At 36.4% G+C, this 72,089-nt stretch overlaps 4 protein-coding genes, 1 non-coding gene and 1 pseudogene across 8 annotated transcripts; 3 read left to right on the plus strand and 3 right to left on the minus strand.

Annotated features, from left to right (window-relative positions):
* Nucleotides 1-3,603: 3,603 nt before the first annotated feature.
* On the plus strand, nt 3,604-6,918 carry LOC122304030 (30S ribosomal protein S9, chloroplastic). 3 transcript variants are annotated; one of them, XR_006240899.1, is made up of 4 exons: nt 3,604-4,031; nt 5,292-5,580; nt 5,933-6,109; nt 6,681-6,918. XR_006240899.1 is itself a non-coding variant. In XM_043116051.1 (3 exons), exons 1-2 carry the CDS (start codon nt 3,699-3,701, stop codon nt 5,577-5,579), a joined length of 621 nt encoding a protein of 206 aa, XP_042971985.1. In that variant the 5' UTR covers nt 3,604-3,698; the 3' UTR covers nt 5,580; nt 6,681-6,918. The 3 variants fall into 3 exon arrangements, 1 of the variants encoding a protein (XP_042971985.1); XR_006240900.1 differs by lacking the exon at nt 6,681-6,918 and adding an exon at nt 6,243-6,373; XM_043116051.1 differs by lacking the exon at nt 5,933-6,109.
* A 12,123-nt stretch (nt 6,919-19,041) lies between these two features.
* Nucleotides 19,042-21,144, plus strand: LOC122304031 (uncharacterized protein At4g28440). Its single transcript, XM_043116052.1, has 2 exons — nt 19,042-19,446; nt 20,669-21,144. The coding sequence occupies exons 1-2, from the start codon at nt 19,182-19,184 to the stop codon at nt 20,857-20,859; spliced, it is 456 nt and encodes a 151-aa protein (XP_042971986.1). The 5' UTR covers nt 19,042-19,181; the 3' UTR covers nt 20,860-21,144.
* A 1,527-nt stretch (nt 21,145-22,671) lies between these two features.
* LOC122304033 (nuclear cap-binding protein subunit 2-like) lies at nt 22,672-40,348 on the plus strand. The gene is made up of 9 exons (XM_043116055.1): nt 22,672-22,780; nt 22,958-23,008; nt 23,844-24,067; nt 35,871-36,009; nt 36,091-36,124; nt 37,489-37,599; nt 39,329-39,376; nt 39,508-39,614; nt 40,055-40,348. The coding sequence occupies exons 2-9, from the start codon at nt 22,991-22,993 to the stop codon at nt 40,127-40,129; spliced, it is 756 nt and encodes a 251-aa protein (XP_042971989.1). The 5' UTR covers nt 22,672-22,780; nt 22,958-22,990; the 3' UTR covers nt 40,130-40,348.
* On the minus strand, nt 37,891-38,174 carry LOC122304034 (annotated as a pseudogene).
* LOC122305874 lies at nt 39,741-39,892 on the minus strand. Its single transcript, XR_006241302.1, has one exon. It is a non-coding gene; the product is annotated as a U4 spliceosomal RNA (small nuclear RNA).
* A 226-nt stretch (nt 40,349-40,574) lies between the features above and the next one.
* LOC122304032 (DDB1- and CUL4-associated factor 13) lies at nt 40,575-56,387 on the minus strand. 2 transcript variants are annotated; one of them, XM_043116054.1, is made up of 17 exons: nt 56,233-56,387; nt 56,012-56,101; nt 54,436-54,547; nt 53,598-53,625; nt 52,815-52,913; nt 52,640-52,709; nt 52,499-52,533; nt 52,297-52,371; nt 51,909-52,004; nt 49,655-49,718; nt 43,391-43,444; nt 42,772-42,857; nt 42,591-42,651; nt 42,439-42,503; nt 42,228-42,333; nt 41,810-41,898; nt 40,575-41,066 (listed from the first exon to the last, which is right to left on the minus strand). In XM_043116054.1, exons 1-17 carry the CDS (start codon nt 56,296-56,298, stop codon nt 40,904-40,906), a joined length of 1,359 nt encoding a protein of 452 aa, XP_042971988.1. In that variant the 5' UTR covers nt 56,299-56,387; the 3' UTR covers nt 40,575-40,903. The 2 variants fall into 2 exon arrangements, with proteins under 2 accessions (XP_042971988.1, XP_042971987.1); XM_043116053.1 differs by having other exon boundaries at nt 52,637-52,709.
* Nucleotides 56,388-72,089: the final 15,702 nt, after the last annotated feature.

Genomic DNA, 72,089 nt, shown 5'->3' on the forward strand with positions numbered 1-72,089 from the left:
ATATAAACAATCTCTAAGCTTTCTTTTCAGCTATCTCAAATTTACTAACCTATGCGTATTTAATTGCACACACATCTAAGAAATTTGCCGCATCAATTTAAGTCAAAACAAAAATAATTAACACGTCTCAATATTGAAAATTTGCTAAGTTTCTTAATCATTTCTTGTGCCACAATAGCTAAGTATTAATTTCTATTTTAATTTTTGCATAAATTTATATAATCTCAGATTTTCAACTATACTCCCACTAGGATAAGCAATTGACCGAGCAGTTACATTAAAAAACAATTTCTTCCTAAATCGAAGAAATCAGTTTTAGCTAAACATAAACATGGACTGATCAAACTAGAGTTACTTAATCCTTTATATTATCACATTCTAAAAGAAAATTTAATGACTAATTTCTAAAATTAGCCTAACAAATACAAATGATAAAATAAGCTTACACAACTATATGTAATCACAAAATATGCACAAAAATAGTCACATTTCATCCAAATATTGATTGTTCACAAAAAAATAATCTAGGCAATTTATAACATAAAAAAAATGCCTAACAAATGTGACAAAAATTATTTCATAATATCATGACATGTATGTATTCAATAATAATAGAATACTGCTACATCTCCCAAGAGATGTAGCCCGAATACCCACAGAAGAAGGAAAATTCTTTTATAAGTTTTTCATTCATTTTTTTAATATTCTTAAATATTTTTTTAAAAAAATTCACAACATCACTAAAAAAACACTTTCTTAATTACTAAGTTAAAAAAAAAAAAAAATTCTTTTGGGACACAATTTGGGTCCTGAATTCGGAACCCAAAGCATTCTGATAATAATAATCATGCAAACAATATTTAAAAAAATTATTCATGTGCCACAACAACATAGTACTTATTTAAATAAAATCAGCAAACATATCAATAATAATCTCTAGTCTAATGGTTGAACTCATTGCCCTTCTATGTGAAGTCAACATGATTTAACTCGAATACTCTTTTTTAGCCCATAACCCGAATTCAAACAAAACCAAAAAATAAAAAAACAAAAAATTGTTCTTCTTCCTCAACATGATATCGCAACTATTCATCCAAAGAAAAAAAAAAAACTTTTCCAGCTATTACCACCCCTCATCCACTCCAAGGGGCTCTGTCCTCCATGGCAGAGAGTGACTGAACATCACACATCTGATGGTCCTAACACTACTCCACTCGAGTCCTCAAGTTTTGTCCAGTCCATAGATCCCATCAAGGATCCACCTTCAGACCTTCACCATTCCACCAGGGTAAGATCTTTACTGTCACATCTCTAATTTTCATTGTTTGCATGCCTTAGTTGCCTTGCATGAACCTTACTCTTATTGTGAGGCTTCCACTAACCCCCTTTGGCAAGCTGCAATGAAAGAGAGACTTGATGCATTATCTAATCAGTCCTTCTACATGCAACTAGGGCGCGCAACCTTGGAGGCATCGGTTGACCACATCATCCAATATATTTTTTAAAAAGTTAAAACTAAAAACAGTGCATGCATCCAACTTGGTACTGTTCATTAATCGTCCTCTGAGCCAACCATCTGGCTTTTTGAGAGAGCTTAGGTAAAGGTGTCTGCAAGGAAGGAACATCACGCACGAACTCCCAAAATTACAGCCTTTGCACACCATTCTCATTCTCGGCTCATCCTCAAATCATGCCTCTCTGTTTTGATGTGCTGCTGCTTCTTCCTCTACACTTTCACCACAACAAGACTCCACATCTTCTGCTCCATTGTTGAACCCACAAGGGACTCTTTCCAAAAAATGTTCTAGAGTGTTATTAAGAGATCCAACCATGGCTTCGTTTTCTCGGGCCACTCTCTACCATGCTTGGTTCTCTGACTCCAATCTTCTTAATAAATCTTCAAGCTCCATTGTTCTATTAGCCACTCGTGCAATTTCTTCATCCTTCTGCTTTAGCAAAATATATGATTTTGATTTGATTTTCTTCAACAGTCTTGCAAGTTGTTGCTTTCTCTACTTTTGCAATACTGATCTCAATATCTCATTTTGCTGCTAGATGAAGAAATAAACCAATTAAAAATTAACGTGGGAAAACAATATAATTTGGTCTTGGTAATTTGAAAATAATATGAAGGTTTTGTCTAACCTATGGAAGGGGGATTTCGGGGAAGGGAGATTTTTCTAAACGGTACCGTTTTTCTATACCACATGGGCAGCGTTTACTTGGCTGTTCCCCTAGCCGATTACATTTAGCATTTTTCTTATCTAATAATCATACTTGGGACATGGTTGATTTGCCTCTAAGGAAGTCTATTGTTGGGTCTAAGAGGGTCTTAAAAAATAAGACTCACACAATAAGTATTATTGATAAATGCAATGCTCGACTTGTGGCTAGGAGATTTACTCAGGAATATGGTATTGAGTATGAATAGACTTTTGCTCTTGTTGCTCATCTCTCTTCTATATGTGCTCCTATAGCTGTTATTGCATCTCATCATCGGTCTCTATTTAAGATGGATGTAAAAATGCCTTCCTTAATGGTGACTTAAAGAAAGATCAAGTTTATATGCAGCCACCTCCTGGATTTTCCCACCCTCCAAACCAAGTTTTTCTTCTTCATCAAGCTATATATGGACTCAAACAAGCTCCCAAGGCTTGGTTTGCTAAATTCAGCACTTAGCTACTACATCAGCTCCTATGACTCAGTCTTGTTTATTCATCGCATAGATTGACTAAATCAAAAGGTTGTGTCTTTCAACACTTCATTAGTCACATAACTCAAAAGGTTGTGCCTCCTGGCACTTCCTTAAACATCACCCTTTATGGGAACCATCATCATGGAGAGAGTATCATTCTAAGGAATATACCGTTTGGTGATTACACCCTTATAGTTATTGTATAGACTATCTTTTAGCCATCTCTCTAGTTCACCCAAGCCCACAGAACCAACACCAAGAGAGGGAGAAGCGCCACCCCTCTCTCTCACCTCTTTTACCACTTCTCTTCACCCAGTCTTCTTCCAGATTTGATCAACATTGTCAAAGTTTATACATTTTTTTTAGTCATTGAATTTAAGATTTGTAGCAATCCATCAATCTCCAATCATCACGCGCCCTACCATCAGAGTCCCGTCCTTGTGATCTATCAACCCATCTATCACTTTTTGGTGCATTCAGGCAATTCTTCAACATCTAGCCACCTTTTCATCATCTCAGCTATTTTTTTTTATGTTTTTCTTGATTATTTGCTTTATTTTTTGGAAGTTTTGGAGCTCAATTTTGCCACCGTACACCACCCTTAATCATCCATTAGTTTGATCTATTTTTTTTTAGGAGAAAATAAATATCATACCGTCAAGATGATAAATATATGCTATAATTTCGGGTAGTTAATATGTATCAACTTTGATAATATATATATACACGAAATTCTAATTATCTATAAGTTTGAAGGTGGAAAGGGTTGTTTTATTTCAATAAGAATTCAAACGTTTACCAAAAAAAAAAATCTATATAATGGATGTCGTTTCGTTAGTTAATTGATATTGCCGAAAAAGGGCATTATCGTCAATTCAAATACGTTATCCCCCAAACCTGCTCCATCCATCCCTTCAGCCTCTCAACCCACACGACACACACACACCCACAGCTCCGACTGTAATCAAAATCTCAGACAGACAGAGAGAGAGACGCAACAACAATGTCGACTTCCTTATCCTCCCTCACCTTCTCCTTCTCTTCCCTCTCCTTTTCCTCCCATATTTCCCACAAACCAAACAGCCTCTCTTTCCACCGGCCCAGGTCCCTCTCCCTCTCGCACCTGTCCGCTCCCCCTTCTCTCGTCTTCCTCGCCTCCGCCGCCCCCCCGGCAGAGCTTGAGACGATGGACCTAAAGAAGTACGTCAAATCCAGGCTTCCTGGTGGTTTCGCCGCCCAAACAATTATCGGCACCGGCCGCCGAAAATGTGCCATTGCTCGCGTCGTCCTCCAAGAAGGCACCGGCAAAGTTATCATCAATTACCGTGACGCCAAGGTCCCCAACTCTGTGTGTGTGTGTGTGTGTGTGTGTAATGTATGTTTACATATAGGCGTTATTGCTCACTTCCATAATATCTCGATTGATTATATTGAAATTAGGTTTAAGTCTAATTTGTAAGTATCGTTTATTGTATAATTTTGTGTATTTTTTACTTAAATTTATGATCTAGTGATTCGAGTTGCTCATTACAGTTGCTAGAAAAATTTTCCCATTCTAAATCTTTGTTGCTGAAGATTTTGTTTTTTTAAGAAACCTCCATTTAATTAATGGAAGCCCGCAATAAAGTGGCTTCATTGTGACGTTCTGTGTTTTTAGTTGTTTATGCGAATGTATTCCTTTGTCTCTTTTTGATGCTATGGTGTTGTAATCTCGTGCGTTAGTCTGTTGAATAATATGGGTAGGGGCTGATACGAAAAAAGAAGAAGAAGAAGAAGATAATCTTCCCTTGGATAGATTCTGCTATCAAATGAATCATGTATAACCTCAAGTTTAAAGAAAATGATATTAGTGAGAGCAGAAGAGAGAAGAACTGCAGTGGACAGATCTCCTTTTTCTTATTCAATTGTTATATTATATGTGAATCATTAGCCAGTGTTGAGAGAGTTTTTTTGTTGTTGTTGTTGTTGTCATAAATCATATTTCCAACCGTCAGTTCATTACCACTTTCCAATTTGCTTTAACTGGGTTTTAAGCCTACATCCCTCGAGGTCTTCATTGAAACCTCGTACTTCTGTTTGCCTTAACCATTTTGATGATATTTGCTTCAGTTGATGATATAGCCATGATTTTGAATTGATGGCAGTTAGTGGGATCTGAAAATGCTCCTATCCCATTCTTTTGAAGAAACTTATTCCGTGACATCTCATACTGACTGATGAATCTGTTGTTCCCCAAACATTGTGTGATTCTGTTTCTGGTATATTCGTGCTTTAATCCATTGAGGTGCATTCTTCTCTTATATGCCATCCCAATCATACGCATGAGATTTTGCGCTATTGTGTGATTCTGTTTCTGGTATATTCGTGCTTTAATCCATTGAGGTGCATTCTTCTCTTATATGCCATCCCAATCATACGCATGAGATTTTGCTTCTGTGGTTCAACTCATTATTTTTTCAATCATTTACTTATCAAAAAAATAATTAGAGTGTGACATTCTGTGTAGTCGATTTGATGGATTCATCTGTGCATTGCAATAGCTATTCTCTACTCCTTGAAGTTTCATCAGCTCTCTGCTCTTTCCGTTGCTGTGCAGGAATATCTTCAAGGCAATCCATTGTGGCTTCAGTATGTCAAAGTCCCATTGGTAACTTTGGGATATGAAAGTAGTTATGATGTTTTTGTCAAAGCTCATGGGGGAGGTCTCTCTGGTCAAGCTCAGGCAATCTCCCTGGGCATTGCTCGTGCACTGCTAAGGGTGAGTGAGGACCACAGAAGACCTCTGAGAAAGGAAGGGCTTCTAACCAGGGACTCCAGAATTGTTGAGAGGAAGAAAGTTGGTCTCAAAAAGGCTCGCAAAGCCCCACAGTTCTCCAAACGTTGAGGTTGGAAATATTGGATGCATACATTTGGTTAACTTTTTGTTTTAGCATTTGTTTGTTAAGCTTCTTGGATGTTACAATTTGCGTTATCAAAATACCTTGGGTTTGTTTGTTGATATCTTTATTAGAGTCTTTTCTATTTTTGTTTTCACCTTTTGGGAAAGTTCTCTGCTTTAGGCTGAGATATCATTGAACTGCGGATTTTCAGAAAATATGCTCAGAGATGCACTTTGGATTAGAGATATAAACATTAAAAAAAAACGTTGTAGAAGATTGGGATTTAATTGGTGTTCAATTAGGCCCTTGACAACTAATTTTTGTACAAAATTATTGCTGACTATATTGAATTTTGAAGGTGTTACTGCGGCTTTAAGACTCTTGAATGGGAGTTATGAAAGTCGGATCATCTTTCTGTAGCTTTCGGCCTTTGGTGCCTTGGCCTACTATTAAAGGTTTCAAGCCGAGCTGTGAAACAGTGAAAGGCCTCGTTTAAGCTTAAGCTTTGACACTTGCAAGATTTTATCTTGGTTGTGTAAGTATTTTTTTTTTTTTTTTAATTATATTTTTTCTTCAGTGAAAAACATATTTTTTGACCTTTTCCAAGGTCACTATTTTTTTTTTTTTTATGTGATTTCCTTTCTATTAAATCACACCATATTTTCTAGGATTCTTTTAATATCTCGTCACGGCGTTGTTGGCGTTGTTTCAAGTCTTTTGACTCCGGGTGGTCACAAATATATAATTATGCAAAACTGGCTTCGTTCCTATTATTACCAATATTTTGCTACAATTGTTACTTGGAATCTTTCTTTCGATCTTTTAGTATGGAGTTTATGCCTAGGTCCAGAAATCACGGGGTGTTTTTGGTGGAAGTTGCCCAGATGCTCGACCTATGTTACTGCATCGTGCTTAGCATTAAGAAATATCATGGAAGCTGAATATCGCTCCATACCATATTGGAATTCCTCAACATATTGATCTTTATTTTGTTAACCAAAGTTGCTCTACATATGACTTTCCAACCTAGTCGGATTGCCATTCTTTTTACAAGTTAGGCATTATCATGTTCATGTCGTGACTCTTGACTACTTTAATGTCGTTAGGTGGGCGTGACCAATCTTCCACACATCACCAGATTTGGGAATGTTCAATGGCTTCCTCCAACTCGTGTTCTTCCTTGTTTTCTTTACCCAATGAACCACTTTATTTCTGAAAATCTCGTCCTCTCTTTTCTCTCAACTTTCTCCTCATATTTCATCTCATTTTATGAATGTAAAAAAACTTAATGCATTAGACGTTATGAATGTAAATAACTTATTTAAATGTTCTTTAGTTTGATCACGATTTTTCCCGACTCATTCCTCTAATTATTCTTGAGACATTGGAGTAACAAATTTTAAAATATTAAGTTTTTAAAATATGCTATTTTTTTTTAAATAAAAATCTCAAATGTTCTTTTTTTTTTTTTTTTTTTAGGTATCTAGTGTTTGAAAACAGTGTTTTGACTAATTTCTGGCATGTATAGGCCTTCGGTAAGAAATTCTCGCAAGTGCACTTAAGATAATTCAAAGAAAACATATTCAAATCCTAAAGATTATTTACACTCAAGGAAATTTGAACCTTAAATATCTTAAATATGAGGAGCATACTCCTAAGCAATGCCTTTGTAATGACTTTTTAAATCTGTCTTCCAAGTGTAGAAGCTATCAAAGTAATATATGAATGAGTTTCAAGGTCATTTCCACATGGACAACAATGTTCATGAAGAGCAAACTTATAATAAGTTGTGTTTCTGTGAGGAATGTGTTTGTAAAAGGGGCTACCTACACGACTAAGAAAAGAAACAAGAAAAATGAAATTTATGCACTAATGTGGAGTATATTAATGAAAAATGTTTTAGATCTTTTTTCAATTTTTTTAATGGAATAATTTTCTGAAAACTTGTAAAATTAAAAGAAGTCAGTAAATAATTAAATGCTAGAAATGAGTGCAAGAAAATAAAAGTGGCAAAAATCTAAATTAAAAATACTCGAGATTTTGAAATAGGATTCTAAGAAACAATTTATCAAACACCTAAACTTGAGGTTTCACTTATTCATGAATTAGAATTGAACATTCCTCACATTCATTTTTACTCAATCATTTACTCATTCAAAGAGATAATGACTGGAAGTTAAAACAATTCAAGTCCGCTTTATAGTTTATCTAAAATTTCCTATTGGGTTGCAAAACAAGTTTAGTCAATGTAAGAGGAAAGAAACCTATGGAGTTTTAAGTCACAGTCAAGCATTAGTTGTGTTTTACATCAACAACAAATCAAGATCAATAAGAAGTACTCCAAACTTTCACAAATATAAATTGTTTCACAAAGCAATAGAATATGAAAAAGAAATCAATGGATGAAGTGTGAGAAATCAATTCTAATCCAAATATGGGTTACTCCCCAAAACTTCGACTTAGAAATTTAGCCTAACATTTCAAAGTGGATATCTTTTCTAAACGTTTGTGAGTCTACTAAAAACTGAAGTAAAATAAATTAAAGAAAAGTAAACAAAAGAAATAGAATCGAAGAAGAAGCTACTGCACAACAAATAATCAAATGCCGAAAAGCTATTGACCTCTCGCTGGTCTGGAAAATGAAAACGTAAAACACAGCAAAGAAATAAAACCAGCCGTCACCCAAGTTCTGGAAAAACCCAGAAAATGCCGAAAAAACAATATTCTATAAACCGACGAAAAGAATGAACAACTAAAACTGGGAAAACTAAAAAAATAAAATCGAGAGAGAACTCTTGTCCATCCGAAATCTATGTTCTGGTACAACCCAGAAAATTGAAAATAAAAACCAAGCCCTTAAGGTCTAAACCACAAAGCCGAAAACATGAAAAAAAAAAATGTATGCCGAAAAGGAAAGTTGCCCAAAGGGCTGAAAACTGGAGACCCAGATCCCCACGCCGTCTCCAATCCGGAAAACCCAGGAAAAAGAAAATAAAAACCCAGCCCCACAATAGACTCGAAAAAAATCAAGAAAAATAAAATAAAAACGAGTCCTTTTTTCGCCGTCTGTACCCATAAAGTCCAAAAAAGAAGAAGAAAGAAATAAAAATAAATATGCCCCCTCTTCCCGTGCGTGATCTGCTCTGCCCTTCTTGATTTGCTACAGGTTCGTGCGTGAGAGGCCACGATCTCCTCTTGCAGTCTTGAGTCCCGCATCCAAGAGGCGTGCTTCCATCTTGGGACCATAGCCTCTCCTAGCTGCAACTCGTACACGGGAGCTTTCTTCCATTTCAGCGCACTCCCTTTGATTTACATTTTCATATTCATGGACTTCAGGCTTCAAGTTCTTGTATGTGGGCCTCCTTGTGATAATTTCTTTCTAGGCTTGATAAATCTTAAGACATCATAAGTTACATGGCCCATCTGAATTTAATTAAGGACAAGAAAATCATTTCACATGCCAAACAAAGTTAAACCACATTATCCAATTAATACTCTTATATTAACACATAAAACTCTTTTAGCCCAAGATATTTAAGAGTACTAGTATCACATAATTGACCATTTATTACTTTATCATTTGATCTGAAGTGGCGGTTGTCCACTCTCATAATTTCACAGGATAGTTGGACAACTCATGAAATAGAGTGGCGTGGGTCAATCCCAACAATCATGTGGGTGACCAACCTCCATGCCCATGGCAGTGTGATGGAAGTCTCGCTCGCGCCTAGACGTTTACGGTCGTGTTGGATAGATGAATCAAAGGTTATTTCGGGGCAACATCAAAATCCGAATTGGTTGGAATATGAAAATCAAGACTAACTCGGGATAGCACTCAACTCTCGGCAACAAGTGTTTAAATTTTTATTGAAAAATAGTATAATGAAAATACAATGCAAAACTGAAATAAAAATAGAGTTAGGGTTCGGCTAGCCCTCTCCCAATTTAAATCTTAATCCAAAATAATTCAAACTCCTAAATCTAAGGGAAACAATCCCTAAAATTAATGAAATAAATCTACTAATGAACAAATTGTTAAAATCCCTAGCTTTTAGAAGCAACAACTCAGTCATTTCCTTCAATCCATCTTATCTCTAAAATTGAGGGATTTGCCTCATTCCCTACAATCAAGGGATTTGATTTATCCTTTAAAATCAAGGGATTTGCCAACAACTTGATCAACCTCTAGGTGGCAAGTAGTTGGTCCTTCTCCATTAGTCTTCCCCCTTTCAAGGCCGACTTTGTCCTCAAGGTCAAACTCCTAAAATTGCTCTTTACTCTTTCTTTCCTAAGTCTTCTCCTTCCTCCTCCTCCGACTCCATCTCAATGAGAAAATTTTGTTTCACCTTGCATTCGTGGTCCATTGTGACCCTCTCATTGCAATTGAAACAAAACTCATTTTCTCTTCGTCGTTGCATCTCTTCCCATGATATTCTTTTCATGCCCGTGGGTAGTAGTTTGACTCCATTTGATGCACCTCTACTAGGGCCTCCCGATGAAAATTCCTTACCAAAAGTTTTGTTTGCACCAAACTTAGAAATCATTCGGGATGGTTTCATTACCTCAAAATGGCTATTCTTTGTCAAATCTTGGAGTTGATTCTCCTTAATCCATGCAACCTCCAAAGCTTGCATCAAGGTCTTCGGCTTCTTAAGTTTTATCTCTGCCGCCAATTCACTTTTTAAGCCTTCCACAAAAGTTCCGATAAGAGCTTTTTCCGACCACCTGTGTACCCTTGTAGACAAATATTCAAATTCTTTTGATAATCACTTAAAGATCCAGTTTACATGATCTTTGAGAGTCTCATGGTAGTTCATATATTCGGTTGGTCCGACCCTCCCCAAGAGCTCCTCGACAAATTTCCGTCATTTCAATTTCCTCCATTGAGTTCTATAAGTCTTCCTCATCCATTGCCACCATTAGTTAGCCTCACCCTCAAGAAAGTAGGTGGCATAGAATACCTTAACATGACCCTCAATATGATTATGCTCAAAGTATTGTTCGGCCATACTTACCCATTTGTTTTGGTCATCACTATTGAAATTGGAAAAGTCAATCTTAGGTTTGATGGCTTCTCCCTTTGGCCTTCCATTATGAACATCTCTTCTCTTGCCTGATTTTCTTATTCTCTTTCACTTTTCTCGGTTGATTCCTCATTGGAGCCTGATGAATCTTTTTTAGATGAATCTGAATCCTCTACCCTCTCATGGTGTTGGCTTTTTCTAGATCTAATGGAACTCTTGGGACTATGGACTTTTCTTCTATGGTGCCTTGGGGTCATGCCCACTGTGTGCGAGTGGGAGATGTTAATTAATGGGGGAATGTTAATGGGGGCTGCCCACATGGGCAGACCCATTATCTCACTATTCTACCTAACACTCCACTTAGTCTCACTATTCTACCTAACACAGCCATGTATTACATGCTGTGTAGGGGGCTATAAATAGCCCCCCCCTCTTTGGTTCAAACACACGGAACAAGCAAAGAAGCAAGAAGAAAAACTCTCTCTCTCTCTTTTGTGCTCTCTTAAGTAGTATTTAGGCTGTGGATTGTTAAAGCGTTACTCTGGTTTTATACTACGTAGTACGCTTTACCACCAAGTGAAAACTCTTGTCAATCTGGAGAAACTTGTGGAGCAACTTTACAAGCTGGCCTTGAGGTACTTTCCGCTGTGCTTCCTAACAATTGGTATCAGAGACATTTAGTAATTGCTTCCAGTTTCTTTCATGTAAACTGTGTTTTTTATTTGCGCATATATGGTGCTGCAGTTTTTTTTTTTTTTTTTTTAAAAAAATATATATATATAGCCGAAGCCGCTGCTGTGGTGCAGCGCTCACCACCCACGGTGCGCAGCGCGCACCAACCCCACACACGGTGGTGCAGCGCGCACACCTGAGCATGGTGGTGCGGCGCGCACCACCTGAGCATGGTGGTGCAGCGCGCACCGTAGGGTGCTGCGCGGCACCCCTGCAATGGTGCTGCGCTCACCACGGTGCCGCAAGCACCCAAGGAGCCCACGGTGCATGGTGCACCGTGGAGGCACCCAGGGGTGTTGCGCGCACCAGAGGGGTGCTGCGAGCACCGTGCGCGCACCACGATGCCGCGCGCACCAACAGGTGCCCACGGTGCTCCTTGCACCGTGGGGGCACCATGCAGCACCACTTCGGTGCTGGGCGCACCAGAGGGGTGCTGCCAGCACCGGCTCGGTGCTGCGCCAGAGCAGCACCAGCTCGGTGCAGCGGTGCTGCACCAGAGCAGCACCGGCTTGGTGCAGCGCGCACCGTGAGGTGCTGCCAGCACCACCTAGGTGCTGCGGCAGCACCCAGCTTCCTCTGGAAGCGATTTCCGGCGATCGGGGGCGCCGGTGATGTCCAGAAGAAGCAGCTAGAATTTTTTTTTTTTCGGCGTTACTGTTCACGTGAACAGTAACTCGCGGGAGGAAGAAGATGACTTGAGTCATCTATCCTCTATGGGCCGGGCTGGGCTTGGGCCCTTTGGGCCATTTTTTGTTTTGGGTTTAAGCAGAATAAAAAGAAAGGGGCTGGGCTCTTTAAGCCCAGTATTTTTTTTTCTATGTTTTTTTTTTAAACCCGAAAATATAATAAAATAATAATAAAAAAAAAAAAAAATTTTTTTGGCATGATTCAATATATGCTTAGATATATTGATATATTACATGTAATCTTTTATTTAATGTTTTAGATTAAATATGATAACATGTGAATATTTGGTTATATTCATGCTATTTTTTTCCATAATGTTATATTACATGTGATCTTTTATTTAATTTTGAGATTAAATGTGATAACATGTATGTGTGTATTGAACATGTGGAAATATGATTATTTTATCATCTATGAAAGCTGGGTTTGAGACTTGAATGTTTGGACATTAGTCTCTATTTCTTTCAGTGATAAAATAGAAAATCCCATTGAGTAGTCTTAGTTAGAATTGTCAGTGTGAATGATAGGCTGAAAGAATTGCAGTGACCCCAGTAAGAACTGTAAATGCACTGTATAGCCAAAAGACCATGGTGACCCCAGTAAGAACTGTAAATGCACTGATGGAACAAGAAAAATGGACTGTAATGGTCTCATATGAACCATCTTTGTAGACTGGCCCAACAGGTTGCCATGGTCTGGGTAGCTGTCCTTGTAGACTGGCCCAAAAGGTTACTGCGGGTTTTAGTAAGTTATGTCTTTACATGTGACTAGGTCTAAATGACTACTTAAAATAGTGGGAGTATGGTTGAGATTTATGATGATAAATTCTCCCATATTCGGTTTTTTAAAATTTGCGCGAGAATTGAGCTAGAAATCTAATAATTGGATATTGTGGCGCAAGAGATGATTCTGAAGCTTAGCGATTTTTCGATCTTGCGACATGTCTAAATTATTTTTTTTCTAACTTGAAAGGACGCGGCAGATTTCTAAGGTGTGTGAATAATATCCCGTCTTTGCGTATTGTAGTGAAATGGCATCCAAGAGTATTGTTGCCGACTTAAACAAATGGGAGAAATTAGATGGGGAAAACTATGACATATGGCATCGCAAGATCCAGTATGTCTTAGATGAGCAAGAGGTCTTGGAGGCCTTATCTCACACTCTTACTAAGCCCGAGGAAGGGAACTCGGAACAACACAAGATAGATCAACAAGCCTATACCCAATGGGCTAAGAAAAATCGGTGCGCGCGCATAATTATGTTAAGCAACATGCACAATGATCTGATGTGTGAGTTCGAGGTCTATGACACTGCCCAAAGCATGTGGGATGCTTTGAAATTGAAGTTTGGTGGAACTTCAGCCACTAGGTTGCGTGGATTAACCATGAGGTTTGACTCCTATAAGATGCGCTCTGACCACACGATGAAGTAGCATCTTAGGGCTATGTCAACTATGATCCGCGAACTTAGGTCGGCAGGAAACAACCTGACAGATGAACAGCAAGTGCAGGCAGTGATAAGATCACTACCGAATTCTTGGGACAATATGAGCCAGAACTTGACGCATAACGAGAATATCAAAGACTTTGATGATGTCTCGCGTCACTTGGAATTGGAGGCTGAGCGCCTAGAGGCTGCTAAGCCCAATCATACGGCCTATGTGGCTAATGCTGGTTCGCGCAAGGCATCAAGGCCTAAGCGCAAGAAGTCCAAGAATGGAGTAGCTGCTGGACATATTAAAAAAATGTCAGGAACTTCTCAGCGCACCAAGAGGGGCAAGCGCGGGAAAAACAAGTCAAAATTAGAGTGTTTCAACTGCGGAAAGATTGGCCACTTCGCTCGTGACTGCACTGAGCCGAAGAAGGTACACTCTGACTTTTCTCGCATTGTTTTTGTAACTAGCCATGTGATGGTTGCTGAATCCTATCCTTTGTGGACTGTTGATTCAGGAGCGACCGAGCACATAGCGCGAGATAGAGTCGGATTTGTGGAGTATCGCCGGATTCCAACTGGGAGCCATGATATCAAGGTGGGGAATGGAGCTAGCGTGGAGGTACTGGGACTTGGTACCTACAAGCTGGACTTGCGGGGTGGCCGCACTCTTTTCCTTCACAATGTGCTATATGCTCCCGAGATCCGACGAAACTTACTTTCAGTTGTTACTCTATTGAAACTTGGTTTTCGAATTGTATTTGAAAACAATTATGTTTCCTTTTATTTGGGGCATGTGTTTTATGGCAAAACTTTTCTTCAAGACGGTTTTATGATATTGGATTTGGTTTATTCTAATATAAATGAATCCATTGCTTTTCTTTCTTCATCAATTGATAATTTGGATTCATACACATGGCATGCTAGGCTTGGCCATATAGGGCAAGATAGAATGACTCGATTAGCTAGAGAAGGCCTGATAGGCAATCTCGCTAAGGTCATCTTGCCCACGTGTGAACATTGTCTAATGGGAAAAGCTAAGAGAAAACTGTTTGGAAAAGCCACTAGGGCATCTTTTCCACTGCAATTAGTCCACTCAGACATCTGTGGTCCAATGAGTGTGAGGGCAAGACACGGAGGTGTCTACTTCATCACCTTTATAGATGATTTTTCACGTTACGGTCATGTCTACTTAATCTCCCATAAGTCTGAAGCATTGGAGTGTTTTAGGCGATATCTAAGAATGGTCGAGAATCAGTTAGATAAGAGTTTAAAGACTCTAAGAACTGACCGAGGACGAGAATATCTCTCTGAGCAATTTAAAAGGCTCTGTGATGAAAAAGGAATCAAAAGACAGTTAACGATGCCAAGTACGCCACAGCAAAATGGCGTGGCGGAAAGGAGAAATCGAACACTGCTTGAGATGGTTAGGTCAATGATGGCGCAAGCAAACCTACCAATTTCTTTTTGGGGGGATGCACTTTTGACTGCTGCCTACATTCTTAACCGAGTGCCCTCCAAATCAGTAACTTCCACCCCATATGAACTATGGACTGGCGAGAAACCCAATTTGAGTAGCTTGCGGCCATGGGGTTCAACGGGTTTTGTTCATGATCTTTCTCATAAGTATGAGAAATTAGGCCCTAGAGGGAAGAAGTGTATCTTTATAAGGTACTCAGAACACTCTAAAGGGTATGTGTTAATAGGTGAACAAACTGATGGAAGTGTAACTGAGATTGAATCACGAGATGTGGACTTCATTGAAAATGAATTTCCAAGTAGAGGTGAGGTTGATAGGAGTTTGGAACTTCATGAGATTGTGGAACAAGAGGAAAGTGCTCCAAGGAATTTAGTTGAGAATGAGGAAGAAATTCTTCGAGCTCCTACAAATGATAAAAGAAACTTAAATCCGAGTGGGAGCACACCGCTTGTCAATCAATCACAACAACCTCAGCCGCGTAGAAGCACACGTGAAAGTATTCCCCGTCGTCGTTTTGAGATTGAAGGGGAAGCTTTTATGGTAGCTCCGCATGATGATGATGAGCCTAGGACAATTCATGAGGCTCTCTCATCTTCTACTAAAGATGAGTGGATGAAAGCTTTTAATGATGAAATTGAGTCTATGAAGACAAACCAGGTCTGGGATCTGGTTGATCTACCGAGAGGGCGTAAGACTATTGGGAACAAATGGGTTCTAAAAGTCAAACGCAAGTCGGATGGATCAATAGATAAGTACAAAGCTCGCTTAGTGGCGAAAGGATATACCCAGCAAGAGGGTATAGACTATGAGGAAACTTTTTCACCAGTTGTGAGGTTTGCTTCAATTCGCCTGATTCTAGCTATAGTAGCAAACATGGATTTGGAACTCTACCAAATGGATGTTAAGACAGCATTTCTCAATGGAGAACTAGATGAGGAGATCTATATGGATCAACCAACGGGTTTTGTGGTCAAAGATCAAGAGCGCAAAGTGTGCAAGCTCAAACGATCTATATATGGCCTAAAACAATCATCTAGGCAATGGTACCTCAGATTCCATCGAGCCGTTCTTTCGAATGGGTTTACGATGATCACAGAGGACCATTGTGTCTATGTCAAAAGATCCAAGAAGAGTTTCATTATGTTGTCATTATATGTTGACGACATACTACTATCTGGAAATGATAAAGGGTTGATAGTCGCCACAAAAGAGTGGTTATCCTTCAATTTTGAGATGAAGGATATGGGTAAAGCAGAATACATTCTGGGAGTTAAGATCTACAGAGATCGCTCAAAGAGACTTTTGTGTTTGTCCCAACAGACTTACATAAAGAAAGTCCTCGAGCGTTTCCTAATGAATGAATGTAAACCCATTGACACCCCTGTTGCAAAAAGCGAGAACTTATCTAAAGAGTTATGTCCTAAGACTCAAATAGAAAAGGAAAAGATGGCCCGTGTCCCTTATGCTAATGCTGTGGGTAGTCTGATGTATGCAATGATGTGTACTCGACCTGACATATGCTATGCAGTTGGCTTAGTAAGTAGATTCCAATCTAACCCCGGACTGGCTCACTGGAAAGCAGTCAAAAGGATTATGCGATATCTCAAGGGAACTGCAGATTATGTGCTGTGTTATCAAGGTTCAGATTTACAGCTAAAAGGTTACAGCGATGCCGACTGGGGCAGTGACCTAGATGAGCGTAAATCAACCACTGGGTATGTCTTTCTGCTCAATAATGGCGCCATTACATGGAGCAGCAAGAAACAACCTTGTATAGCTTTATCCACTATGGAGTCAGAATACATAGCTTGTTCTGCAGCAGTTCGAGAAGCTGTTTGGTTACGAAGATTCCTCAAGCATTTAGACATTGGCACGGATTATTCGGATTCGGTGACAATATTCTGCGATAGCACGGCTGCTCTCGCATATGCTAAGGACTCTAAGTACCATGGAAGAACCAAACACATAGATATCAGATATCACTACATCAGAGACATGGTAGCGCAAAAGGAAGTGGTTCTGAAACATCTCTCTACGAGTCGCATGGTTGCTGATCCCTTAACGAAGCCTATAGCAAGAGATGTCTTTGAGGCTCATGTTAGGAATCTAGGACTGCGTAGATTGTAAAATGTTTTTTGTGTTTCAAATGACATTGAGATGTAACCTTTCCTTTGGGATATTAATACAATATGATTCAGTAAATTGTCTTTATCGTATTGTCTTCACACACAAGATATGTCAACAGGCTTAGATCGGCTCACTCACACGAGCGATCGCCTCTAGCGCTTAAGAAGCGAGTAGAGATGAGACATTGTGTTCTAAGATACTTGTCCAAATGGATAAGTTAGTTGACACAAAGATATGTCGTTTTAGTGGGAGCTAAAATAAGGTCCAATGAGTGGACTATGCATGGGTTACCCCACAACCTATATAGCCTGTGGTTAGCCAGATGTGAGATCCTCTTTGACGCCTTGGAGGCGGGCAAATGGAGGAACTCAGGTTAGACGCTTGAGAAGCGACTAGACTAAGATCTGTACGGTGTTGATATAGACATATGCTCTTTGAGAAAGAGAAATCCACCGTAACATGTGTTTCATACTACATGTGCTTATGCGACCAAATGAATAAGTGAGTAAATGGTTTCCCTCTTTCTCACTGTGTGAGTCTCATTTTTCTGTGTCCTTTACTTTTGACTATGTCACAAGATGGAGGTTATGATGTCTGCTACTTTGGCATGTTGTCTATGGCCATGATCAATACGGTCTAAAGAGGCATTGCTGGGAAAACGGTTTGACCAAAGTTGAATGATATGAGTGCAAAGGGAAGATTCTTTGATATCGCATCTTCAATAGTGTTTGCTGACGTCAACTATGACGCTACATATTGGTAGCGACTAAGGTTGTGAACATATTGAAATGATTTAGAGATAGTCGAGCATTGTTCTGAGTTTTTCTAAAACTCAAGAGGGTTTCGAAAATGCTTGAACTGATGCAATCGAATGAGTCTAGGACATAACCAAACACTTTAGGGATGTTACTATGCTAGTCTTCTCTGGGAGAGATTTAGTGTATGTACTCCCACCTTTCTATAGATTTGCTTGGTGGTCGCACGGCCTATTTACTTGTATGAATAAGATTGAGAATATTAGAGAGATGCTGACCTGGGGTCATGCCCACTGTGTGCGAGTGGGAGATGTTAATTAATGGGGGAATGTTAATGGGGGCCGCCCACATGGGCAGACCCATTATCTCACTATTCTACCTAACACTCCACTTAGTCTCACTATTCTACCTAACACAGCCATGTATTACATGCTGTGTAGGGGGCTATAAATAGCCCCCCCCCTCTTTGGTTCAAACACACGGAACAAGCAAAGAAGCAAGAAGAAAAACTCTCTCTCTCTCTTTTGTGCTCTCTTAAGTAGTATTTAGGCTGTGGATTGTTAAAGCGTTACTCTGGTTTTATACTACGTAGTACGCTTTACCACCAAGTGAAAACTCTTGTCAATCTGGAGAAACTTGTGGAGCAACTTTACAAACTGACCTTGAGGTACTTTCCGCTGTGCTTCCTAACAATAGGCATGGAATTACGTATTTCGTTTATCATGTAATTATTTATAAAAAACATCACGAGGTTATAATATTCTTTCCAGGACTATAATTTAAAGTGACGTTAAATTAAAATATTCCAGTGAGTTTTTTGGGTATATTAAATGCTCCTTAAAAATTTATAATCTTTATTTTTAATATATTTTCCTTTCACTTTATACGACAGAAATAAATAATATATAAAACCTTTTTTTCTCAATTGGTTATTAAAAAGAGTAAGTTAGATACAATTATAAGTTATGCAAACGTTCTGTATTTATTTTAAAAAAACGTGAAATTTATAATTAAAAAATTAATTTTATTATATGAATTTTATATATATATATTTTTAAAGAGTGTGATTATAATTCTATGATTGCCATATATATATATTTAAAAAAAAAAAAAAAAAAAGGAGTGGGATGAGAGAAAAAGTAGTAGGGCCATTTCGAACAGGCCTTTCTCTAAAGCAATGGAAACTATAAACCCAAAGAAAGAAATAATCAAAGCCCAAATCCGCAAACACCAATCCCCTCAAACCGAGATTAGATTTCCACCACACCACTACTAGGGCTAGGGTTTAACTTTATACTTCAATGCCTTTTCTGGCCTTCGGCTTCTCATCACGAGTTTTATTGGGGTTTTCAGCTTTCGGGAACCTTAAAAATGGCGACAGCGACAACGGCAACAGGGGTTAAAGCGGTTGCGAAGAGGAAGCCTGTGTTCATCAAGGTGGACCAACTGACGCCCGGCACGCAAGGCCACACCCTCGCCGTCAAGGTTGTCAGCTCCAAGCCCGTCAAGGTCACCAACAGCAAGCCTGCCCGATCGTCTATGATTTTATCTCGGCCCCTACAGCCCGCACGTATCGCCGAGTGCCTCGTCGGCGACGAGACGGGGACCGTCGTCTTCACTGCTCGCAATGATCAAGGTATATTAAACGTGTATGTATAAATATTGTTTTGAAAAGAAATTTCTATGCTTTTATACTCGTAAAATATGTGGGTACATGGAATAAATGGTTCTTAGGGTGTTGATATTTTTATTTTCCTTTTTTCTGGGAGCCTGATTCGGGTTTGGGTGGAGAGCATAATAACTGCTATTATCTTAGTATTATCTGGCATAAGGTTTTTTCTTTGGTTTTTTGTGTAAATGTGGAAGATCTTTCTCGTTTGGTTATTGGGTTTTAGGTTGTAGGGAAACTCTATGCAACTCTTGATGTTTTTGGGAATAATTATTGGGGTCTTGTTACGTATGTTATGTGCTTCTACCTATCAATAAAAAGAAAAAAAACGTATGTTATGTGCTTCTTGGTTGTTTTTAGTGGTGTTTTTTGTCTGGTCGCCTTGATGTCTTGGTGTATGATGTATCTTGGGAAAAGGGAATAAAGTGATGCTCTGGGTAGTGGGTTTTTCATTGTTTGGTGCAATGCTGGGTAGTGCGTTAATACCCATTGTGTGGGTTTGTATCAATGTATGAGAGCATATTCCTATATTCTGTTGCAGTTTATCATTGTTTATCGTTGTGTGGGTTCGGAAATTTTGAAAAATGGGAAGTAATGTCTTACCCAGTGTTAGGTTTATCATTGTTTTGAATCCAACATCAATGCAAATAAGGAATTACGCAGCGAAGTATGCAAGCATCTATGTGTATATGATGTATGTACATGTATGTCGTATGTACATTGTATAGCTGTGTGTATATGTATATGACCCTGTTTTCTTTGGTGCAATGAGGGTTGAGAATCTTGTTCTGTTTTCTTGGTTGCTTGATTTATAGATTTGAGTTTTCAGTTCCTCTATTTGTTTGGCCTGAAAATGATCAATTGATTAATTAAATGTGGTTGGCACAACTTCGTGGGTTAGATATTATGGTTCAGATTTTCAATTGTTTTGTCATTTCATTTTCTAATTAGTTGGTATCAAACTTCTCCATTTGCTTATACTTTTAGCGGCTAATTGTGCCAAATATTCCTGCACCCATTATTTGTATTCTGGAATGTATTTATGCGACAAAATTGGTTTGGGGTTGGCCTGTTGTAGTAGCACTATGCAATATCAGTTGCTGCATGTCTGTCGATGAAATGTTTTTGAAGTTTTTGGTTTCTACTTCCTATATTGTGTTCTGTAATTCATGGCTTTATTTGTGTGCAGTTGATATCATGAAGCCAGGTGCCACTGTGATCCTGCGGAATGCAAAGATTGACATGTTTAAAGGTTCTATGAGGCTAGCAGTTGATAAATGGGGACGTGTTGAGGTCACTGAACCTGCAAATTTTGAAGTTAAAGAGGATAACAATCTCTCTCTTGTGGAGTATGAGCTAGTGAATGTCGTTGAAGAATGATTGTGTCGAATGGAAGGCGATGTTTTGGAGTTGGGGGTTTAAGTTTGTGTGCTGGCAATGAATTGTCGTCTGGATTTCTATATATGTTGCAAATCTTGCTGAAGTTGTTTTTGCCCCAAATATATCTGTATTAAATTCAAGTAATTGTGAAATTGGAAAGTGATTGCGTTTGGAATGTTTGATCAATGGTGCAGCTTATGCTCTCCACATTTGTACTTGAAAAAGTAATTTTCTATTCGGGCTAAAAACAATCACATTATCAACGATGCACTCCATTTTTGTTTATTTGCTTTCTTGCAAATTTTTTGCTTCGAAATTTCGATTTCCAAGTAATGATTAGCAGTTTTTTTAAGCTGAGTTGCAGCTCCTTGTACAAAAAGAAAAGTCTAGTTGCAAATATACTTGTGCATTAATATGTGTATCAATTTATTGTGATTAATTAAAAAATAAATTTTATTAAAAATAGTGTTAATTTAATTTTTAAATATAAAAAAATCAATATTGATACGCAGATTAAAATGTAATTTTACTTTAGAATGCGAGCTTGTATAAAGTAAAATTTTGTACAAAAAGTGATTTGTCTCTCTGTGTGGGTGGAGAGGGGACTCGTAGTTCTACTGTTAAAGAAGTACTGATACGGTTTGATCTACTTTCTCCATTTGAAAAGAAAGAAAAGATTGTATGAACTTACTTTCTCCATGGATTGGTAATTGATGATGACATTCAGGAAATCCAAGCTTAAGGAATGCTAATTCTGATGGTATTACAATATTTGGAGAAGAATTATTTGAGTTTGGAAGAAAATTATGGTCATTATATTTTTGTTTGTTTGATATAAACTTAAAATTTTATTTTGGGTAATTGTAATTGTTTTTCATAAATTTAAGACAATAATATAATCAATCATTGGCCAGCTTTTCAAATTCTCTCATTGATGAACAAATAAATTGTTCCACAATACATTTTGGCTTCTAGATTATAATCTTTTTTTTTTTTTTTAAAGCGAAAAACAAGATAAACGATATTTATAATTATAGAGTACGTAAATGCTCAACTCTTATTTTGAAAAAAATGAGTAAGACCTCGTTTGTTTTCATAATATTTCTTAATTCACTCATCTAATTATTATAATTTTTTTAAATTTCTATATAAAATAAAATAAACAATTTAACTTTTTTAAATCTCAAAATAAAAATAATATTAAAAAAATATATTTTAACAAGATTTTATTTTATTTTTAACTTTAATCTTAATTCATCTTATCTCATCTATAAAAACAAACAAGATATAAAACTCACATGAAATAAAGAATTTTTTAATAATAAGATCTGCTTTTTTTTAAATAAATGCACGACTTATACAATCCATAAGTGTATCTAACATTAATCTAAAAACAATGCCAAATATATATAAAAAAATAATATCTTAATTTTATCAACTCTTAACTATATTGATTAATATATATATATATATATATAAATTTCTATTTAAGTGATTAGCAATTTTAAAAAAAAAAAAAACTACTAACAATCGTGGTGTAAACGATTCAACAGACACCGGGAATTTATGAGGGAAGTCCCCAGGCAGACAAACCGACCAAATTTTCTTGACGTGAGAGGAATCGGGCAGCGTATGGTTGGTAAGCCTAATTCTATTCAATTCAATTTTTTTTTATTTAATCGTTACAATTTTTTTTAATTTTAATATAAAATATAATAAATAATTTAATTTTTTTAAATTATAATTTAATTTTTTCAAATTTTAAAATTATAATAATATTTTAAATTTTAAAATCAACTTAACCACTATCCAAACCAGGCATAAGCCCAGACCGATAGAGCCTTAAAATCATATTAGCGCAAAGCTCCGACTGACAGCAGCTCTTCGGCTACTCTCTCTCCGAGCCTGCTCTTCTTTAAAGGTAGGGTTTTATTGAAGCTAGGGTTCTCAATCGGCCTTAGAACATTCTTCACGAAATTTTATATTGTCATGATTGCTTATAATTACTACGCGCACACACACATTTGGTCGCACGGCTTGTGAAAACTGCTGTGGCTGTTTGATAATCTGTAAAGCTGGTTTTCTTTTGTAATTTTAGTTGGGGGCAATCTGCTTCAAGATTTGGAGGGGGATGGCTTCCCTTTTCAAGGTAAGTTGGTGCCCAGCTTTTGTTTTACGCAACTTCGCGATCTTCATTTTTTCCGAACTTATAATAATACCCATGAATTATACGTTTCTTATAATTATTTCGGATTATTTGGAATTTCCATAGTAAGTTATTTGGGAGTGTGGAAGATGTCCTGTCAATTGAAGTGGGACTACAAAAATATGCTACCAAGGAACTCGGGTGCATTTCTGAAATGCTGTCTCCACTTGTATTTTGAGAGGGGCTGCCTTGGCGTTCCGTAAAATCTTGACCTTCTTGTCATGATGGTTTCTTACAGACGCCTGTAACCGTCGTCTTGTATTATATTGTTTCAAGGGTTGGAACTATCGTCATAAAAAGTTGAAACAATCATCTCTCATGGATTTTTATGGACTAATCTATTCGACCACATTGAAATAGATCCAGCTTGCTTCCAATGACACTGTTCAAAATAATGAATTCCTGTGTTATATGCATGTAATGTATGAATGAGCCTATTCAAATTCTAAGAGAACCAGAACTGGCCTTAAATGTTGTTAGTGCTTGTATGCAAGGTTTCTTATTCAATATATTTTCACTTTTCTTATTTTGTGATATTTGTGTAAAATTGAGCATTACCACCTCTTCACGGTCCCCTATCCCCCTCAACCCATAGAAGAAAGGAAAAATCAGTTCTTGTATTAAAAATGAAAGTATGTAGACTATTTATTACCAGACTATCATGCTAAAAAAAAACCATGACATGAATACTCTTTTGCTATGTGCTCCATCTTATTAATCACTGTTCCTTTCTCTGCTTATCAAACTTGCTGATTATCTTATTTTTCATAAATTGTAGGATCCATCAAAGCTTTCAGCATATAGGGATAGAAAATTCCCTGGATCGCAAGAGGACTTTGAACATGCACTTCAGACATCAATTACTGTCTATGTGGGTAATATGTCTTTTTATACAACCGAAGAACAAGTTTATGAGCTTTTCTCCCGAGCTGGAGAGATTAAGAAGATAATTATGGGCTTGGATAAGAACACGAAAACGCCTTGCGGCTTTTGTTTTGTTCTGTAAGGCCCCATTCTTCTTCATAATTGTTGACATTTTAGGATAATTTTTTTTTATAAGATTTTATTAATAAGCGCAATGGTACAACCCAAGGACACATGTAGTATACACGAGAGATACCTAGTTAGTGGAAGCAAAAGATTCTACAGTCATGTAGACTAAGACCATTAAAGTTTATAGATAAAGTCCATGAGAGAAGAGTGTGAATAAAGAAACTTTTGAGCTCCTCCATCATCCGTATCCTCAAAGTTTATCTCCTTTCTTTCAGTCCATATGCTCCAAATGAGGAATTATAGTGACCATCTTCTACATGGTTGCAATTTGTATTTTATGGGCTGTCATGCCTTCTCCAAGCACAGAAAAGCTCCACTACTCTCTTCTAGGCATTACCCATGCCATTCCAACCCAATTGAAGAAATCACACCAAAATGCACTTGCGATCTCAATGTGAAGTAAAAGATGATCAACTGACTACCTACTCCTTTTACACATGCAACACCAGTCTACCAAAACTATATTTCTCTTTCGCAACTTATCCATTGTAAGGATCTTCCAAAGCATGGCTGTCCAAGCAAAGAATGAAACTCTCATGGGTGCCTTTGTCCACCATATACTTTTCCATTGAAAATAATTAATATAATGAGTGCATAGAATATTATGAAAAGAGCATAGTTTATAACACCCCCTTCTTTGATGGAATCTAATGAATCTTATACTCATTTCCCCTTCTTATTCTAGTGGATTTTTTTTTTTTTTTATAAGTATTATTCTAGTGGAATTTAACATGTTAAAAAACTCAATCAAATCATCCATCTCCCAATCTTATACCTCTCTATTGAAGCTAACATTCCATTGAATTGTATTACTTGAAACCACCAAATTATCCACTATAGAAACCTCCTTAGTATGTACCACATCATACACCTCGGGAAACACTTCCATAAGGGCCCTATCTTGACACCGCACATTTTGCCAAAATCTAATATTGGATCCATCTCCTATTATTTTTTGCCTTAAAAGTGGTCCCCAGTGGAAGCCCTAGATGCTTTATTGGTAAGGAAGCCACCTTACATATCAGAATACTTGTCAAATTTCCCACATTAGCCACCTGACACACTAGGACCAATTTTGAGTTAGCTAAGTTTATCTTTAACCCATATATCACTTCAAAACATAGGAATAGATGTGTCATCTGCTAACAAAAAAGTAAAATAAAATAAATAAAGGGAATAGAGCTCTCAAACAAGGTAGTTGATTTGGATCATCTATTTCATTTGCTAACAAAAGATGAGATAAATTTATTTCCGGAGTGTTTTATGCCCCCATAGATAAGCCAATGATGAAACTCCCAACAATCAATGCGATAACCTTTTACTAAGAGCTTCCATGACGATAACAAAGAGCAAAGGTGACAAGGGGTGCCCCTATTACAAGCCTTTTAACTGTCGAAGAAACCGGAAGGAGTGCTGTAACGGGCCCAATAATTCTAAGGTCAGAATGTTGATAATTTTTATTAAGCCTAAATTATATTTAATGGGCCATATTGGATAAGCCCACACAAGCAATAAATTATTGAGGTTGATTATGAGTTTTAATTAAGCTTAATAATTAGGTTAAATCCCATTTATTATTTATTGAACGAGTTAGACTCATTTTAGAATTTAAAGATTGGCCCACCTATTAATAATTTACTTATATAAAAAAAAAAAGAATTTAAAGATTGGCCATTAGAAATTTATTTCAATTTAAATTCATCACTTATTAAAGTCCTCTACATAGTCTCAATCACTGCCAATCCTACATTGAATGAACTAAGATCATGTTTTAAAATTCAAACTCCTTGAATGATCGCGACCAAGTCCAACTCGAACTTGAACTCGTCAGCACTCTCTCCCAAATCTCTTTATAAATATTTTCCTTTCATGTGTTATTTGGAAAAAATCATAGACCTCTGTAAGTGCAGCGGCCGAACCCAAGATACCCAGTCCAGCACTGTGCATGTCCCACGTTCACCATGCCAATAGCCGATTGCCTCATTCCTCTCACAACATCCTTCGCATTTTCTTCCCCATTCTAGTTCATGTGATTGATTTCATGCTGGAAATATTGGATTAACGCTGCGAGATAAGTAGCTTGATCATAAATTATGATTAGTACACGTTAGCTAGTTATATATTATTATTAAAGCCAGTTCTTTGGAAGCCAGTATTTATGTACCACACATGTCATAATATTTACAAGTCCGTCATTCATCACGTTTCATTCCTCATATTATATTTATGTATGCCTTATGCATCTTACGCTGCATAAGACACGTAAGTTTTCATAAAATCAAATATAAGATATAGATCAGATTAATTAGATGGTCATTTAGATGCATTATACCAATACAGTCAAGGTGGATGTGCAAACCACGGACTCAAGTATGGTCTACCATAGTATCAGATCAGATCAGTAGTTCCGGACAAGGCAGTTAATTTAGACAAGTCATGCATGCCATCAACATACTTATGAAGGAAAATACTTTTAGCCACAAAGTGATTACACAAAAGTAAACTCACAAACTGATGTGACTTGATGTGGTACGTTAGATTGTAAAGTTACTTTTATTACAAAGTAGATCTAACAGATTCCATGAAACTACATCAGTTTGTTGGTTTATTTTGTGTATTTTCTGTGTCAGTAGCAGTTCTCATTTATGAACAACCATTATTTTAATTCTCAGTATGATATATTTTATGAAAATCTTATGTTAAATATGTTTATGTTATTATGGGTTTCTTACTGGATCATCGATTTATTTTAGTTTTTTTTATGTTTTTAAACCACCCGAAGTCAGAATATTTATGAAGGTAGAGCTGTAGGATAAGACTTAGCTAGGGAGGCGTGACAATGGCCTAGATCATTTCCAGAGATTTTAAGTTATGATTTTTATGGCACAGAGTTTGAGAAAATTTAATAAATGCTTACGCGCACTCTCATTTATGATTTCAATATTTTAATACAAAATGACTTTATTTATTATAAGGAATCTTTGTATTTGGTACAATTATAAGAAAATATTTTAAAGTTAGTAGTAGCACCCCGGCTTGTGATTTTCTAAAAAAATTGACGTATTTCTTAACCATGGGGAGCGCTGTGTGTTACAAGTGCTGTTTATTAAAATTGAGAAATTTAGAGTAGATATGCAATTTTGCATCTAGAGTCGCCATTTTTTCCCAAAACCTTCTCTCCAACAAATATAAAAGGTATTTCCAGTTGACATGATCATATGCCTTCTTGATATCCATTTAAGCTCTTCTCAAGTTTTCAACTTTCATGAAACTCAAGGAAAGCACGCATGATATCCTCATCCCAAAACTCTTGAAAGATAGCTGAAGTAAAACAGTTTGGGCCCATAGCCTTTTCACCATGTAGAGCTTTCATAACTTTGAGCACCTTTGTCTCTTTGAATCGCCTCTCAAGCCGCTCGGCCTCCTTCTATCCAATGGAATCAAAAGAAATCCCATATAATTGGGGTCTCCAAGAAAATTGCTCAGTAAGTAATCTCTAAAAAAATTGCACAATTTGATTACAAATCACATTTTGATTTGTAGATATAGAGCTATCAACTAGGAGCATCTCAATTGAGTTTTTCTACGATTTGAGTTAGCCATTCTATGAAAAAACTTTGGGCACCCACTTGTCCTTGGCTTTTGCCTCCAACACACCTCCTATGATAATGTAACCGCTCCAGCTCAAGCTTGACTTAGTTCCTCCTTGTTCCTCTTCAATTAAAGCTCTTGTTTCTTCTGTACTATACAAATCTTGTAATTCTTCCATATGTGCTTGTACCTATTGTTCAACATTGCCAATAATCTCTTTCTTCCGCTATTTAAGATCCCTTTTTAATGCCTTCAGTTTTCCGGCCAAAATGTTATTAATATCCCAAAATGTAACTTGTGATGGGATATGTAGTCAATATGAAATTTCTTAATGAGTTGGCATTGAAAATATCCCATCCCATAATGGGACTTCATGTGGTCAACAAGTAATTTCAAGTAATATCCCATCCCATAAATAATATATCCCATTCTATCGAAGATTTCAACTTATATTAGTTACACTTTCAAGTAATTTCTTAATGAGACTTTTTATTGTGTCTATTATGATGATTTCATAAGCGAAGACTGAGAATTTTCTAGCATGCTTCTCCTATCAAAAAAATTTGAAAAAATAACCTAGCAAAAACTTTTCTAGCATGCTTCTCCAAAATTTTGAAGTTCATGCTTCACATCTTATTTCCATTATCATATGTTTTGGAGTTTTTCCAAGTAAATGTTTATTTTATGACGAGGAATCCGCAATGTGTCTTTTGCCGGGTTAATCCCGGACTCATGTAACGTGTCCCTATCACACAGATAAGATAAGTCATTGACTTTCCACCAATGGGATGTGGCCCCCAGAAATTGTTTACAGCCAAGGGTTTGAACCTTAGACTAGGAGCTGGCATACTACAGGCAACTCCTAGGGTTTAAGAGTAAACTTTTTGTTTTTACTACATGTCAACTCATGCCAGGCTTTTTAAGAATTGATGGTAATCTGAATGGAGTGTTTACAAAGAAAATTTAACTTGATTTTGTTCAACTTGAAATGTACTGGAAATTGGCACATACTTTTCCTGAATCTATTCTATTCTGATTATAATATACCCCTTCTTCTTCTAGTAGTTCAGGGCTGGTTTATCAAGTTACCAGTAAGCTTCTTGCTTCTTTTTATCAATAAAATTTCTTATTACTTATAAAAAAAAAAAAAAAAAAAAGGTTTCCAATAAGCTACTTTTTGTGTATCCTTGTTGTATCATACACAATATAGTTTGTTGGTGAGCATATGAATTTCCTTTAGATCTTAGTCTCATATTGTGGATCTCTTTTATATCTCCCATGCTTCTCTTTTATACCTCCTGAGTACTAAGGCTACTCCCTTTTTGTTTTCTTTTATTGAAAAATGCAAAAGGTGTAGCCCAAGTACACATGATGTATAGAAGCACCTAACTCGCAAAATGAAAACTCAGTCCATTAAACTCTATAGAAGCTGCCAAAAAGGCACAAAAGTAAAGGAAAACAAAGTCTTGAGCTCCTACATCATTTGCCTGTGATTCTCAAAATTTCTATCTTTCTTTCCTCTCCAAATAGACCACATTAGATAGATAGGACCGTCTTCAACGCTGCTGTAATTTGTGGGTTGCCATATAACGCTCTCTCTCTCTCTCTCTCTCTCTCTCTATATATATATATATATATATATATTTATGTGCATATAATGCTCTAATTAGCAAAGAGGTCTAATATGCTTTTGGGTATAATTCAAACTAACCCAAATTGACCCAAAAAGTCACTCCACGGCATTGATGATCTTACAATGGAGTAAAAGGCTGTCTACGCATTCACCACTCTTTCTGCACATACAACACCAAACTGTCGTAATGATATGATGTTTCCTTAGGTTACCCTTGGTAAGGATCTCCTCTAGGGATGCCGTCCACACATTAAAGCAAATCTCTTGGGCATCCTTGTCTACCAAATGCTCCTTATGGGAAGAAGTTACCATCCAAAGGTATAAGGACTTTATAGAAAGAATATCACTCGAACCTCCAAGACATAATCTGATAGAGTACAATAGATTGAAGAATTTTGTGAAGACATCAACCTATCAATTATGACCTGGTTTGAAAAAACTAACATTTCACTGATTGGAACAATTGGATGTGATACCTCATATGATAAGGATGGTGTATGGGATTTGACATTACTTGGAAATGAGAAATTCTTGCGCTTTATAAGGTTTCAATGAGATTCCAATTGTTTCATTGACTAGTCTTTTTAAAGTATAGGCTATGTGGTTTGGGCCTTCCATTGGAACGTTGCAAATGGTATCAGAGCCTATCCCAACCAGAAATTTGGGACTTGAGCCATGCCACCTACAACGGACAGATTCAACGAGGATGTCGAGAATTTAAGGGGGGTGGATTGTGGTACCCCATATAATAAGGATAATGGTAGGTGGTGTATGAGATTCCATATTGCTTGGAAAAGAGAAGTTCTTGCTCTTTATAAGGTTCTAATAGGGCTCCAATTGTATCATTGACTAATCCTGATGTGAACCCCAATCGACTCGCTTTGAGACCCAACAACAATATTGGAAAAACAAACCCAAGAAAACCAAATTCAAGTCTATGGATGGAGAATTTAGATCCGATGAGAACTCGTTTCAAGAATCTAGATTATATAAAAATCTAGACCCGTTGAAGAACCCGTCTCAAGAACCCAGATTACAAAGGAAGAACGACACAAAGGTTGTGATTTACATTTGATAAGTTCAAACGTTCAATTGCACGGGACCGGGGTTTATTCTGCAGGGGTGGGTCCAAAGGGCCCTGCCTTGGAGAGGTTCCCCGACATCAAAAAAAAAAAAAAAAAAAAAAAAAAGGTAAAAAAAAAAAAGTTCAAACATTCAATCAAGAACAAGAGGAGATAAACTCAACTCACAATGAATAAAATTCATTAATTTCAATAAATGTCTTTTCTCTCAAATGAGGCTACAAGTGGTTTAAATAACAATCCCCAAAACCCTAAGTGAGTCGCGGGTACTGTAGCGTGAACAGTGCCCGGGCTACAGTACTTCTAAAACTCTAGTTTACTTTAAATAATAACTTTTCAAATATGCCTTTGGCCAAAATACAAGGCCTTCCCAAAAACCCTAGTTCATCAGAAATAAGATGTGTAGACGGATATCCTCAAGCCCACTTATTCTAAACTAATAAAATAAGCTCTTTTAATGAAATAAATAAGTCCAAAACCTTCAATAACAATAAGCCCAAGTCGTGTCTTTCGTAGTGTATCACGTGGATGAAAACTGGATCTCCTCCTCTCAAGCTCATCTTGAATCAACGGCTCTTGCTAAACACGTCTCAAGTGGATTTCACCCATCCTTGCATAACTTTCTTGATCTTCCTAGCTCTTGATCTTGTAATTGCCCATTCTGAAACTTGCAAAGGATCTTTACGACTTGGCCCACCTTGGGGCCCATCAAATCCTTTTAAAATATAGGCCATGTGGTTTGAGCTTTTTATTGGGGTGTTACATTGGAGATCACCAATAGATCAGCCACTGAAGCTCCTTACACATGCAACCACTAAAGCCTGTTACACATGCAATACCATAAACCTCTAGGAAAGCTTGCTTGAGGGGCCATCTAATGACATCATAAGTCATGCTCTATCTATTCCTAGAGTATAACCCACCTCAAGTTTAGCTTGACTAAATAAACTTTCTTCATCTCTTGACATTATTTTGTAATCCTACCCCATGAAGCCTATATACCTCTCATTAGAATAGTATCCACCCCATCCCCAACTAGATTTTGAATCCACCAAGGCTTTCCACAAGGTCTCCCTCTCATGCTAGTAATGCAAAAGTCACTTCCCGCAATTGAACAAAAGCAAATTTTGAATACCCAACCCTTCCTTGGAAATCAAAGAGCAAACCTTGGCCCATTTTACCAGGTGATTTTGAACTTTTCACCTTGTAATTATTGGCAACCCTAGTGGTAAGGGGAAACAATGACAAGAAATATTTAGGAAATTAAAGGTACTTTTGATCAAGGTGATCCTACCATCTTAGATAAATACGTCATTTTTCTACCAGTCAATTGGCTCTCAATATTGATCATGTGAAGCATTTCAGATGTTTGATCACCTCTTACCTATCTAATTTTGAGGTGAATCTCAACAAGATATGGGTTTGTTGTTAGCAAGTACCGACAATACTTTATCAAAGCCCTGTTTTTGTAGAGGAAATAACAATAGAAGTTGAGGAAGCTGATTTCGACCCTTCTATGTGGATCAAAGTAGGTAGACCCTGCAAGAAAATTAAATAGGGTACTTGCATCTCTCTCTCTCTCTCTCTCTCTCTCTCTCTCTCTCTCTCTATCACTTATCAAAACAAAGAGTGTGCAAGAAATGCAAGTGAGGCATGTAGAGCCTAAAAGCATGAGAGTTGCAGATAAGAATGGAGTAGGTAGTGAGAGTGGAGCAAAAAATTTCTAAACAAGCATAGAGGGGGATAACTTAGAGGTGCTGGTTTTCCAAGGTTTAATGAATGGGAATACAGATTTGATGGGCGTTGTAATGGAGTTGTAGAAGGTAACTAAAGGGGAAATGAGGACTAGGGAATGCAGAAGTGGGAGGGGGCTGATTTCGGGAACTTTTGAAGAGCTTGCTGTATTAGAAGACCCCAAAAAACAAACATCCTTTTGTTTTGATTTGATTCTCTTGATGAGAATGAGCTGAACTACTAGAGCCACTGCATAGTAGGCCCCCTGAGGACTGAGCCCATGAGTCCAAGTACCTCAAATTGGGTGTTGTAAAAGGTAAGAACTTTCCATAAGCTTGTGGGATTATCTTGTGATGGGTTTGAAGGATGGCTGTTAGCCTTATTTGCAACAATTGATGCAAACATATTCTTCTAGATGTCTCTCAGAGGAGGCTTCCCAGATTGCTATTGGATCATTTCCCATTGGTGTTTGATTGCGAGGTGTCACTAGACGCAAAGGGTATTGCTTTGTATTGGCAAGCAAGTTGAAAGCCTTGAAAGAAGATCTTAAAAAATGGAACGGGGAGAAATTTGGTCATATATACAGTTGGAAATCGATGTTATTGAATGAGCTTTGTGGTCTTGATTGGATTGTGGAAAAGAAAGCTTTGTCCATGAGAAGTCTTGCACAAGGAAGATGCTATTATGGAATTGGAGTCTTATGGAAGAAGTGAGTTGGAGAAAAATTAAGAACCCTATGGTTGAGGGAAGGTGATGGAAACATCAAGTTCTTCCATTGAGTGGCTAACTTGAATAGGAGGAATAATTGGCCTAGATCCCTAGTGATGATTAATGGTTGTCTCATTAGACCATACAATTGTAACTTGGCATATTGTGTAATTCTACCATTGCCTATACTTTGAATAGTTTTGTTGGTGCCCTAAAATGGATGGCATATGTTTTGAGGTTGTTGGCAGTGATGATGCCATTTGGATGGAAACAAAGTTTGAGGAAAGTTATGTCCTTGAACTATTGCAAGCCTTTAATGGCGAGAAGGCACCAGGTCTAGATGGTTTCTCTTTTGCCCTCTGTATTTTTCCCTCGTTTTCCTCATAAGTGTTGGGAGGTACTCAAGGTAAATTTAATTAATGTTTCCATGACTTCCACATTTAGGGGAGTTTGAAACAAGCCTTAATGCTACTTTTATATCAATAATTCCAAAGAAGCCTGAGCGGTGTATATAAAGGGTTTTTACCCCATTAGCCTTGTGTGTGTGTGTGTTTTTTTTTTTTTTTTTTTTTTTTGGGGGGGGGGGGGGGGGAGCAAACAGGATGAAAGCAACATTGTAGGTGTAAATTTTTCTATTTGGACTTGCTTTTCTAACATTAACAAATGAGAATGGGGAAGGCTTTTGATCATGCAAATTGGGATTTCTTGCTATACTTGTCAAGAAGATGCGGCTTTTGGGAAAAGTGCGTGAGTGGATAGCTCAGTGTTCACCCTTCAAAAATTGTTATTCTGTGAGAATGATCCAAACTATTTTTGACATTTGCTTTTTGCTTCTATGCTATGAGGGTCCTCGTTTACTATCACAAAACTTTTCATCTCATCTCATTTCATCTAATCATTACAACTTTTCCAACTTCCCATACAAAATAAAATAAACAATTCAACATTTTCAAATCTCAATAAAAAAAAATAACATTAAAAAAATATATTCTAATAATATTTTATTCAACTTTCAACTTTAATCTCAACTCATCTCATCTCATCTCATTTCTGAAAACAAACGAGACAGCTTGAAAGTCAATTTGGGCCGAATCAAAGTTGGATTCTTACTAGGAAGACATTTGGGCACTACCCGGTATCCTTGGATTTAGGGTGACATCTTTGACATAGACATCTTTGCCTATATCTTCCATTGTCTAAAGGCTGTTGGATCACAGAGATGGGGGTGGCAATTCGTGATCATGGGTCGTGTTCGTGTCGCATCAAGTCATGAGTATTAGACTATATGGGCCCACCCTGACATGACCCGTTTAATTGAATAGGCCAAACCCTAAAACCCTAACATGACGGGTTATTTCATATTTGGTTCACGAGTCATGTCATATATTGCGACCTCTACACAAATAAAGAGCACCATCACTAACTTTTTTACATATTCTGTCCTTTTGCCCTTCCCATTCGATGTGGGCAAACAGATTGAGAAAATTCAAAGGGATTTCTTGTTGGGTGGTGTAGATGGTGAATCCAATCCAAATACCATCTATGTAATTGTCCTATGGTATGTGCTTCCGTTTTAGAGTTGAAAACTTGATTGTGTTTAAATTGAGCATTGCTAGGGAAATGGCTTTGGTTAGGGGTGGGCACCAGGTGCTCGGCACCGGGCCCGCCCTTTCGTCTTGCTCTACCTGCAAGGTACCGGGTAGGCGGGATGGATTGTTTAATTTTTTTTTAAACAGGGCAGGTAGGATATCTACCTGCTTGCCCACCCTAACTATACAAAAAAAAGCCCCTACATTTCTACACATTTTTCTTCTCTTCCTCTTCTCCTCACTACACTTCCGTCTCGTCCCTCTTTTTCTTCTTCATCTTCTTGTTCCTCTTTTGGGCAAGACCCATGCCATGATCCAGAGGATCTCAAGCAGAGGGGGGCAATCAGTGGTGGAAATTAAGTTTGGGATATGCAGGGGGGCGGATGGTGCTCAATGCGATTAATGGACCATTTTGGTTGTGCGTATGGAAAAAATTCATGAAGAATTCTCTAGGTCAGCTAGATATGAGTTGGAGTGATGGGTCTAGAATTTGTTTTTGGCATGACTTATGTTGCAGAGATCAAACCTTAAAAGGAAATCTACCCATTAATATTGATAATATCATTTTGTAAGGTAGGCTTCCAGACTGATATGTATTCTTCCAGAGTGAAGAAAACTGCAAGGATCAATTGGGGTGGATTCATTCAAAGAGAAAAAATTGAGTTTAGATCTTTCCATCAAATATTGCATTTTATGGCTGAACACTCTTTTCCTACAGTGGCTTTTTTTTGGTATGGACAGCAGGCCATGGTAAGATCCTGACTGAGGAAAACTTAGGGAAGAATTTCTTATGGCCATATACCATGTGCAATAAGAGTACGGAAACTGGACCATCTGTTGCTCCACTGTGATTTTGCTAGAGGGTTTTGTGGGTGTCGATTTTTCAGCTCCTAGAGATTTGAGTGGCTGATGCCCCAAAGGATGGTGTATCTATTGGGGGTTTAGGTAGGTAGACTGGGAGACAATTATATATGGAAGATGGCTCCGATGTGCATAATGAGTGGGTATTTGGAACAAAAGTGCTCAGATTTTTTAAGACTGTGAGAGAACACTACCAGAGCTAAAAATCTTTATGCTTGTATGATTTTACCGATAGTCAACCACCCACAACACTACTAGATTTTCTTCTTTGTAGCTTTTTTGAACTCTTGTTCTCTTTCCCATTCTTAGATAGGCATTTTATGTATACTTCCATTGTACTTGGGTGGTATCCTTTGGTGCTTTTTAATGAAATTCAGTATGGTTACTTGTCAAAGAACAAAAAAAAGTTTCTTGATCTTGGTGCCATTTTTCATGAATTATATGGCTTCTTTTAACTGGTTATGATTTGTGGAGATGGATGGATGGATGGTGCGTGCAACAACTTATTGTTTATAATCATATCTATTGTTGATTGTTATCTTTGTTTTTATCAGTTACTACTCTCGAGACGATGCCGAGGATGCTGTCAAATATATAAGTGGAACTATTCTTGATGATCGTCCTATCCGTGTGGATTTTGATTGGGGATTCCAGGAAGGCAGGCAATGGGGCCGTGGTCGAAGTGGCGGACAGGTGAGCTGTTGTGCCTGCCATATATTGCCTGATATCTACGTCTTTACTTGCTTTAATTGAGTCTTATCTTTTTCCATGCAGGTGCGAGATGAATATCGTACTGATTATGATCCTGATATCCTTCTGTTTTATTTATTTATTTTTTATTTTTAAATTTAATGTAATTTCAATGTCATAATATGGCTTTTTTCATGGTAGTGCTGATATTTTCAGAGGTTAGTAGGTGTCAGGAAAGCTGTTTGATTTTTGTATTGTTAAACAGGTTATGGTTATTAAAAATGTTTGTTTGCTTATTTTTATATTCAGTTAATATATTGAGCTTTCGCCATAGGGTTTTTATTCAGATTGTAATGCCCCAAGGAAAGCCCAAAGCACATTTGGGTTTATAATCCAATAGGACTAGTCAATGTTACAATTGGAACCTTTTGGAATCATTATAAAGTGCAAGAGCTACTTAATCCGGGGTATCACAAATAGAAAATGTGTAGAGGACAATTCGCTGGAATTTTAGCTAACATTCACTATGAAATATCTATGTTGATGGATAAAAGTTTGATGTGGATGCTAATTGGTTGAGGGAATATACCTTCTTTTCTTTCTTCCTAAACCTTTCTTTTTTAGGTATGCCACTCCGCAAGCTGGGAGCTTGAAGAAGAGGTTGAATTTTTTGCAGTTGCATTAATAATGATCCTTCCACTCCATCTTCTCCCTTTCAACCTCCCTTTTGCCAAGTGTGCACTACCATGAAATGATCCTAAATCCTGTTTCAACTAGATGCTGTTGTTGGCTTTGTCTAAACCAGCATTAGCTCAAGCAATTTGTTATTTTTCCCTAATTCACTTGGTGGAGCCACTTTTTTGAAATGGGCATAAATTATTTACTCTGAATTCTTTTCTAGATTAATCTTAGGAACTATAATTCCATGATGTCAAGGGTGCTGGAGTGGCATATATCAATATGGTTTCATGGCAATGCTAGGAGCTTACCCTTCTCTCATTCTCTCTAAATCTTGTTATACTTTTCTACATATTACCTTTTTCCCATTACATTGAGCCATATCATTTTGCCCTTAATGTAAACTATGTGAGGGTTGAGTTTTGATCTTACGTTTAGCCTGATGATAACTGATAAAAGATGCTTCACTTTTATTTCCATTCCATGAACATGCTTGACTTTATAGATAAGTTTAACTTGTGGAAATTAATTCATTTTCGATTGGCATTTTGTGGTGTTGGGATGTATGTGATAAGTATTAGCTCTGCCAACCAAAACATAAATGAGTTCTTCGTCTATACTTTCTTTGCATTCTTCAAATATATATGTCTTATATCTTGCAAATTGATCTCATTGGACTTGTGCCTGAAGAAAGATTGTTCCACAATGTTGACCATTTGATGCGCTTGTACCTTTGTTATTCTTAATCATGAGCTGGAAAAAACCTTATACTAGTTCGTGTGGTTTCCTTAATAAATGTTTTACCTAGAGGAGGTTATGGAAAGTTAGTTCAGAGGGAGCTGGAAGTGCAAAGACAGCTTGTAGATTATGGTGGTGGTTCATTGGGCTCTTTCCCGCCAGTTATGCCACCTCAGTGTAAGTTATTCAAAGTTAATCCATGTATAGGTCTCTAGCTTATAAACTATGACTATAGCTCATAGCTTAGCCTTTTTTCTGCTTGACATTCTAGTCTGGCTTGTTTACTTATCTTTTTCCCTTTTTGCCACGAATGTTTTGTGGTCGAAAAAAAGAAGTTTGTAGGAAAAAGGAAAAAAGAAAAGTAAACAAGCACCAGGAAACAACAAAAAAAGCAATGGAAACTTGATCTATAGCCATGATATACAAGCACCACTAAGCCCGACCATCTTAAAGCACCAAGTATACAATCTAACCACCAAACCAATGGAGGGCCCATCCCTTTCTCTTTGAGGCGTAAACCACATCGATAGCCATCACAGTCTTCCTCCTAGAATCGCAGATGAATTCTCCAAGAAAATCTTGAGAAATGCCCTCCTCATAGGTCAGGTCCCTGACATGCTTCACACCAACCCTGTGAGCCAAACAGTGAATTGTGGGCTTGGTGATGCCCTAGATGTTTTCGCGGAGGACCTTACGGTGCCACTTTGCTCCTCCCTTGCCCAAACCTTACCTCCTTTTCCATGACCTGACATTTTCCCAGAAAGATGTTGAGAAAGAAAAAGTACAAAAGAAAACTGAGCTTGCTGGTAGTCAATTGGATCCTGTCTTGTTTACATATCTTAGGCCTATTTTGAATATTGTGGCCACAAGTGTATTCTGAGTTGGTCAAGTTAGGAATCTCATATCTGATACATCGGACTGAGCCTAGTTAGGTGCAGCCACAGCCAATCATACAGTACCCCAAGGCTGCCTCTGACCATGGGCTGAGTAGATAGATCTGGGTGCGCTGGCCTGTTTTTTAAATGCAATTGCAAACACAGTCAAAATTTGCTTATAGAATACACTTGTCCGCCATAAGTTGTATGGTTGATATGTCGATAAATTGTTTTACCAAAACATACATGGATACATGCACCTGCAATTGTTATCAAAGAGAAGTACGCAATAGAAAATGGACAAAGGAAGGGTTCAAGCATTATGGAAAAAAGGCTAACCGGCAGTCGTAAAAGCATGGCCTTTGGGGAAGGTTCTTGTTCTAAATACTTTTGGATGATGAGGAATTTCTAAGGCCATGCAAACACAACATATCTTTAACCTGGTTAAACCTCGGACCCTTGTAATGCGTTCTCATCACATGGAATCAGGTAAATCATTGACTGTTCACTAATGGCACGCGGCCCTAGAATTGTTTGCGTCCAAAGGTTCAAACATTAGACCTTGTTCTAAATATTTTCAGTTGATAAATGATTTACCTTGGGTCAGAGTATCCACCTCACCTGGATTAATATGTTTTACTCGTTAACATCCAAAATTCCAAATCATTCTTGGGTGGTTAGAGTGCCCCCTTTTTGCAGTGTGCTTAGAGATGATGGTTCCATTGCAGCTACTCTCCAGCATACAAACTGTATTTGTTTTTCATCAAGAAAATATAGATTTGTAGATATTTTGCTGGTCCCAAAGTGACCCATTTGCATGACACAGAGAAGCATGAACCGCCCATCTTATTACAAGGTCACTTCTGGAGCTCTTGGAAACCATTAGATTAACAGACTGTTCTGGTCTTCTTTCATGCACTATATATGGTGTTGCATATTGGGTCCCCTGAAAAGCTTTATTGTAGTCTTAAATTCTTATCTATTATCCATGATAATATCTGCTTCTGCAAACTCGACTGTTTGTCCTGCAGATGGTAGACATGGCAGAAGCCATGGTCATGGGGGCTCTTATCGTAGAGGTAACTCCTTTCTAAGAATGGTTCTGCTATTGATGTACCTGTGGTTTATACAAGAGTTCTGGCAATTTTTGAATTGTATGAGACTGTCATAGGGCCAGAGGTTCTGTTTAATTGGTTTTCTTCTGTTGTAGATTACCAACGGAAGCGACACCGAGATGATGATGGCCATGGGTATGAGACCTCAAAGAGAACCTCAGATCATGAATCCAGGAGAATCTCTGACCACGACTCCCGACTGGTATTTCCTACAAGATGATTTTGGCTAATTCCTCTGCATTTTCTTGTAGAATGGCCCAACTGTCAATCCACTAAGAACTTGCTGCACTGCTTATTCAGAGAGTATTATTATTATTTTTTATAGTAGGGTTTTACCTTGAAGGGAACCCTTCCTGAAATGCTCAACGGCCTGAGCTTGAACCCAGGCCAAAGAGGGGTTTGGAAATAGTTTTGAACCAGCAATAGAACACCACTCGGTTAGAACCTTACTGGCTGCGACATTGCCCCAAGCACAAAGATTTAAAAAAAATATATTGTGGCAAATCTGCTTCCATTTCATTGGATTTGCTACAAGTTGGCAACAGCCACAGTTGTTGACGTTGGAAGAGGAATGTTGAGTGCTTTTGTTGTAATATTTTGGTTTTTGTTCTCCCTAAATTTGAAATCGTTTTGATGTGACAGGAGAAGAATCCGCGATTTCGGGAGAGTGGTGATTCTGATGATGATGAGGAAGATGATCGGAAGCGACGATCTTAGCCAGATTAATGTTACTCCATCTAATAGAGAATTTTTATTAGGCAGTTCTGTGTTTTGATAAGCAGACATGTTTCCAAATTTGAGATAGGACTCTTTTATGTAACGTACTCAAGATTGTAGATTTTCTGCATTTAACGCGGGAATCCTTTCTCAAGATTGTAAAGTTCATTTAGTCTCTGGATTATGGTCAATTTATCCCACATACTAAATTATTGTTAATGAGTCGGACTCACTTAATGGATGGTGATATGGTATTCCCACGGTTTTAAGACGATGAATCTATTCATGAGTAGATATGAGATCGAAGGCCACTTAGCATTACATTTCCATGTCTGACCCACGGCATGGATGAGGCAATTGCCCTCATAGCTGCTGGTAAATACAATTTCAGCTAAGTAGGAACTTGATCATCTTCTCAAAATGGCTGGTATCTGCTCAACCGGTATTGGCAAACAAAACAAATATATACGTCTAAATAAGACGGAGCAGCAATTTTCCTTCCCATTGACAATTAAACTGAATTTTGCACATGATCACTGGATCTATCAAAACTGATGCATGTGAATGCCTTAAAAGTCTTTCTTCCTTTGGGCCACAGTAAACAACAGAATAGTGAATTTGAAGGTTTACGCAACTTGTGCCGAGTCTTGAGCCGAAGAGGAAACCTTCCTATGGAATTCAAAGTTAAAACCACTTTTTTCGATCGAGAATCCAACCAGAGATGACCGTATACGCGCAAGCAATCTACCCAAATGCACCTTTCGCGTAAATATTTTACTCAACTTCTGTGATGATTCTCCTTTTACGCAATGGTCGCGTTGAAATGCTTCCAGGAGCACTGTGAGCTTTTCTTCTCTCTTCTTTCATCCTGGCAGCTTCAGTCATGGTGCGCCTCAGAGCAGCAGCCTTGTATATTGGTAATGGTAAGTGCCTATGCCTGCACAAGTATCATCAAACATCAGTACAAGTATACATTTTGCCATCACTTCACGGGAGAGGGAGATGGTACAAGCTACCATCTAGACACTAAAAATTTGCTAGAACTCCACGTATTGCATTCTTAGAAATATCCACCTAGGAAAATAAGTTGGAGCACCTCGTATGGCACTGGCACGTAACATTGTGCCGTTTCAAATAAATAAGCCAGAGAACTTTGTAAAGCACCAGTCCATGCAACCTGTGTCCTATATTTGTTCGCCCGTTATTCCAATAGACAATTTAACATCCTTTCCAACTTATTCCTTTACTTTCTTTGAACAAACAACACTCCTTTTCTATGGCGTATTTGGTATCCCCCCAAAAAGTAAGATTTTCTAAGATGACAAACAAATAGGAATGGTGTATATTCATTAACCAGCAATTGCAATGTGCTGATCAAGTATGGCATTGTGATTAGTGGGGCCTACATCTCAATGCTCAATATGGGCAACCATGCCAAAGTGCATAAATCATGTAAGTGGGCTAGTTATGACCAAGTATCTGAAGGAGCCTCGTTACAACACCTAAAGCTGATAATGATACTGCTCCATCAATAAGGAGCACTCATTGATGCTTCATGAATGCTTTTATGGAAAACTTACATGGCCCCTAACATTAAGTCGGCACAAAATATCTTAAGACCATCTTCAAAGAAAGCTGGGCCTATCAAAGAGCTAAAATGCTTGTATCATCTGTGCATACCTCAAAATACGCTTGACCTCAGGGAGGTGTTTGTAGCGATTCTTGACAGCCTCATGATAGTCATGCTTTTTCCTTTCCCTTGGGAGAAGCTGCAGCACAAAAGATAGATGGTCAGGGCTATAAGAGGATGCAACAATGGTACCGGATCTCCAATACAGAAATCAGCTAAAAAGGCAATGGAGTTAAATGTCTAAATAATAAGTTACTAGGCTTGATTACAACATTTATATTTCTGACTCTTTAGGCCTGAATTCACGATGTGCAATTTTTGTATGAGCTGTATGCACTATTGATGACAAATACAAGACAGTTGACAAAGAAGCATTACAGAATCTGGAAATGTTAAAATACAAATTTTATAACATTAGCGAGATAGTCTTAAAACAGAACCGCAGAACATGCAGGAAGAGATTCTTACTACTCCCATTTGTTCTGATGCTTTAGCCTTCCAAAGCCTAAGGTTGGTATCATCACTCCCGGAAATAATATAACTTGCATCGCAGCTAAACTTGACACAGAATACCCTATACAGAATAAAAACCTTTTTAAAATTTGCTTAAAGTAATACAAATTAAATAACCAATTAGAAGAGGAAAACGCTAAGGTCAAAGAACTATATGTAGTACAACCTCTGCATCCTCTGTGTGTGATAGATTTCCCTGCTGTGGCCACCATTAAACTGGAATATTCTCACCTGCAAGGTACAAATTCTAAATAAGCAAATGCATGTCTCCATCCCTTAGAATTGAACAACAATCATGACTCAATGCAATGAACTCACTGTTCTATCATAAGATCCAGTAACAAATTCTCGACCAGTTGGTGAGTAATCGATATCCATCCTGAGAAAATTAAATTCAAGGGTCAACATATATAGTTTACAAAATGATTGTCAACGAGGATAAATACCATGAAGCATAAAGAACAAAATGCATTCGAAAGTACCCAGTGAGCCATCTTACACTGCAGAAACATGATCTTTGTGAACCATTCTGGCTTCATCAAGTTTCCTAGCATCATAGCTATAACAGTTGCTGTCCTCATTAGCCTGCATCCTCAAAGACTTTAAACAGTGATTTCCAAAGTGGAAAAAGAATATTCTGTATATAGAGAGCATGAGGTTAACATATTCTATCATGGTCTATATCCTAAAAGCATTGCAGTACATTCTCAATTTAGTTCATGATATACAACCCTCTGAAAGGTCTAACTTCTTCATTGTTTTTACCCAAAGGGGAAAATATACAAAAAAGACAACACCACTGGTTGGGTTCCTTTTTCTACTTCGTATCACTAGAAGTAGGGGCATGTGTACATGTGTAAGAATTATGGACTGGTAACTGTCAAAATGTGGAAAGGGTGTTACATATATTTATGGACTGGTAACCATAACAAGTTGGCAATAAGATGTTAAGGTATTCTCCCAATTACATTTGGAAGTCCCTACTCTGACTGCAGTGTGGAATATCCACTATCAGAATGAAATTTGACTGCAATCTCAAACATCCAAGAAATCCAACAAGGAGACAGATAATTTGAAACAGCACTTGCACAACAAAATGATTCAAACCAAGTGCTTACAGCTGTGAAGTTCATTGGCTCCATTGGGTTCCAACAAATAGAATTAGTTTTCGTCTGTAATGCAAAAAAAAAACAAACAGTCAGTTTGGTTATAGACAACTGCAGATAACATAAGTTTTGGAGTTAAGGAAAGAACAAGTTCAGAAGAAAAGGAGAGACGCGCGGGGGGGGGGGGGGGGGGGGGGGGGGGGTTTGCTAAAAGCATCAGGCAAAAGTCATCTGAAAAAAGGGGTATACAACAGATCCACTTAGTTAGAGCAGGAGAAGAGAAAGAAAATCACGGAAAGTAAAGCTAGAAAGACATGGTGAGCTGACATCCACTGGTAGAACATCACAGAAGGTCTTAAGATCTTCAGCGGTCCCTGAATCCTCAATGCTTCGATCTTTTCTTTCATTCCCGTATCGTTTTCCATAAGATCTCACTGAACGGGATTTCAAACCGCCCCTTCCAACATGCTAACAAGTCTACCACCTGTCTACACATCACCCAACTCAACCCAAAGAGACTACTAACAGCTTGTCATGTTAGCCACCTCGCAAATGGACTAAGAGATGATCCATGGATTCAGCATTCCTTTTATATGTACAACACTAGTAGAGTAAAATAACATGCCTCTTTCTTAGGTTGTCCAAGGTAAGGATCTTCCCAAGCATTGTTGTCCAAACAAAGAAAGCTGCTCTCAAAGGAACCTTGCTCCTCCAAACGGTCTTTCCATGGACAAGCAATACTGTCTTAGGGGAATAAAAGATGGCATAAGACTTAAAACTCCCCTCTTCGATATGCTATGCATCATCTTGTCTTCCTCACCTTATCGAACTTTGAAAGAATATAACTGGACAGCTTAAAATACAAATTGAAAAAAAAGAATAACATAAAAAAGGAGCAAAGTTTTCTATTGGGGTGAGTCTCACCATTCTTCTAACCGTAGAAATCAAAAAGAGATTCTATTTGTGATCTTTTTTAACAAGGAAGTTTAAATTCTATTCAAGCTCAAAAAGTGGTGAAATCCAAGTATACATGAAGTATACAATAAATACACTTCACCATTAAAAGAAAAAGAAGAAGAAGATCCTGAAAACTAGAAGCACTATCACCATTCAAACTTTCCCACCGATTTCTCACAATATTCAAAAATCATATCTTTCTCCCCATCTACACCACATTATGCGAGACAGAATCAATTTCTACAAAACTTCACAATGATAATGACCAAACTGTCCCTTCTAACATGCAAAGAGATCCTCCACTCTTCTAGGCAACACCCAATCTGCTCCAAGTCTGCTGAATGTATAATTCCACAAAGCATTAGCTACATCACAGTGGAGCAAAAAATGGTCAACAAATAATCCACTACTTTTGTACTACTTTTGCACATACAACAGCAAGCAAGCACGAACACAGGCCTCTTAAATTAACCCAAGTGAGAATCTTCTTTACGACAACTGTCTAAATAAAAAAGCAACTATTTGTGGAGCCGTAGTCCTCTAAATATTCTTCCAATAAAAGGAAGTTTCAGCATGGGGATATATTGCATTATAGAAAGATCTGACTTCAAAGACTTCATGCTTAGAAGAGGCCTGCCAAATCTTGTCTCTCCACCTCTTCCTCCCATCTTGAAAGAATATAACCAGTCAAACAGAAAAGGAAATCAAGAGGTTCATCTCCTAGTCTTGTGCTGTCCTAATAAAAGAGACGTTCCATTGTAATCGTAGGAAAGATGTAAATCATTCACCTCGAACGCTTTCTTAGAATGAGATGCTGAATAATTCAGGAAAAGCTTCCACAAGATACCAATCTTCACACCACACATCATGTCAAAAATGAATCCCATAATCATCTATCATTTGAAAATAAGTAAAGCTGGAAAATTCCTCCACTACCTCCTATATTCTTCCAAAGACCAGCTCCAAACAAACCATTCACCTTAATAGAACAGCACTCATCCCATGGGCTACCATATTTAGCGTCCACCATAAATCGCCATAAACTCTCCTCTACTTTGAAAAAAATAACTTCCAAACCTCCATCTTTTAATAATGCCATCCCAAATAAATTTGGCCTTGAAGGGAATTCCCAAAGTAAGACCAAGATATTTTAACAAAATGATGACAATCTACAACTAAAAAAAATTAGCTAAATAAAACTTGTAGTACCTCAAAACTTAAATGAATACAACCATTGCTTTACCCTGACAACAACAATGTCTGACCGCATCCACATATTTTCAAATTTCAAGTGTCTTTCACCACTATGAGAATTCTGCAATCAAGAAGAATGGGGAAATTGTCCGAGCAAACTCTTGGGTAACTTCTTTGAGACACTTATAGGTATTTGACTAGGAGTGACAATATATGACACGACCCATGAACCCAACACGAACATAACATGACATACGCATGTTTGGATTTGATATATAAATGAGCTTGGGTCAAAACAGGTTAACCCGATAAGACATAATTAATAAACGGGTCAATTGTGGGTCAACCCACGAAACCCGTATAACACAAATAAATTCAATTTTCAAATTCTTTAAGTGTTTAGTTTTATATGCCTTTATTTTTGTTGGGATGTAATATTAATATAAGTATTTGACTACTCAATTATTTTATAGAAATATTAATTTTCATATATATTATTGGTTTGAATATTGATCATAATATATATATTTTTATCATGAATTCAATTGTAATTGTGAATGATTTATATAGTTATCATGTCTTATATATGATATTATATTAATTGGGTTAAAATAAATTAGGTCACCTCAACCTATTTATATGAACTAGGTAAAACGGGTTGTGTTCAAGTTAACCCAATAAAAATTAATTATCGACTGGGTTATGCAGGTTGTGTCATGTCACCTGTTATTTATATGTAGGGGTGTAATCGGTCCAGTCTAGTTGGTCAGAATGAGCATTTTTAGACCGGACCAAAACTTTTGATCCACCCATTTTCCACCCTGAGACCAGACCGGACTGTTATCTATCAGTCCGCTTGGTCCAATCGGTCAAGTCTTGTGCAAACTGGGCCACTCGTTTGTTAAAGGCATAACTTACCAATAAACACTATTTATTTCAGCCCAACTAAAAAATGAGCCCAAAAATAATAAATTTGAGGATAAAATTATTAAGTGAGCTCTTTAATGTGAATTATTTAACTAACTCTTTAATAAAATCATTATTTACAATTGTATTAATGATGTTAATAGTTACTAACTTAATACTCAATAGTATGTGATGAATTATGATAGTTAATACATAATGGCCTATAGTAAAATTTTAATATTATATATATGGTTAATGAATAATTGGTCCAGAGATACTTCATACTCGTAACTTAAGTATCTTACAAAAAATGTACCTTACTATTTTAATTAGGTGTTAGATAATAGAGCATGTATCACTGCATATTATGATTTATCATATAATATATTAGTTAATTGTAAATAGCATATTAGTTAATATTTAATAGTATATTTAACATTTTATACTGTCAATGGTCATGGGTTAGATAAAAATTACATAATATGTTATACAACTACTATATAAAATACTAAATAAAAAATTATTAAAAAAAACTACATATGTAGTTTGGTTATTCCAGTCCGGTTCGGGATGAAAAACCATATCCCGGGACTAGATAGAAAATTGAAAATCCCAAAGCTACGAGACCAAGACTAACTGGTAAGGTTATTGGTCTGGATAGGCCGGAACTGGGTCCGTTTGGTTCAGTCAGGTTTTCCGGACCGGTAACCTTACACCCCTAAGGTCGTGTTAGGATTTTAGAGTCTAGCCCATTTAATTAAAAGGGTCATGTTCAAGTTGACCCATATAATCTACTACTTATGACTTGGCACAACACAAACATGACCAGCAAACATGAATTGTCATCCCTGTATTTGACCTCCCAATCAGTAGAAATAAGGAATTCGTCAATCATGGACCAAGAAACATGTTTGTGATTATTTGACCATGTAATTTTTTTATAATTTCTCGATCACGTAAAATTACTGACAAGTGGAAGATTATAGTATTTTTTTTTATAATTTTCCAACCACGTAAAATTACTATTTTTTTTATAATTTTCCGACCACGTAAAATTACTATTTTTTTTTTTCTCCCAACAATGTAAAGGGGCTAGTGAATTTGAAAATTGATCTCCTTTGGGAGGGAAAATTATTATGACATTATGCCAACGAACGAGAAAGCTTGTGGAGGATGATGGTAGACATGAAAAATGGTAGGCTAGGGGGTGATTGGAGTTCTCATGAGGTTAATGAGACTCTGGGATATGGATTGTGGAAAAACATATTAGGGGTTGGGCGGAGGTTCTCTAGACTTGTTGGATATGACTTCTAACAGGTGTTAGATATGAAGTGGGAGATGGCACCAAGATAAAGATTTGGCACAATGCATGGTATGGAGACCAACCATCTGAAGAGAGCCTTCTTGGTCCTGCTCATCATTGCAAAGGTAAAGAATGCTTCGGTGGCTGAATTTTTTATTTTTATAAGTAATAAGAAATTTTATTGATATAAAGATAGGCGTAAGCCAGGTACAACGGAAGTACAAATGTGAATACACCACTTTAAGAACTAGAAACTATTACAAGGAAGTCATGGAATTTGAGACCATTAAAATCTAAAGCAATGGCCTACATAAATAAAGTCTTCCATAAAAAACTCCCAAACTCTTCCACGGAGCATTCTTGATCCTAAAAATATTTGTCATTTCTTTCGCTTCAAATACACCAAAGAGTATAAATGGGAGCCATCTTCCACATAGCTGCAATCTGTGATGTCCTTGAGATCCCTCTCCAGCTTGCAAGTAGTTCAACTAACCTTCTAGACATTGCCCATGCTAGCCCGGTTCTGCTAAAGAAATAATTCAATGTATCCCGGGCAAACTCGCAATGTAAGAGTAAATGGTCCACTGTTTTTGCACATACAGCACCAGTCTGTAATTATAAGACCACGCCTTCTTAAGTTATCAATGGTTAGTTATCAGTGGCTGAAATTTTTATAATTCAAATGGTTCTAAACACTGGGAAGTGGATTTTGTTAAGAGCAGTGCACGCACAATTGGGAGATGGACCTCTAGGCTTCTTTCTTTGCTAGGATGTACTCAATCTGGGTGGGAGGGAGAGAGAACAAATAGTTTTGGCCCCAATCCAATGTGGTGTTTGATGTGAAATCATTTTACCGGATATCATATTCACATGAACGGTTGTCTTTTCCATGGAAAAACATTTGGAGAAGCAAAGGTCCATTTAGAGTGGCAGGCCTTGCTTGAGAGGTGGCTTTAGGAAAAATCCTCACCTGGATAATTTAAGGAAGCGACTTATTACAATTATAAATTGGTCTAGCATGTGTAAAAGGGATGTAGAAACAATGGATCACATTGTGACTACATTTTGAAGTAGCTAGTGCTCTTTGATGAGCTAAGAGTACTTGAGCTACCCACGGGTAGGTAGAATATCTTAGAATACTTGATAATAGTTGTGTTGCCAAATGGACCCTTAGTTATTACTGGTTATTCGATTTGTGGCTGTCTACATGGTTTTCGTGACAAATCATTTAAATAGAAACTTTCCAAAGAAATAAATTATAATACTTATCCAAGATGAACGGTCTCTTCATTTTCTGAAACTGGTGTAGAAACTTATTGTCATCCAATCCAATCCCCTCCCTATTCTTTTAGAGAAAGAAACCTTCTTCAGAATACCTCTAACTATACAGTTGGATTTTTCACCTAAATTGCATAGCTTTCCAACATGATTTCACCTTTATACCTCGAGTTTATTAACATTGTACAAAAACAATGTCACGTTACCTTTTTCACATTCACATAAGAAATGCAAAAATGAGGACAATGTACAATGCAGAAACTTAAATTGGTCCCACTTTTCAAAGCTTAACAAGAATCTCTTTCAACACCAATGATAGACTTATAGACATAAACTCCAAATGTCAAGAGTTTTATCAAGTGATATTTTGAAAGCATGCCTTCCTCCACCCATCCCAATCTTGCTTCAGCAAAATAAATAAATAAATAAAGTAGAGAGAATAAATTGATAACCCTGGCCCACACGGGCAATGCTGACATCCCAAGTCCAAAATATATAATAATTCACAGCAATATCATAGAAGTTCAAGAACAAAATCACAGAAACAGAGAAGTCCAAGCACTGTAGCTATGTGATGTAAATCAAATCATGGTAATGTGCCAACAATTCTGACATACTTTTGTTAAATATAGCAATACCTGCATAATTAATTTCCTCGTTGGGGATGACATGCGCAAATCATAGAGTGTTATGCTGCGATCACTATTATTAGAGGGAAAAAAAAGGAATTATACAAGCGAATTACATATTTGATGCACAAAATAATTTTCTTTCTGACAAAGGAACAAATGAATTGTAAAGTACATAAATTGCTCAAAGGATACATAAATCACATAGTTTACAGTTTCCACCACTAAATATGAAGTGGAACTTATTTCAAGATCTACTTTAAAGTAAAAAAACACACGAGCAATGTACACCCATAGAAGTTACTTGAAAACTGATCTCAACCCAAAATCGGAGAGAAGGGGTAATAAAACAAGTCACACCAAACTGAATCACTTTGGTTCAGTTCAAGACCAGTATCAGGTTACACAACCACATTAAATACCATAAAGAACCAAGTTGGGTGGGATTATGGAAGTCCAATCAAAGTGGGGACCAGGACTAATATTTTTTTCTGGCATGAAGTATGGTGTGGTGATTTGGCTCTTAAATTTGCATTTCCTGGCCTTTTCAGCATTGCTAGAAACAAAGGGGCTGCAGTGGCTGATTTATATATGTTTTCTAATAATATGTTGAATTGGAATGTGGAATTTAATAGAGATTTTCAGGATTGGGAAGTGAGTGAAGCTGCTGATTTCTATGTAAAACTTTATGATACGAAGATTGATCAGATAAGGGAGGATAGGATGCAGTGGGTACATGATCATAAGTCCAGATTCTCTGTGAAATCCTTTTACAAGGTGTTAAATAGTCACGGTAACATAACATACCCCTGGAAATGCATTTGGAGAGCTAGAGTGCCCAGTAAAGTTACATGTTTTTGCTGGTTGGTGTCACTTGAGAAAATTTTAACTACTGATAATTTGAGGAAAAGGGGTTTCTATTGATGGATTGGTGCTTCATGTGTAAAAAAGATGGCAAATCTGTTAACCATCTGTTGCTTCATTGCAAGATGGTGACGGCCTTGTGGAATGAGTAATTTGCAAGGTTAGGCATTGCTTGGGTGATGCCTTTTCATGTGGTGGATTTCTTGGCTAGTTGGCAAGGTGCAGCGGGATGTGGAGGCAGTGCAGCTAAGTCGAGGATGATTCCTTCATGTTTGTTTTGAAGTTTATGGCTTGAGAGAAATGGGAGGTGTTTCAAAGATTGTGAACGCACTATGGGGGAATTTAGGGATTTTTTCTTTAGCACTTTAAATTTTGGCTGAACAATATTGTGAGGGACAGGAATATTTGTAAAGCTTTATATTAGTTTTGTTTTGCTTTAGCTTGTACTTAGGTTCCTGTGTACTTGGGCTATGCCTATTTACTTGGAATAAAATCTCTTATTACCTATTAAAAAAAAAAAAAAAACGAACCAAGTTGGGTGGGTTGAGCCAATGCAGCTTCTTAGGCAATTATCTAGTGTTGCAAGGATTTTTCTTAGTCAGATTGGAGCACTCTTTGATGGTAGAACCAAGGGGCAATCTTTATTAAATTTGAACTACTTATTACGGTAACCTTATGTCACATGTCAACGCAGAAACTGATTAATAATTTTGATATGTTATATATGCACTCAAACTGGAGGTCAGGCTACCATACCTGTCACCTACATGTGAAATCAGGCCCGACCAAGCAAGTTTTGTCATATACAATTCCATGAATGCCTAAAACATTTTAATCCAAACCCAGATAAACCCAAATGGTCAGGTTGGGTTGATTCACAGATTACCCAGACCTAAGTGGCACCCCTATAGCCCTACTCCAAACCATCATAGGATCCCTAGCCAGTACATACTGCCTTGAAGATCATAGATCAAAAACCAAGGAATAGACAGGTCCTTAGGTACCTTAAAACTCCTTACTAGAAACAGAATTATCTTTCATTTTTAAAGCTTTCAAGAAGGCAAGCTTGTTTACCATATTTTTCATATACTACCATTTAATAATGGAAAGGCCCCAGGACTATATCCCAATGTCCTTGTCAACTTAGTTTCCATACAAAGAATCCTATTGTAAAACATCTTTTGGGAGAACCAAGGAGTTTTAGATGCAAAAAAAAATAGAATTTTGGTTCATTCTTTAACTTCTTTTATTTGTAGTTCACAAACTTGTAAGGACTTAACAGTAAATTTCATTTGACTTCCTTTGAACAAAATATAAACTATGATATACAGATTAAGATTTACACATTACATCCATATTAACAAGCATAAATTGTTAATTTAGAAGTCGACATTCATACCTAGCTGATGTTGCCAAGAGATTTGGTTCTCCAGGATTAAATCGAACAGATATCACAGTGTCAGTTCCCCATTCAAAACTCCTTACAGGCTGAGACCTAAATATGAGAGGCACATTGTCATAATATCCCATTTCATTATGTGCATATATACAAACAAGTTCAAATTTTTATTAAGCTACAAAAGTGGTGACATCCAAATACACAGGCTATAACATAGATACACCTAAACCATATATATGCCTAAACATTAGGAGAAAAAGAAGAGGAAAATCGTGATAAAGAAGACCGGTGTCACAAATATTAGAGACCACCCAAAGAAATAGAGAATGAAGCAAACTATATTTTATCGAGTGATTTCTCAGTCTTCAAAACAAGTTGAGAACTAAACCTATTGTGGTTCCATATATCCACTTGAGCACCAGCTGTGGCAAAGTAACCACCATCCAATTGGTGATCAACAGCCCTGAGAATTACAAAGTAGACCTTGGTGAGAAATAGAAACGAAAAGGAAAAGGAAAGACAGAAAAATATCACACTATAATGATGTGAAAAATCATGGCATATTCCTGATAAGTCACTGGAAACCTTACCAAAATGCATTCTTCCAAACATAAACTTCCAGTGGCTGCCAAAAAACAAAAAAAAAATTAGACGTAATTTTTTCAGGAGGTTAGAAATATGGTCAGAAGCACACAATTCGAAAACACCAAACTAAATCTAGATATTACCACCTTGACAGAGTTATCAGAAGATTCATATGACTCCTTAAGAGTGGCAACAGGTACATTCCAAAGCCTGACACTGAACATCGAACAAATTCACCAAGACAGACATTACATGCATGAACAGTCACCCAAAGCTCCATCTTCAAAGAAATAAAGTTACATCCAGCTAATTTTGCCTTACGTGCAATCAGTGCCACATGATACAAGAACACGCCCATCTGTAGATGCTGTCAGACCTCGTACTGCACCTTGGTGACCAAGAAATTGAGAAACTGTTCGCCTTTGATTCAGATTTCAAATTTTAAAGTCAATTGCATGTCTTTATGCATCAATAAAGGAACACAGAACCAAAAATCTATGAAATAAGAAAAGGAAGATGCATAATGGACCATGTGGTCCAATACAACTTGACATCAATCAATGTAACATGCATGCAGAAATATAAGAAATATAACCATTGTGAGATCTAGTTTTTCCGTGATCAGATGCACAACTAATGGCTATATGTTCTTAGCCTGACCCAACCCTACCCAATTTCTCCCATATATTTAGAAAATATATATGAAAAATTTGGTCTTTCTCGTTCCTGCACTTCAATTATTGTGGAGATTAGAAGTGTCCAAAAAAAAAAGGACGAGGTGTTCTCTTATATTACAGAAGAGGTTTAGACAAGGGACCAATAAAGAAAACTGTACCAGAATACAGACAAAACTTTCCAGACCAATTTAAATACAAGCAACACAACGTTAACTTGGGCCAGATGAAAAAAAGGAAAAAGAGTGATTCATCAATATGGTTAAAGAACTGAAGACAAATAGGTTTGTGTTTCTCTTTTCAAAATATCAACATAAGCATTACGTAATAAATACAATTTACCAGTTTTCATCCAAAAAACTCCAGAATAATTAAGAAAAGTAGCAGGAAAGACATGACTCGAAATTCTAGTTGTGGCTTAATGAGATACCTGGAAGCAATATCCCATAGGCGAATATCTACAAAACATTCAAAACAGAAATAATTTAGAAACTTTAAAGAAATTTAAAGTATGATCCAGGAGTTACATGACTATAGTGGGCAATGCGTCAATAAACAAAGTAGATAATAGCATCATGATAATAGGAACCAATTGATGCCACCAAACAGGACTCACTGACTATTAATTAGGCAACATGTTTGGTGTTCGTTTTATGCCCCATGATTAGAACACACCAATTTAAGCACTTCAGTGCAAATTAAACAAACTTATGCCACCTTGTAAAAAGAAGTCGATATTTCTCTGGGCAAATAAGAATTTGATTATAACACCAAATGTATACAACTGCAAACTCAAAAATATAGTTGAAACTTGTGGCAGTCCCTAAAAATTAATGAAGAATTCTAGAATTGAAACTAATTTAAAGGTTAAATATATTTTTCATACCAACTATATTTCAGTTTATCTGAACAGACTTTTTGTTTATTGATCATAAAAATGTTGATCTGAAAAGACTCGAATCAAAATATCTTCAGTTGGTATGATCAATATACTTTTAAGATTGGAAGGGGACAAAGGAAGCAGCAACCCTAAACCCAAATTTCAAGTTCCTCCAAACAAAATTTTTCTGGTCAAATTAGTCCAGGGGTTGCTGCACAATCCCATAACTTACACACACACATGCTAATCAGATAACAGAGCACATGTTGTGGGGTGGCTAACTTAAAATTAGAGAATTACAGTGTAAACCAATCAAAGAGCAAAACCAAAGTTATCTAGCATTACCAGGCCAACAATTATTGGCTTAACAACAAAAGAAGTTAAGTACCTCCATCCATTGAGCCAGAAAATATTCCTTTCAAATTATTCGGGTTCTTTGCCATACACGAGATGGCATCTATATGCCCGTCCATTGCTCCAATAAATGGCCTTGCAAAAATCTAAAAATACCCCCGAAAATCAAAAGCACATTAATCAGGGAAAAAAAAAACTGACCTATTAAACACAAAATCCATACCCTTGTCCAGAAAAGAAAAAACGCATTGTTTTCTCAGAAGATAGTTCATTAATATGAAAAAGGGTGCTAACTCAATACACATGAAGTTTGAAAGAGATCCAATGAACTAATAAAAGTAAAAAGTGCTATAAATTTGTGAAAGGTAGAAATAGAAACTTCTACACAATTTTGGACAACCATGTCAGTAGTTTATTTTTTATCAGTAAACAGAATTTAATTGATCATAAGAATAGGCAAGAGCCCAAGTACAGGGAATTCCAAATTTCAAGAAAGGAAGATTGGAGCTTTAACATCGAATTTTTGTAATCTTTGAAACTACGCTCATTTCTTTCCCTCCAAATATACCACAATATGAGTAAATGCTACTCCGCCCCCTAATTTATACCACTCACTTTGCCCCATTAATGTAGCACCACCACATGGATTCTTAAAAAAAATTAAAAACACAAACATAAAAGGGTAGAGGGAATCTAGGCTTTTAGTCTTCCTCCTTTTTGTGTTTTCAGGCACCATTTTGTTTTGAATATATATATATTTTTTAATAAGCCACGTGGCACCACACATCAAGGGGCAAAGTGAGTGGTATTAATTAGGGGACATAGTAGCATTACTCACCACAATATACATGTTGCGTCATCCTCCACAATTCTGAACACTGATGTATACTAAACTGTCCCTTCCAACATGATAGGAGATCCATCAACTGGGGGAATCATCACCCACTCTACCCCAAACAGTTCAAAAATCACGTTCCATAAAATGCTAGCAACCTCGCAATGTAGTTGAAGGTGATCCCTAGTTTCTCATTCTTCTTGCCTATGCAAAAATTCCCAATTTCTTTCTTTGTCCAAAGTAAAAACTTTTCCAAAACTGCTGCCTAAATGAAGTTCCCTCTAGGGATTTATGCCTCCAAATAAGTTTTCAAGGGAAAGGGGCTCTATCATGAGTACCTAGAACATTGTGGAAAGATTTTGCAGTGCACACTCCTTCCTACATAAGCACCAAACAATTTATCTTCTCCATTGCCTCCACCCAACTCGAATACAAATGTCCAGATTTTCAACCAAAAGCCAATATATTAGCGTTAATTGAAGCATATACGATAACAAAGCAACCGAATTAATCATTCAAATGCCCTATACTCGACAAAAACCAAAACCAACCCTGTAGGGTAGTTCAGATGGTCAGGCTTGGGTTTACTCTTTAATGATAACCGGTTCGAGTCCCCCAGGATCAATGGAGGTTTACCTGACCGTTAACTTTAGGGTCCCATACAATTAATTGAGGTGCGCGCAAACTAACCCAAAAACTCACGGAAAAAAAAAAACAAAAACAAAAACAAAAAAAAAAAAAAAACAAAAAAATAAGTATTGGCATTCCAAATCACCTTGTCTAATTTTGCAGCACTAAGAGCTCGCACGTACTCCACCGCCTTTTCTTGGGGCCGAAGGTTCGGGTCATAGTTCCGGAACACTCTCTGATCACATCCAATACAAAAAATGACAACTTTTACGGAGATAGAAACTGAAGAGCAAATTAATTGTTCATATAATGAAAACAAAAATAGGGACAGAAGAAACAGAGAGACGTGTGTTTGAGCGGTGTAACCTGGAGATCTTTGCTTCGTTCTCGAGTGAATTCGTCGGTGGAGCGTGAGATTACTTTGACCTTCATTGTGTCTCCGCGAGGGAGAGAGGGAGTTGGGGGCCGCGCCGGGGAGGGGAGGGGGGGGGGGGGTGGGGTGGTGTGTGTTCGGTGTGTGGGCGTGGAATGAAGCCGAATACCTGAGCTTGTTTGAACTTTGCAGGCAGAAATAGTAAAACCCCGAAGATGCCACTTGTTCTAACAAAGAACGTAGCAAAAACCCTATTTATTGGGTCGGGTCGGTTTATCACCCGAGTCTTTATCTCGTTTGGGCTGGCAGCCCAATCAAATTACGAAACTAACGAACAATATAGGTTGTTTAGATAGTGAGAAGATATGAGATTGTTTTATATTAAAATTAAATAAAATATTATTAAAATATTATTATTTTGAGATTCGAAAAATTTGAATTGAAATTTGAAAAAATTGAATTGTTTCTTATATTTTGTGTGAGAATTTGGACTAGTTGTAATAATGAAATGAGATAAGATATGATGAGATAGTTTCTCAATCCAAATAGCACCTAAAGTGAGGAAGACATAGTCCATTTAAAGCCTTTAACTAATAAAAATTTTATGTGTAATTATTTTTACATATTTTTCGTGCATTTTACTAGTGTAATTGATTGCATCATTTTTTTTAATATAAAATAATTAATTTAGCCAATTACATCAATGAAGTATGTAAAAGTTATTGTAAATGACGAAACTCATTAAATTTTAATATTTTGATGAGGCAACATTTTCATATTGGTTCATTGTAAAATTAAGTTGTAAAACAATTATATGAATATCATTATCTAAAGCATTTTAAATTAATTTAATAGTCTGTTTGTGGTCCGATGGGATGTAAAATTTACATCAATCAATGGGAGTTCCATTAGTTCTCAAATACAGTAAATAACATAAGATTAAGTCTCCCATTTTCAAGTAAGTTAAGGCATCATTTGGATACACAGTTTAGATGAAATATTTTGAATAATAATAAAATGAGATGAGATGGTTTGTAAAAAAAAAATATATGTTTGGATAAACAAATAAAATGAGATATTTTTAAATTTTTGGAATTTGGTAAAGTAGTGGTCCCACTAATAATTGGAGATGATTTAATAATTAATAATTATATAATAATGAATATATTAATAAAAAAAGTAATATTGATGAATAATTGAAAAATAATGTATAAATATTCTATTTATATTCCAAAATGGCTGAAATTACTGTATAATCTGGAAAAATAATTCTCTTTTAAAATATAGTCTAATTATGAACTATTTATTTTTCTAAAATATAGGAAATTCGAAATTTTTTTTTCTAATTATGACTTATTTATTTTTCAATATATAGGAAATTCGAAATTCTTTTTCTAATTATAAATTAGAATGATTATATGAATTGTAATGGATAATTATATATGTATTAAAGTGTTGTAGATTTTTTTTTCTCTAATGAATTGGTTTCAAAATTCCTAATAAAACTCCAAATTGCATAATTGAACAATAATTACAAAAATATCAAATACCAACTGTGTAATGTATCAAAGTACATATTCCACTAACAAAATTATCTACCTCTAATACAAACTACACCATTACATAAATTTTTTAATAACTAATATTTAATTCTTACCCATAGTTGCCCACATTGATTTTGCAATATTATCCCGTATTGCACCCATTGTTGGGGCTGATGCACTTGTCATGTCTTCTTAGTGAGATGATGATGCAGTCTCATCCACCCCAATTGACTGGTTAAGGTGGATCAGCGTTCTATGTGCGTCTGCAAACAACCAGTCATGAGGTGTTGTAATTCTAATGAAATTATATAGCGTATAACGGGCGTTTATGATCCTCCCTTGCCTCCCAACCGAGTAAGAAGGCATTAAATTTAGAATTTTAAAGCGTTCTTTCATCACACCAAAGGTGCACTCAATACCATTCTGCAATGATGAAATGACGAAAATTAAAATAGTCTTGATAGCCACGGAATGTACGTTGATTATGCCAATCACTTCTATGATACCGTTCTCTTGGGTATAGTGGCATATATCAAAGAAAAAGTGGAAATGTCGAATCCCAAGATAATAGCGACCTGTACACATTTGTTAGTAGGGCAACAATGTAAAGTTAAAAATATTATAAAAACTATTCAATCCATTTAAAAAAAAATCTTGTATGTAAAATAAAAAATATTATTCTGGTTGGAAGTTTATCGGGGGGCGGAGTTAGAAAATGGAGGTTTGACTGAGTCATCATATTAACTCAGACACATGCACCATGAGCTGTACCCTCCTATCCTGTATACACAAATGTGAATTTCATGTCGAAGTCACATACATATAATACATTTTGTACAACTCGTCCTTTTTAGTTTCTATATGCCTCACGTACCTTAGCTGGTATGATTGCATCGATCATCGTTCCATCTATCGCCCCAATGCATACCTGTAACACCATAAAAAAAATCAATCAAATGCCACGTTTTTTTTTTCCTTTCTCTTTTTTTTGTTATTTTTATTTTTTATTTCCATATACAAATCAATAACATGAAAGTGCAGAGAAAAAAAAAAAAAAAGAGTTGCTTACCTTAAACTATGGAATATTCCTAGGGTTGCCCGCAATATAGAGATGAGGTTCGTCTATTTGTGTTGGCCTAATAATTTGCCTCTAAGCTCACATAACGCATTCATGACTGTACGCACATAACGATTGATGGTTTTACTGTTATACTGAAACCTGTCCTCGACAATACGTTGCCCTTGTGCATGTCTCACCAAAGTACAAATCATGGCTACTGCTTCCTCTACCCTAACCTCATGTCTGGAATTTGACAAAAATCTTTCTCCACGCAAGGTCAAGCATAATGCCTAAAATGTGTCTACCTTTAATCGAAATAAGTCTTTACAATTTGTTGGGTTACCATTTAAAATTTCGTAAACATATTTTAAACCAATATTATATTGGAGCATTTTAAGATTAATGTCCATTTCATCACACACAATTCAAATAAGCATGACGATTGAATATGCCTCATGCTCGAAGTTAGAACCACTAGAACTTGACCCTAACTCAGAGTTTATCTCTCCTCCATTACTGTCATCATCCATTGACGAATTATCTGCTAAGCGAATATCACTATCCATTATCGAAATACTTCTTTAATGTGGTGGAAAATATGTTACCAATTGCTAGATAAAATTAAAGTTAATGTAAGGTCAAATGAACTAATCAATTAAAAATTATAGTAGTAGAAAATATTGTCGTTACTATTTTCTTCTCTCTTTTCTAGAAGAAGATAAGAATGGATGCATTTTAAAGTGAGTATACGATCATAATTAGAATTTAAATTTATTTTTATTCAAAAGGGATTATGTAAGGCATGTGTATTTTGTTGTGTTTGTAATTAGTAACTAGCTAGTTGGATACAAAGTTGTAAAATCCTAGGCCGTATAATAAAAAGGCCTCAGATAATTACGTGTTTAGCATAGGTTTCTTCAATGACTAGCTAACACGATTTTACACACTGCAACTAATCAAAATAAATCAATAGATTTCTACTATGCTAAAATGCATAATACAGGAAAAGGAATGTGTGTGTATATATTAATATATATATATTATTGGTGGTTTGACATGACTCCAAAATTTTTATATTATTTTATTTTTTGTCTATTTTTCAATGAATTTTTCACGATGATCATACTTTTAAATAATTAAGTAGATGCATTAAATTTGGCAACTTATCAAAACGATTTCACCTAATATATCTCTCTAAATTCATTGTTTGTTACTCTTTATAAATAGTTAGAAGTGATCAGAGGGTGATTTTGTTCGAAGTAATAATATTTATAGAACTCTCTATAATTATTTTATAATTATACTTTTAATCAATCAATACAATCATATCATTACACTATAAAAATAAAATTCAATATCACAAAACAGTCGCATCCATCCATTTCATGTAGATGTCGTTACCTTTTGTTTTGTAAGCTATTAATTTTTTAGGCACAAACCCATCGAGGTCATTTCAATCATACAAACAACAAAATGGGCATTTCGCAAGAATTTCATTCTTCTAGTTCGAGATTGGCTCTCAAATATTAGGCTCATAGCGTAATTTATTCAACTCATAAGAACAATTTCGGGCTAGACGTAGCACAACAAGGACTATGTTAGGCTCATGTTTGAAAGAATCCAGTCAATCTCAGCTTAACATCCACATTAAAAGCATATGATTATAAAGCTATATATGGATCTTTTGCAATTTCCGAACAAGACAAATCAGGAGGATTCTAATGACAGCTACTCGCCTTATGCATTAGCAATGAGAAGGATTTTGGCGACAGTCAAGAGAACATGGCACCCACAATCTAAAAAATAAACACTATTTTTAAGCATGCCCATGTGCCCAATAACTACCGAATTAAAACCAAGAAAATGTCAGTCATTTGAAATATAACTAAGCATGACCACAAGCCAAAAATGATCGGAAAGCTCCTTAAGAAGAATATTTGCATGTCCCGCCAAATTCTGAGAAAAACCACCCTATTCTAGTTGTCTGGATAAATTTTTTTTTACTCGAACATAGATCTAAAATAATATAAACTCAACCACTCAAAGAAGAAGGGGAGAAAATACTAATGAAGTAGTAGTGTAATCATGAGAGAAAGATATGTAATTTAGAAGGAACTCAAGAGCATGGTCATACATGCATGGAAAACAATTCAACGCACATTCCACATAACAAACTCTCATTCCATATTCAAACACAATTCAACGCACATTTCTACAAGAGCAATGCTACTCAACCTTCACACACCACATTTTTTAAAATTTTTAATATTTTTTGAATTTATTTTTTTAAACTAATTTAGTTTTTCTATTCATTATTCATATATTAAATATTTGATAAAAGGAAAAATAATAAAAATTAAAAAAAAGTGTGGTGTGTGGAGGTTGTGTGAATAATAGGAAGTTGTGTAGATTTTTTCTTTCTACAATGCACAATCCACATTCCACATAACAGTTCAATTGTGCCCTTAACTTGTTTCAATTCCTAAAACAGCTTACTGTAATTCCATATTCAAACATTCTACATAAGCTTGCTTCAATTTCATATTCAAACATCCCACATATGCATGAAATTACCCCACAAGCAGTTCTGTTTGTAACTAATCAACTAATGGCAATTGAAAATTTTCTATAACATTAACGGTAACAAAGCAGTTTGGCATAAACATTCCACAAAGCATAAGCATAAATTCCTTGCAACCAAACAGATCATGTGAAAATCCATCATTTTTTAGAACAAACTAATATATAGGAATTTCATATTGATAACAAATATTGATCATTGTTCCAGTTTATAAAAAGGAGCTAGCTAACACACGCATTAACCAAGTTTTTGCATCGTTCTACAGTTACAAAAAATTAAAATCAAGAAATAACAAGTCCATATCATAAATAAATCAACAAACTGCATGGGCACACGCCAATGCATCCTCAAAGGCTCATGGCCCAATGTCTTCTATTTTTCGGATCTAATGTAAGGAAGCCATTTTGATGCTTACTGTCAATTAATAAGTTGTAAGCATGGAGGAGATTTTCAGTTGGCAGTGGAGGATCAAGCTCTTGCAGTAATTTTACACATTGAGTGTGCTGATCAAAATGGGCATCGCTCTTGGAACTGGGTGTGCTTCTGCTGCGCTTCGAACCTGAAGCCTCATCCTCTTCCTCATAGCGCTTCCGTCTTGTTATGGAAATCCGAGCTAGCTCCGACAGGCAGTTCGACATCTCTTGCTATAACTCAATGGTGGCCCTTCTCCTTCACCGACTTCCATTTTGGCATGAAGACACGGATGATTGCCCACATCCAAACAAGAAGTCCGTCTCAGGACTGTCCATCACCACACCATCTTGATTGCCCACATTCATGTGACGACGCAGATTAGTGCTAGCACGCATATCTTCATCACACTGGAGCTCCTCCTTAGCGATCAGGGGTGGAGTTGACGCATGCCCATGTGCCCCAGTGGCTACAAAAAAACTGAAAATAGTGTAGAGCTCCTCATACTTAGGGCATCCAACATTGCAAAAGTGCTTCCATTGTGGTTTCATCTAACACAAACGTAATAGGCATTATTAATATTCTATATGGTTAATTATACGTAAAACCAATTTAGCATACTAACTTTAGTATTTGTTCAATTACTAGGGCTAAGTGCTTACCTTAAGAGCATGGACCCAATGTTCATCACTTGCAATGACTATTCCGGTCTCTAGATCCCAACGCATGCCAGGTTGGCTGATAAGGTCAGAGAAAAGGTTGCTTGAGTTTGAGCCTATGTATTTTGCCCTTAACTTGACTACCATCATATGGCCTTCTACCCATCGCTGTCATGCCTTGAGCATAAGTAGCATGGTCCCGGGATGTGATCCTCCCTGTTCTAATTGCACGAGTAAGGGCATCCACATACAACATGTCAATCAGCTTTTCCTCCATCTCATCAGCCTAAAGCTCACAATCAGTGTGTGTATTTTTTGGATCATCCATGTGAATTAGCTAAAGCCAGTAGTAACAATATATATACACACACACGTAAGATTAACAAATTCCTTTATGAGTATGGATTTCAATTCCATAACTAACAACCTTGCTGGTCGCCATTAATTAACTTAATATAAATAATCTAGCAATATATTACATAAGTGTAGGTAGATAGTTTGATAAAATAATCCACCAGTATATAGCATAAGTGTAGGAAGGCAATGATGGGTTTATATATATCATAAGTGACCCAATAATGCTATTATGCATACAAGTGACCCAAAAGATCCAGCAACATTATTAACAAAGAATGTCAAAAAAGCAAGCAAGAAAAAGATAGCTAATGCAAAGCCAAATATAATAAGTTGTAAAATGATTTACCTCAATCCAAGATCATCTCATTTGCCATTAACACACAAGATTATGGCAAGAAATCCAGCAATTGAAAATGAATAATTTCAACTCATACCTTCAGTGGGTGCCTTTGTCGGGAGGAGCATAGTTGGTATGGCTATAATCGGAAAAAGTACAAATTAAAAAGTTTGCATAAATCTATATTCAAAACTGATGGATACAGGGGTTAACAATTATTAATGAATATATGCCGTTAACCAAAAATAATTGCTTGAAAAACTAGAAAGAATGAAAGACACGATGGACATTAGACTACTTTTAGCAGGCAGCCAGAGTTGCATACTGTAGTTCTACAAGTATTAATATGCCTAAGTTGAAAGTCATTCTAAGATCAAACCAATTGAGGCATGTATTAATTGAAAGTAATTCTCGCATGCAACTGTGTATTCAAAAACCTTATGAACAAACATCTCTTAAATTTGGAAAAATGTACATCAAATAAGAGATGTTTGTAATGGCTATTAATGCATGTGGTCTAATAGGATTGTTGAAAACTTCTCTTAAAGCCTAGTAATGACTATCCTCTAATCCATATACAGGTGATACAATGTCATAGATCAACCACACAAATTGACTATTTGTTCAAACTAATTAAAAATATGAGATTATAAAAATATCAAATATATATCAAACAAACGGTAGTGACATAATTACTAGGTGCACATAAATATATGACCTTGAAGGACGGTGTCTTAGGAGCCATGGTGGCTTCGAATGCAATGCGGAGTTTAATGGTGGTCTTAGGGGCGCCGATGCAATGCTTGCAGGCAATGGAGATGGTGGGTCTGCTAAGTGGGGTCATTTTGAATTTATAGGAGGAATTTGGCATGAGTAAAGGCATGAAGGGGACTTTTTTTATAAGGAAAATCTTGAAAGGTAAATTCCCCCATAGATAAGGTTCAGAGGCCTGGGGATTCTATAATACTCTACCATTGCAGTTGAAAAATTATGTAGAGGGGGTAAATTTGTTCTCAGTGGGGAAGAAAAAAAAAAGCCTTCTCAAATGGTACGAATACCTTTTTATTGAGCTCCAACATCCTCGTCGACCACCAACGTCATCTCGGTGTATTAGTACTTGGGTTGGAGATGTTGTAACGCAACACAAGCATGGGAGGCAACACAAAGGTGGTTTATTGCATATTGAATGTTGTTTTGAATGGTTAGGGCAAAGACAGTAGTGAGGCATTGTTGTGTTTTCAAAATGAGAAGAGAAAAAAAAAAGAATGGCAGAGAGAAGGACAACAGTCTAAGTGAAGACAGTGCTTTTCACTATTTTGAATTTACTTTTTACTGTTTCACCTGTCAAGTATTATAGCAGTTGTTGAAAACTTCGGAACTCACTTGAGATGAAATAAAGATGCCCAATGTCGATTTGGTTACACAAAACTTTTCTCCATATAGTTTGGGATGAGATGTTCATCTCATCTCGGTAAACAAACAGGGCCTAAGTTAGGGTCTATTCATCTTCCATCTTCATCATGCATATCTGACACCAACCACTCATAAAATTTTATATATCACACTCGCATCTCATTATGATTAGGCGATATTGTTCATTAATTTTTAAGATTTTCTTTTTTTAAATAATAGTACAATCTAAAAGTAATAAAAGTGTCACATTATACATAATGAGTTGAAAGTTAAATGAGAAATTATAATGAGGTAAATTATGTTTCTATATCATCAGCTGGTGTCTATGATGTCAAGTCTCAATATGCATGCTCCATTAGTATGCAAATATTGTCATGCATCCTACACCAGTTTGTATTAGAATTATAAGTTCAAATCCTTACCAAGTCACACAAAGAAGTATGTGGCATGAAATGCTCAAATTGATGTTGTTTATAAACATGATTAAGTTGTAAAGGGCTTTTTACAAGGCATGGTGTATCGACCCAAATGAAATTTGACAAAAAGAGTTTCTATTGACATTAGGAATGCCATGAAAACCTAAGAGGATTTTACGAATTGAATGATCGATTAGGTTTTAGTCCGTTAGCATAGTCAATTTATAATTCGCTATAGGGACAAACCACCTTTTGGATTTATTTGAGGCTCTTAGGAGCATATTCTGGTGAAATGAATTGCATTGTTAGAATCGTATGAACTTTTAGGATTTATAGTGCAATAAAAAGTTTTTAGTCTTTCGAGTGAAAAAATAGTCCAACCAAAGAGAACATGTGACACCTAGACCAAACATATGTCACATTGTCATGTAGGATGATCAAATCAGCCAAGGATCACTAGGAGATCTCATTGAACACATGGCGCCATCACAATCCTCCATTTGGAGCCCACTTTACACTTGACAAGAGAAGTACAAATATGTAAGGTGGATAGAGTGAAAAGCAAGCAACCAACATGCCTTCTTACACAATGGCACAATTTTAACTACTCAAGTACAACCTTGACTAGCCAACTAAGAGGTCTTCAACCCTAATGAAACTCTAAATTTTTGTGTGGAAGCTAAAACTTCAAATCCTTGAGGTAACTAAAACCCTAAAGTCTCAAACCCTAAAAGTGCCACTCGGTTTTGACTATTATCTTTCCCTCTTGGTTTAAACCAATTCTACAAGCAAACATCTCATGTTTTATCTCTTACATCCTCATCCACTGCCTTACACCATGGTATACCCCTTTGACCAAAACAATTACAAGTGGACTTGAAATCCTAAGTGAAACCCTATCTATACCCTTAATGGTGCAAACAATACTATTAAATTTAGTTCCAGTAGAACCCTTTCTTTTTCCCTTAGCTTTGCATGCAAGCTTTCTCATATTGAATGAACACTCTATGACTTGACCTTGTACCCTTGATTCAGCCCCAAATAGTGTACTTTATGGAAAGTCAAACACTCAATCTCTCAACACTCAAGCTCACCATTCGGCCAAGCATTTTAGGCCCTCCATTCCAGCTGATTGTTTCATCCATCTTCAAAGTAACCATTTCATCATTTTCATTCATTCCACCCACTCCAAGTCGGCCCTCCCTATAGCCCCACACCACCCTCATTTCTTCCTCACACTTGCAATTTTTCATCTCTTTCCTAGAGAGCAAACCAAGAGACAAAGCTTTGGAGAGAATAGTTTAAGTTCTTTGCTTCTTTGGATTTCCAACTTTGTAAGTTTCTTTCCTAACTCAAATCTCTTTCATTTTGATTATGCTTTGAGTCTTAGATTTAAGAGATTTAGTTATTATTAATTGAAGTTTGAAGGTTAGACGATGGGAAATTGGTGATAAGGTGTTCAGTTTGGAGTATGTTGATAAGTCTTCAGAATTTGTGTTGTTTTGTTGGATAATCCTAAAAATTTTAGTGCTATGGTGTATTGCTTTGATTTTTATACAAGTTCTTGGTTGGATTTATGTCATATGAGGTTTTATTAAAATAGATTTGCATGATCCGAAGTGTTACAATCGAAACCTTTCAAGCATGAGATTGTTTGGTTTAGTTTGTCATTCTAGCTTTAGAAACTTAAATCCATGGTTTTGAGTTTATAATCCCTTGTTATTAAAACCTTGATTTATGGTTTAGGTTGGATATTTAAAATTTTATGACTAAAGTCTTTGTTGGATTTTGGTGAAAATGCAAAAAGGTATGTTTTAATGCAAAGTTTGGAGGATATTGACTATGTCGTTTCTTTGGTATTATTATTTTCTATGATATGTTAAGTATGGTGCTTAGATCAAGTTAGGACTTGAATGTGAAGTATATGAATGATTTATTTCAAGAATATATGCATGTAAATTAAGGATTTAGTTATTTTGTTCAAGGCCAAGCATGGTTAAGGTTCGGGTTCAAGGATTTTTGTTCAAGCCAATTTTTACATATTGAGCAAATTGATTTTTGTTATTAGTCATACACATTATCAACTAGCAATGAGTGATAAACATGTTAGGGGTTAGAATTTGTGGACTTTTGGAGTTCTTGGTGTCAAAATACAAGTGAAAGGCCAGAGACACCAAGCCGACCTAATCTTGAAGTTTTATGTTAATTCTTTGATATGTCATGTGTATGGTCTTGAGAATTCATGTTTTGCTATCTAGGCATGATATTAGAATTAGGGATTTGATATTTATGATTGTTAAACTCAAGTCTAGGCATGATGGTGTGCAAAATGGTTAAATGAAAACCAAGTGTGATCTCTAGCCCATGATAGGTTTGGCCAAGTGAAGTTCTTGTAGTAGATTTGAGTTTTTGTAAATTCTAAGTCCATAGATGGACTTATAATGAAATTTATATGAGGTATGTAAACTTTGGAGCTCTTTTGTAATTTTTATAAATTTAGGGGCTAATTTGTAATTTTTCAAGAGTTAAGGAGTAATTTTACAAATTAAGCTCAAAGTTAGTAATCCAAATTTTATGAGGTTAAGCTCAAATTAAGCTTAATATTCAGGAAGTGACTCGGGAGAAATAAGTTGATATGAAAACCAAGGACCCCCATCTGTTTGAATTGTAGTGTAGCTTATGTTTTCTCTATGAACATGACCTAGCCAACTTTGTATTCATTGTTTTTGTACAATGATTGCATTGCATAAGACAGTTTTCATTTGATGAGGCAAAGTCAGGCCTTGCTGTTGAGCAGTGCAACTCTGTCCCTACACCTAAGACATCTAGGTCATCGATGTCGTCAGTGCATCGAGGACACCTTCTCATGTAAGGGCATATGCCTAGTAGAGACAACAACGATGATGTTGAGTAAAAGGTTGACCCTATGCATTTTGCTAACATGTACTATGATTTAGATGATGATGCATTGTACAATCTACCTCAAGATACCACTTCAATGAATTCCAACTTACCTCCACCCGCATCACTTAGTGATTCTATAGCCAGTGACTGTGAGTATCTTTCTTCTTTTTTTGTGGTAGTTAATATATTATTGTACATGCACTCAAATTTTGAGTATGAAATCTTATTTTTAAGGAGGGGAGGATGTAACGATCCGAAAGAAATTTGATGGAAAATTTTCTTTAGACCTTAGAAACGTCATGAAAACCTGAAAAGGATTTCATGAATCGAGTGATCGACTAGGTTGTAGTCTGCTAACTCAATTGAATCCCGATCCTTTACCTGAAAATAAATTGCATCATTAGATTCATATGAATATTTAAGATTTTTTATACAATAAAAGGTTTTGAGTTTCTCGGGTGAATGGTAACCTCTCAGGAGAGCGTCATGTGGTATCTAGTTCAAACAACTCTCAAGTCGTCATGCAGAATGTCCAAATCAACCTAGAACCACTAGAAAACCCTTTTGGGACACATGGCACAATCCAATGGACACTTATCAAGAGTAGAACAAGTGTGTAAGTGGTGGAGTGACAGCCAAGCAAGTGAATAGGCTTCTTACATAATTCCCTATTTTATCCATTCAAGCACTTTTTGGCCAACCAAAAAGAGGATTTCAACCCTAATGAAATCCTAAGCCTAGAGGTGCAAACCAAAACCCCAAATGGTTAGTGTAACCTCAATCCTAAACTTGTAGCTAGTTTTGGTCATGTGATTCCCACTTGGTTTAACCCACTTTTACAAGCAATCAACCACTCAAGTACACTTTTTTACACCCTCATCCACTCCCTTACATCTTGGTACTTGCATTTGGATAATAAAAATTAGATTTGAACTAAATCCTAACCGAAACCTTAAATGGATTGCCATTAGGGGTGTAACCAGTCTGGTTTGGTTCGGTTTTGAATAAAATTTGGGATTGAATTGGTATGAACTGGTTTTACATTTTCAAGAATCGATTCCACATCGGTCACCCCCTAAATTGGTTCTTTTGGTTTTCTGATTTTAGTAAATATAATATAGTATATTATAGTATATAATACTATAGTGATAACGCATTATAGTATATTATAATATATATTACAATTGTATTATAGACTATAGTGATATATTATAATATATAGTGATATAGTATTAGTATAACTATTAATATAATCAACTATAGTGATATAAGATTTTAAAATTTAATATTATATTCATTAGTAATTTATCATATAATACAAAACCATTTTATTATAATTATATATTATATATAAATATTATATACAATATAAAAAATTAAAAAATATATATAAACCGGTCCTATTTTAGAAAAAGAAAAACTGGCACCAAACCGATTTTAAGAAAAATAAAACCAATGCCAGACTGAACCAAACTCGGTACCAGACCAAATCCACCGGTTCGATCCGATCTTGTCCAGTTTATCGGTTCACTGATTTTTTTTTTTTACACCCCAAATTGCCATTAGGTTAACCTCACATTAGTCTAGCTGAAACCCCTTGCTACCCTAAGCTTCTCCCACAATCTTTCCTAGCCTCTACTTAAAAGGTCATGGTATTGACTTCTTACCTTATTTGCATCCCCAAATAGTGTTTTAAAGAAAGGTAAAAAAAAGTAACCACTTACACCCTCAAAGTCAACCACTTAGCAACAGCAAATCCAGCTCAATTCCATTAGATCTTATTTCTCCTTTTCACAAGTTTACCTCACTTCATGTGTCATAACTTCAACCACCAAGTCAGCCCCTATACACCCCTTATACCGCCTCTCATTTCCTCCCACACTTGGTTTATGTTTCATCACTTTTCCTAGAGACATTTCTGTAGCTTGGTGTTCTTGACTTCCAACTTTTGTAAGTTCCTTCCCTTGGCTTAAATGTCTTCTATTTTTATAATTTTTGAGTCTTGATTACTTGGGAGGGTATTGGTTGAATTTTCATGAAAATTTGATGGATGAATATTGGTATTGATAATGAAATCAGTTTGGATGTTTGTTACTAAACCTTGGAAGCTTTGTGTTGTTTTGATGAAAAAATTTGTGAATCTCAATTCTATGAAGTGTTCACATGATTTTTGTGTAAGTTATGGTTTGATTTATAGCATGTTAGGCTTTTATGAAATGCTCTTACATGATCTATTAAGTGCTAGAAATCGGATCCTCCAAATGAGTTTTTGTTTGGTTTAGTTTGTTATTTTAGCCTTAGGATCTTGATTCTATAGTTTTAATTTTTGAAAATCTTATTATTAAAGTTTTGATATATGGATTAAGTAGGAATTTTTAAAAAGTTTTTGTGACTTAGGTCTTTTTTGGATTTGTAATAAACATGCAAGGGTATGTTTGTAAGCATGATTAGAGGCTCTCAAGTTTGGTGTTTGTTTTGATGATTATTTACAATGGTATATTGGATTTAATACTTTGATCAAGTTAGAACTTTAATTTGAGGTTTATGGATGTATTTTTTCAAGATTTATTGCATGTAAATCAAGGATTTAGTCTATGTAATTCAATTCAAAAGTATGCAGGTTTCGGTTTCTCTGATTTCCTTGTAAAATTGAGTTTCATTTGTTGCATTTTGTGATTTTGTGGTTAGTCAAGCATGCTATCAACTAGTTTGAATGATGAACATTTTAGAAGTGAAATTTGTGGACTTTTGGAGTCCTTGGAGTTGAAATGAAAGTATTAGATCAAGACCATCCAGATTAGGTTTAGTTTGACCTAATCTTAACGTTTTACGTTATTCTTTGAAGTGGTCAATTTAAGGTTTATAAAATGTGTGAGTTAGTGTCTTGACATAATTTTAGAACTAAGGATGTGAAATTTGAGAGGTTTTTTTTTTTTTGGTTAAACATGTTAGTGTGTTAAATGGACAAGTAGAAAGTAAAAGCATGGTTTTTGGCCTATGTATGAATTGGCCTAGAGGACTACTTATAGTAGGATTTAGTTTTTGAAAATTCCAAGCCCATATTTGGATTTAGGATGAAATTTTACATGAGGTATGTAAATTTTAGTGGGTTTTAGGGTTCGTTTGCAATTTTCTTAAGTTTAAGGGCTAATTTGTAATTTTTAAAAAGTAAAGTGATACTTTTACAAATTAGGCCCAAAGTTACTAGGTTCTATTTTCATAACAATTAAGTGAGAAAGTCGAATTCTAGAATGTATCTCATTTTAGCTTACGCTATACTTACGTTACATAAGACATTCGGTAATTTAACTTCTAACTTGTAGTATATTTATGTATGTATGGTGTTGAGATCCATGCAATTAAATTTATGTTTTAATTATACTTATTTAATTGAATTATGTTATGCCATGCCATATTGTTATGTATATCAATTATGATCATTTGTCACATGTCACGACCATCATGTCATGAAGCATACAAGCATGTCATGAAATATTTTTAAATCAAGTATGAATAGTCAAGTGTATATCATGATAACCTCATAAAAAAAGACATCATGGTAACCCCATTTTACAAGACATCATGTATAAGTCTATCTTAAGTAAGCAAGGATGCCATATTTTTCATAAGAAAGATCGTACATGTCATTGTTACTATCAAGCATGCTTATTTATACTATTAGTAGCTTGGGAGCCTTACTTCCTGAGATTTATAAATTTTACTGTAGAAGTCCCAACTACCATTACTCCTGGAATAGTAGACAATTTGTCAGGGATCATAGAACCTATGCACCCCCAGCTAGATGACGTCAAATAGGTAGAAGAGGAGCCTCGGGAAGCTCATGGAGTTTTATATATATATATATATATATATAGAAAAGTCTTTCATTAAAAGGATATTAGCACTACATTAGTCTCTCAATTCAAGGGACTGGAGCAATTACATCAGGAAGGATTCCCACCATAGCTAATATCACTAAAATAGGACAATTACAACTTCCAACCTGAAAAATACAAGTCAAATTCTAACTTTTCTAGCTCCCCAACATACAAATTTCTTTGTGGCTGGCAGGGTCTTATCCAACGCCTTCAAACTAACTGTCTGAAAGGTAGATCACTGTCTTAGACCACTGTCTAAGACATACCTCCAAACCACCAAACAAAGCTCC

The sequence above is a fragment of the Carya illinoinensis genome, chromosome 3 (assembly GCF_018687715.1).
Source record: "Carya illinoinensis cultivar Pawnee chromosome 3, C.illinoinensisPawnee_v1, whole genome shotgun sequence".
NCBI classification, from domain to species: domain Eukaryota; kingdom Viridiplantae; phylum Streptophyta; class Magnoliopsida; order Fagales; family Juglandaceae; genus Carya; species Carya illinoinensis.

Coding starts and splice junctions, on each gene's coding strand:
- LOC122304032 (XM_043116053.1), bottom strand. CDS start 56,298: ATGAAGGTCAAAGTAATCTCACGCTCCACCGACGAATTCACTCGAGAA. Junction 53,626..54,435: donor TTCTGGCTCAATGGATGGAG/GTACTTAACTTC, acceptor AATGTTTTGTAG/ATATTCGCCTATGGGATATT. Junction 52,534..52,636: donor CTGATAACTCTGTCAAGGTG/GTAATATCTAGA, acceptor GTTTTTTGGCAG/CCACTGGAAGTTTATGTTTG.
- LOC122304030 (XM_043116051.1), top strand. CDS start 3,699: ATGTCGACTTCCTTATCCTCCCTCACCTTCTCCTTCTCTTCCCTCTCC. Junction 4,032..5,291: donor TCAATTACCGTGACGCCAAG/GTCCCCAACTCT, acceptor GTTGCTGTGCAG/GAATATCTTCAAGGCAATCC.
- LOC122304033 (XM_043116055.1), top strand. Junction 24,068..35,870: donor TGCGGCTTTTGTTTTGTTCT/GTAAGGCCCCAT, acceptor TGTTTTTATCAG/TTACTACTCTCGAGACGATG. Junction 36,125..37,488: donor TCGTACTGATTATGATCCTG/ATATCCTTCTGT, acceptor TAAATGTTTTAC/CTAGAGGAGGTTATGGAAAG.
- LOC122304031 (XM_043116052.1), top strand. CDS start 19,182: ATGGCGACAGCGACAACGGCAACAGGGGTTAAAGCGGTTGCGAAGAGG. Junction 19,447..20,668: donor CACTGCTCGCAATGATCAAG/GTATATTAAACG, acceptor ATTTGTGTGCAG/TTGATATCATGAAGCCAGGT.